Genomic DNA, 71,426 nt, shown 5'->3' with positions numbered 1-71,426 from the left:
TGATAGGCACCCGCCGACTCCGCCAGCTCCCCCTGGCGGGGACGGACGTCAGCTCAGGGCGCCATGTGGTTCCTGGCCCCAGCGGGGGCGCTCTTCAGCTCAGGGAATATGCAAGTACATAGGCGGTAACAGGTAGTGCGGCGCCCGGAGCGCCGGCCGCCGCGCGTCGTCTCCCCGGTGAGATGCGGGCCTGTGTGTCTCCTCCGTCAGGCGGTTGTGGTTAGAATTCCGCAGCGGCGATGAACTTGTGGCGGGGCGTTCGCGGGCGCTGATCGAATATTGCCCGTCGCCTTTCGAGCCGAACATCATGTGTGACCAAATTATTCGGAAAAAGTGCCTGCGGTGGCTTCCAGTCCACTGCCCCGTTGCCGTTCTTTGGAGCACGTGCGTTCAAAAGTCACCCCATATCTTGCTGGCGGCACCGGGGCCGCCGTGACGCCCTGCTTGTCTCGTGGCTAGTGGGTTGGCGTCTGGTCCAGACCGCGAAGCGACTTGCCGGCTCTGGGGCAGGTGTGTTCAGACTCACTCGCCACTTTTTTGCGGCGACGTGGTTTTAGTGCAAAGCCCCAGCTTTGCTCGTGGTGCCAGTGCCCCCGACGACGACCCGGTTTTGGGGTCAACGCGCGGCCAAGATCATCTCAGGGACGGTCTGCCTGGACGCGTGGTGACACAAGCGACATGCATGAACCATCAGGAATTTTAATTGCATTTATTTTACTCTCGGTAGGATTCGGTAGCGATGTTCTTGTGCGGGGATCGCAGTGAACAAGACAGTTGTGTTCGCGAGAACGATGCTAGGGTAAGCCTCGCACGCCGGCTGGCGCCTCGGCGTCATTTGTGCGTTACGCGCGCGCGTGTGTGTGTGTATGTGTGTGTGCGGTGTGTGAGGCCGGCGGCGTCGGCGGGGGCTCCTGGACGGACGCGGCCTGCCGTCGTCGGCGGGCGCGTCGGGTCGCCACCGACTCGGGCGCGCCTCGTCTCAGGAGTGCCGTCGGCCGCCGCCGACTGCCGGCGGCCGCCAACCGTCTCAGGGAACGGCACGTGTCCGATCGGGTCTAACGCCTCAGGGAAGTCGGCCACTGCCGACTCGTTATCTCTCAGGGATGTAGGCGATTGCGTCGCGCCGTGCTCGACTTGAAGAGGTCTCGGATGTAATTACTGTCGCGGAATCGGCCCGTCGCTGCCGTCCGCCCCCCAGAAGGGCGCTGTTGTTGCCAGGGGCTAGTTTCAAGAAGCGAAAACGACTTAACGAAAACAAATGTGATCTGCCAACTTCAAAATTCTGCCGTGGAACCGTGCAGGCTGGATGGAGGTCACCTTTACTTAGGTTGGCTCGTTCTTCGTGAATTGGAGGTGCCACTGAAACTGGGTGGGGTGGTTCATGTGCGCCCGTATGAAGTGGCCTGAAATTCGTTGTTTGGTGCTTTTTGGTGGTTTCGTTCTTTGAGACTAGTCCCGGGCCTCGATGAACCCGCTCTCTGACACCGGAGGTCCCTTGACCTGGGCAGCAGCGCACTCCCAGTACAAAGACCTACTTGCCTGGCTGGCAGGTACAATGAGCGGCCTTCGGATGGCGTAGCGTAGCAACACAACTCAGGAAACGCTTGGTGCGGACGCGGCGCGCGGGCAAACGAAGGCCGCTTACGTTGAGTGGTGGCCGACTCCACGCCTCCATCGCGTGCTGTTGTTTTATTAGTACTGGTACTTGGGTGCAAACACGATTGACGCGTTGGTAATTTTACGTCGGTTACTGTTGGACGAGTAATAGTATACCTGTGCCGTTGAAGCGTGCGCGAGTGGCCTAGTTAGTGGGGCAACTGGCGCCAGTGCCTGCGGGTCGGGTCCGGTCGGGCGTGACCAGGCCGGCGGCCGCCTGGCGCCCTCAGCGCGCCGCGCTGTTTTGTAGCAGATAGCTCGGCAGCCGACCGGCCGCCGTGTCTAGTGTGTATACTCGCCGACTGTCCAAATCAAAAGGTGCCTGCCTGCCATGATCGCGTTGTGAGGGGGAGGGGGGCGGGCCGCCCGCCTCGGCCGCCTTGCAAGCTTCAACGACGCGCCGCGCGCAGTCTCGCGCGTTTGTATTTTGTGTACGTGCCGTCGCCGGGAGGGCGCGGGCTGGGCGTGTCCCGGTCCCGCGTCGACGCCGCCGCACCCGCGCCCTCCCCGCCCGTCTGTATATGAGCCCTAGGTTGTGCTGTTCGTTTCCGGCGTGTCACTCGGACACGGCCGCTGTGGCGTGGCTCGGGGACTGTTGCTGGGGCTCCGGTCGTCGCGGCGGGCCGCGGTCTTGCTTGTTCTCCGATGCGTTCGGTCCCGCGCAAAAAGTGTGGTAAAAAATGGCGCCAGCGCGCCGCCGTGGAAGGCGCCGCCTCTTTCAGCACCATCTGGAATCGCCTAACAGAAACGACTTGTTGAAACTGTCTTAGTCTTCCATTAGAAAGGTGATGGGATGAGGTGTTGAGCGAGGAATCATGTAACATAGAGATACAGAATAAAAGTCCAATCCCTGCCGGGAGTGTTTTCTTCCGGCAGACGCGATGGCTCCTGTGACTCGGTGTGGCTGGAGCCTGGCCCTGTGCCCAGCAGCTGTGCGGTGTTGCCTAGCACGACAGGCGTGGGTGGCATTGTCTGCGGGTGTTGCGGAGCGTGGGTGGTGTTTGCAGGTGTCGCAGGCGGTTAGTAGCTACGGCAGGAAACTGGGAACGCACCACCTCGAATGTCGTCGTTCTGTGGTATTTGGATTGCATTAGATCCGATTTGGGGAGGTAAGCGTTTATCAAGCCTTGAAATGCTGACCCTGACAAGAGCCACAAGATCTGCCAGCCAACTCCTCCCCCACTGACCCTCAGAGACTAACCCAACAATGGAAGGCATCGCGAGCGGGGTGCGCTGCGGCCGTGTCGGCGACGGCCCGCCTGCTCGTGTGTAACTACTCCGCGCGCCCCCGACAGGACCCCGCCGAGTCAACGCTGGGCGCACGCCTCTTCACCGCTGCCGTTGCCGGTGTATTGCAGACAAGTTCCTGTCCACGCTGCGACATTTCCTGTCGGGGGAGGGCGCGACGACGGGCGGCGGCAGTGGCGGCGGCGGCGGCGGCAACGGCGGAGGCGGCGGCAGCGGTACCTCCCCGCCGCAGTGCCAGCGCTGCGGCCGGCTCTACAGCACTCGCGGCAACCTGCGGCGCCATCGCGAGTACGAGTGCGGCGTAGAGCCGCGCTTCGCGTGCGCCGGCTGCGGCCGTAAGTTCACTCACAAGCACCACATGTCCAGCCACGTGCACTCGGGACGTTGCAGCGGTGCCGCCTGGAGCCAGGGCCATAAGCCCGGCTGGGGCAGCGCCGCCGAGACCAGTGGCGCCACCTAGGTCAACGGCCGCACCGACCGTGCTGTCATCTGAAGCGAGCGTCGTGGCGGCGGGCTGTAGTGAGTTCGCTGGCGACGTGTAGAGCGAGCATTCCAAGGCGACGCCGGAGGCGGTCCAGGGCCGGCGGACCGCGCTCGCCTGGCGCAGAATTGTGTTCGATGAAATCGTACGAGAACTAGCTGCTTCCAGGATTAGTGCTGCTCGAGCATCGCTGGTAGTTTTCTGCAGCGTGCGTAGCCGGCGTTTCCGTTTCTTCCAGTGGCCGTGTGTACAAATGAAGCGGTGGCAATAGTTTTCTAGAGCCGAGTCGTGGTAGCTGTGTTGTGCTAGTCTGTGTGCTAGCAGCCTCGCCCGTCTAACGGAACCCAGTAGAATCAAAACACAGAAGTCTGTGCATGTGGTGTCTGTGATAAAACTGTGCAAAGCCGCTTGTTGTGACGAATAAAGTGGGCGGCTGAACAACAGCTTTTTCAACTTTTTCAACAGCTTTTCAGCTTTTTTCAACCGCTTTTCAACAACAGTAACAGCAGCAGCAGACCTTCAGACGCCGCCACTTACGGTTCCCCCTTGTATTGGTAAACCGGGTCACCTGGCAGGCATTTAAGCATCGTCGCAATAACACCGTGTCCAGAATGCTGAATGCGTGCTCAGGGGAAGGGGGGGGGGGGAGCGCACCAACAGTCAACATGGTGACTTGCGCTCCTGTGGTCACATGACAACGATATGGAACGTCAGTGTGTGCACACGACCTATTTAGAAACGATGCCGTGGCGACAAACAAACAGCAAAACGGACACTGAATGTTGCAAACAAAGTTATGTTACACGCCTACCTATTTCACATGTCGCATAGGCATACCATGAGTGCGCGACACTCACCACTTGTTATTTCATTCACTCACATCTCTCATTCATTTCACATGTCGCCTACAATGAGTGCGCGACACGAATGACACCCGGTGAGCGAGGAAACACTGGCAAATCACAACTCACATCCCCCGATATGGGCTTTTTACCGGTGCAGACTGTTGAGCCAATAAAAGAACATATCCGAATCAGCCGCTATTAACAGACCTGTACACAACCACTTGTCACAGCTCCAACCACACCCATCAGCACTGGACACAGCCCTCTCCCCCCCCCCAACTGCAGACACATAACACAGCGATACAGGAGCGCTGGCCCGCTGTCGATCAGATGTAACTGCTCCCGACATCCATGCTGTACGATGGCGGCGTGTCACGACTACAGATCGGTGGACGGCATTCGGTTTCGGACGACAGCGGCGTACTTTCTCTGTATATATCGACGAACTCTGAAATGTCGAATGCGGCTGTTGGGACAAGGGTAATGAGCTTTCATGCCCATCCCCCTGCAAACGCTAGACGGTAACCGGTAGTGAGAAAGAAACAAGGGAAACAAGATCGTCTTAAACCTCCTTTGACTTTCACAGTGTGTTTTCGGATAACGAACGTCTTTAGTTAATCTAAATATGCGAACAGTTATTGCGGTTTTTGAGTGTATCTGCTTTACGCTCACACCGATCCCAAACGCATGGTTGTGGGCGTCAAGAGACGGAGACCTGTTGTGGTTAATTTATGCACGATTTACAGTACTGCGTAGGGTATGCACCATATACAATATACAGATTTACAGAATTGTGCAAAGTTGAACGGAAGGTTCCACGTTTGAAGATATTGAAACAAGCATCATATATGAACAAAGCTCTCTTAAAAGTCTTGGTATACTTTTAAGTGGAAAAGACTGCTCTAAACGACGCAATTATTTCATCTGGAAATATGCTTATCGATGTGGTATAGTTTGATCGCGTCGAAGACCCCCTGCATCACGTTGAGATGACGGCAAACTAGACGTTCGAAATTGTCACCCTAGCACTCACACGGAGTACTTCAACCCGCCGAGGAATAGCAGTGGCGGTGGTGGAAGAATTCGCTGAGCTAAACCTCGTTATGCGCTGTTGTTTAGTGCTCGTGGTGTTCTTGCATGTTATCCGTGGGTTCAACATGTTTACTTGTACTCACATGTTCGGTTATGGCGCTGTTCTTAAGTTATTCGATTACAAGTCAGATTTCTGTAATAACAAGCAGCCATGCCCACCTTCTTACATCATGTAGCACAACACGTGATCCATGATTAAGGATCACACCCCCTCATCCTCTTTCGTGATTCATCCCTCATCTCCACGACGCTCCGCTTGTCCGGGGTAGACTACATACGCCAGCCACGAGTGGGCTGAGAGATCTCTGGAGAGAGAGCCCGGCGCACACCCCTCAGAGGGGTCCCTGCGCGGACTTAGGCTCGGCGGTTGCCCCCCCCCCCTTGGTGCATGTAGTGCTACCTCACCGTTGCTCATTGTCCTTCATTCCATAGTCCTGAAATGATTATTGCTGATTGATAGGGTTGTAATTCAAATACCTAAACCGTATTTGAAACATGCACAACTTGCTCAACACTAAGACCTAATGGACGCCCACTATAATTGGAAATCGTGCTCAGGGACGCCAAAGCTGAACGGCTGGAAAATAATGTTCTGCTTTACCTTGAAAGCAGCGTAAACTAAGGGGTGGCAAGAATTGAATGGCATTAATGTGACTTCATGCGCGCCTGAATGGCCTTAAAACAGCCTGTACAAAATAATTTGCACACCTTTGCGGGCGTGAAGCTCAGAAGCTATAGGGTTTTAGGGTTTAGGAAGTTCAAGGCTGTAAACTGCATCGAATGGTCTTCAAAAGGAGTATTTCGGCCCAAAACCTCGTACAAATGTGAAACGCTCCCTTTACCCAAGATTTAACTCCCGTTAATGTTGATCCGCCGACTGAATTGGTTAAGTAAACTAAAGCTGATCTGTTCAACGTCTAAAGAAGCTTAGCTAAAGGTAGCTAAACCTAATCCATTAATCCGTTAATTTGTTCATTTTTCAGTATCTGACTTATGTTCTCAAAAAATGGAAATAGTTTAATTGTATCACTCGGCATCCAATCATTGCACGGTAATTTGTATGCGAAGCTAGGAGCGTGCGTACATTTCAAAATGGTAATATTGTCCTCAAAGTTTGTAGGCTAGAGCTAAAGATTCGCTGCAAATTGGTATTCGAATTTTATGGTGAGCAGATTGGGATTGGATTGACCTTCAACATTTGTTCGTCCCGGTGGCTCAGTTGGTTGAGCGCCTGTATTCCGACCCATCCACCCGTGGCGGGATGGGTTCGAGTCGGTTTGGGACGCTCACTATTTGCCTTTGGCAGGTATCGCCTGCGACCGGTGGCAGCGGTCGCGCTAAAGGTCAGTTGACGTCAGGGAGCAGGACGGACCGTGCCGAGCATTGCGGCATGTAAAGCTTTCGCCACTGAATTCTGCCGTTGCCTAGAATTGCGCGATCGAATTGCGCGATTGGAATTGCGGTGGGGGTCAGGGCTCACACAATAAGCACTGCTTAGTTTGAGCGCTGTTCCCAGAAATCCATCCGTTCAAAGGGTTCGGACCAAATTTAAAAAAAAAAACATGCGAATGGACTGAAACATATTCGGTCATGTCCAAAGCTCCGTAATAAAATTTCGAAACCCCAATGCCGTAGAATTACCACTTCTACACCGATTTCACCGTTTTTTGGCCGTGTTCAACGCTTCTGCCAATGGCAGGGGAGAGTGGGGCGAGTTGTGACATGTCCACGTAGCATCAGGGTGATTTATTCCAATATGTGCAATGGATGGCAGTCTTGAGTCACTTAGCCGACGTACAGCAGCTCCCTTTACCCTTCAGTGTACTCCTGGCCACATACGTGGACGCGCCTTGGGATGAGCGTAGCAAATATGTTTGTTGTACATCGTTGAAAATTACAGCGATCGGTGTGAATGTGTTGAAAGGCTTACAGCATAAATAGACCAAGCTGCCAGATAGAATTGTATTTCAAACTAACTTGGCATATTTGAGATACTTTGCAAGCAGACAATGACGTAAGCCAGACATGAATAGCTCGACACTCATGGTTATCTTGGCCTTGAGTAACACGTGACCAATGGGGTGGCAGTATTTGCGTTACGTTTCCATGACGTCATATTTTTCTGTGCGAGCCTGAAATAGACTAAACGAAATGGTGTGCGCATGTTTGAGGGCGCCTAGCCAGAAAGCCGGAATTTTTTTAGTAAGTCCTCAAAAGGCAGTGCTGTGAACCGCACTGAATGATCTTCAAAATGGTTATCTAAATAAAATTCCCTCGAAAATACCAATGTTAAACACTATCCTTCTATTAAACTCGCGCTGTCCACTACGCTCTTTCTCTGATACCAACGCTTGGTGCTTCCATCACTACGAACATGCGGCATTTCCGATAAGCTGTCGGCGCACCGGCTCTATTTCACGAGAGGAGCACCGGTGCGTGCAGGGTGGCCTGCGTGAGACGTACAAACAGCCTGCAGATGATGGGCCCCAGTGTTTCTTTGGGCTGCCGAGTTTTGGTTTCAGATCCCCAGCCATGGGAGCTGATTGGACTCCAAGATAGCCTCATCGGCGCGGTTGCGTGCATGAACACGCGCGTGGATCAATGTCCATCAAGCACATCTTTTCTGCGAACAACCACGGTCCCCGCGACCGTTCAAGCCCCAGCAGGCCACCGTTAGCACCGGCTGTAATGTCATGCGACCTCAGAAAGACGTTCGGTCACATGTCCATTAAACACGCATAACACTCAAGTCCGGCTGACGTACGGCAGCGGCCCGGACGCGGCGGCGCCCCTCGACTTGAAGTAGAAGCGCGGGTAGTCGGCCAGCAACCGCCGCACGTCCGGCTGATCCCTCGACTTACTTTAGGCAGAAGTGCGGGTAGTCGGCCAACAACCGCCGCACGTCCGGCTGGTTCCTCGACTTACTTGAAGTAGAAGTGCGGGTAGTCGGCCAGCAGCCGCCGCACGTCCGTCTGGTTGATGACCAGCACGTCGGTGGGATCGTCGGCCACCAGGTTGTGCGCGTACGGCATGGTGGGGAAGATGATCTGCAGGTCGCCGTAGATGGATCCCGAGTAGAGGAAGTACTCGGGGTCCGACGGCGAGGTGTCGTACACGAGCACGGAGCCGCGCCGGACGACGAACACCTTGTCGCCGATGTCCCCTCGCTTCGTGATGAAGTCTCCTGCCGGGGGAGAGCGTCGGTAACGGTCGTCTGTCGGCGCGCTGCGGTTCTGCAGCACTGGTTTTCCCGCAGAGCAGGAAAACTAAAGCAAATCACCTGCACCGAATGCTTCCAAACGTGATGTTAAGCGTCCAGTTCTCAGTGCGGAAATTGGCTGCATCGGACCGCGTGGCTGTGTGTCACCTTTGCTGCGAGGCTAGCCCCTCTCGGGGCCTGATGCGACCTGCGGCGTGTGGATGTTCTAGCGGGTCAGCCAGCGGGGTGAGCGCTCAGTACGGCCCATACGACTGGCAGGCGGATGATCGACACTGTCAGCCAATGTGCTGCATGATGGCGTCCAAACGGATCGAACCTTTCGTCTCGTCGAAACCATGGACAGCCAATGCGGTCATAAGTGTGTTGACGGTGACAATGTACCGGATTCGCAATCCGACCAGAGCATGTGAGTGAAAGGTAGATATCTGAATTATTCCGAGTCCGCATAATTATTTGTATTGTTCAGCCAAATTTACCGGGGAGTTGAGACTCGGATTTTGCGGACGTGGCCGTAATGAATGGTAAGACGCCTTTTGTTGAATGAGACAAACTGCGTGATCACAGACGTGGGTGTTATCGCCACACGGAAGGCAAGAAAGATTAGGCGAAAACACTCATGTACAGCCGGGAATCCATATAAATGGATCTTATCGGTGCGTTTGAAACGTGTCCGTCCTTCCCGAAAGTTCAGCAGGTGTAGAAAGTCCATATAATAAGACAGTCAGGCTTATGTCGCACCAGGCATGCACCCAAAACTTTTTTAATGTGGGCGCAAATGTTAATTTTCTCTGAACTAATACGAATTAGGACCGAATGCATGCAACCGTCTAGGATCAAACGTAAATAACTTGACCCAAGAAGGGGCATGTCCCCGGTCCAATTTTATTTCAGATCGCTGGGAAGTCCATGTCACCCAAAAGTTACTGGCTGATGTCTGATTTTTTGCCATCATTATGACATTCAGCGCATAAACTAGCGTCAGAAAAAGCCACGGACACTCATGGTAACCCTTGAAGGTCAAATATCGGGGACTTCAATACACTCCAAATGCACCGGCCCATTTCAGTTTTTTAGGCACCAGAACCGTTTTTAACGCATAAGCTGTCGTCCGGAAAAAGTGCTGACCTCCCTAGGCTCCCTAGGCTAGGGAGGTCCTCCCTCCCTAGGCTACATTTCAAGGTCAGACTCAATCCCAAATGACGGGGGCAGGGATGCCAATCTGTGCAAATTATTGGGAGGGCAAAGCACAGGTCCGATAACCTACCGCCTCCTCATTTTATTATCATCGGATTTAGCCCACCTCGTTTTGATGAAACGCAAGATATGTTTTTGAACTTGGTATAGGTTATAAAAAGTCTTGAATCTAAGCAGCGTGATGGTCACACAGAGCTGGATCCACGGAGCAGACACTGGAGGCGCGCGCCTCTTCTGATCGGCAGGCGAAGACGCCCCTCGCCACCTTAGGGCGCCGATGGCGCTCTTCTATGACGGTCATGGGAGGCGACACGCATTTGGTTGTGGGGGGAGGGGATAGGATAGGCCGCGAAGGAGTTAGGTCATCCCCGCATTCCAGAGCTGTTCACTTTGACCTCAGCAAACCATTGCGTGTCCTATGGCCCTAGGCGTGTTAAGATTATTGCATCGTTTGTCCGCCTTAGCTGTTACGATTTGTATTTGGTGATGGCAGCAACCACCACTTTTTGTTACGAGGGGAGGGAGGGTTTTAGTGTTGGCATGGTGCCTCGCTGTATACGAGAAACATGCATCTGCAAGGGGAGGCAAATACCCCGCTACATTAAGGGATCTATCTACTGGATTTTGGAGGCCGGACCATCGGGCCCAATCGCACATCCTACAACATTTACTTTTTTCCTTGACTTAAGTCAAAGCGCCCACGTTCATCCCCTGTAAAATAGTGCTGCTCTTTAAAGCCAAGATTTTCGGTGACATGCGAGTGGTGCGCAAAAAAGTTGGTCCCAATTTGACGCCGCAACACATTCATCAACTCTAGTTTTTGCCATGATATCAAGAGTGACATTTACCAATACTTGCAGCCAATTAAGAGTTATGTAAATTGTTCATTAGGTGCCTTTAAATGCACCGTGAAAACATTGATGAGGACTACTTTACTGCAATTATGGTTCAGAAAATGCTCGCGCTTTTAATGGGGCTTCCAAATGTCTAGCTATTATTAACACGCTCTCGGGTCGGGGATCAACTTGACCCCTTCCCGTTCTGAACATTTTCAAAAGCAATTTATGGCTGATACGGCGTAGCCGTTCTAGCGTTGGTGGTTGCACCACTATATACCGACATTAATACGTTGATTGTGGTCCCCAGAAGTACGAAATCAACCGAAATATTTTGCGTGATGTGGCGTTCGCGTCATTTGACCTCGAATGTGAACTTGAAAGTCACGTAGTATTGAACAATTTACGTCAGATTTAGTGTTTTCGTGTTATTCTCGTGGCGGCGTTCACCTAATAACGAGCAACCACGCATGCATGTGCGAGATAGCCAACGAAGTGCGGAGATGAGGTTAGCGCAAGGCTCCGATGAGATCGCGCTGTCGGCATGAGGGTCGCTGGCTGACCTGGCAGGAAGAACTGCTGGTGACACAGGTAGCTGAGACGGCGGATCAGCCGCTGCGGCGCCCGCTGGAATATGGTGAGCGAGCGCAGCTGGGCGCCGAAGGTGGTCATAAACACCTCCAACTGTGAAAAGGGTCGGCCGTCAACAACCAATGCTTTTGTTTAAGACACAGCGTGTGTCGCGAATATGGATGATAAATTATGATGCGCCTATGGCAAAGGACTACACAATATGCCGGAGATGTATCTTCAAAAAACCTCGTGGGGGGGGGGGGAATCGCATCGACCCCCTCCCGTATCAGGGCAAGGGTTAAAAGCCGGAAGCTGTCAGAAGTTGAAGTTGGGGCCGGAAGTCAAAGCCTAGGAGGTTGGGACTCCTAACCTCTGAAAGGTGAGAAATCCCGATATTGCCAAAAACTCTACGATGCTCACCATATTTGCGGCGGTGACGGGACCCCAAGACATTCCAAGTCCACGACCTGGTGCCAAAATGTGCGGTCAAGGGGATCTGAAATGGTTGTAAACCTCCGGAGCAGTCGGGATGATGGATCTTATCTCGAACTGGCTCATTCATTGGTGAATTTATGATAAGTCTTTTCGAAACCTGCCAGTTTGGTCGGTACGATGCTGACCGTTAGAGTTTCTTCCACTGACAATATCTAGGGGTACTTGACCATATCGGACTCTAGGTCGTAAAATGTCCTACACGAACGTCAAACCACCGGAAAGTCATTCTTTCCGCAAAAAGCAACACTGAAGTGATGCATGAATGTGGGGTGGCTCAAAACTCTCTGTTTAAGAGATGACCAGCAAAGAGTTGTTCCCATTCCTTGTTTTTTATCAACAATGTCAACGATTTTAGATCGCCGAGTAGGGATATACTCAAGTGGTTAATGCGTGAGCCCGCATTGTATATAAGTCACCACTGACAACGACGCAACGGTTTGCTGCGAGCTGCATAACTGCATAGACACCAGTGTCAGGATTCTTGCAAGGTAACATTGTGTTGGTCAGGATTATTCGCATGATGTGTTCCCTAGCAGTGGAAAGCGGAACATAATTTGCAGGCAGAGGCACGCCCAGGTAACACGAAGGCGGCTGCCACCGCTGCCCGTAATGGCTGCGGGGCTGCTCGGCGTGGCCGTAATACTGACACCCCTCCGCTAGTTGCTTCGATCGCTGGGGGTGACCCTGACCCGATCAGAGCACCGCCGCTGGGCCGAACAGACGCGGTCAGCGACCTTGGCCTCCAGCGCCCGCACCCATCGATCAGCTGATTACCTGCGCCGGGCCCCGCGGCCCCGGCGGCGGCCCGCCCCGTCTGCGAACGGGGGCAGCCCGGGCCGCCACCGGGTTCCGCGGCCCCGGCGGCGGCCCGCCCCGGCTGCGAACGGGGGCAGCCCGGGCCGCCACCGGGTTCCGCGGCCCCGGCGGCGGCCCGCCCCGCCTGCGAACGGGGGCAGCCCGGGCCGCCACCGGGCTCCGCGGTCCCGGCGGCGGCCCGCCCCGCCTGCGAACGGGGGCAGCCCGGGCCGCCACGATCAGAGAGACCATTGTCTTCGCGCCGGCCCAGAAATGGCGCCGGGAGGAGGACAGAGGATAACCCGACTGCGCCGCGGGACGTGAGGGGCGTCCTGGCAAGGGTTCAGAGACACATCGGAATGACATCCGAATCAGAGACACATCAGAATGACATCCGGCAGGATGGAGACCCCGTAGGCCACAGTCACGTTGTGAATTGTGGCGTTTGGGTTGCGACGCGCTCGCAGCGCGCGGCAATCTCACCTGCAGGCAGTAGGGGAGGTCTTTGAGCAGCTCCTGAAGCCTCTGTCCCCTGGTCCGGATCCACTCATAGCCGACGTACTGAATAACACGCTCCTGCAGACGATGCGGCACGTTTTGCTCCTTCATCTGGCTTACGATGACCCCTAGTCTAGTCTCCGTCTCGACACGAGTCACCTCCAGGTTACTCAAGGTCGAAGCGAGGTCACCGAGTACGAGGCCTGCGAGGAGCACGAAGAAGCACATCAACGCGTGTCGGCGTCCCATTCAGATGATGCAATTGATCATCAGTGCTTATTCGCTAGGGTTTTCGCTGCAGCACGAGTGCATGGATTTGCCATCAGACTTCACGCGGTTACATAAACGGGAAGGCGTGATTTGGCAATCGCATTGTGCGCGACTTCATATTCGAACCACTAGCCGAAATTTGAAAAGCCCTTAAATGTCACCAACAGATTCAGATGTTACGGCAATATGGCACAAAAGAAATAATGCGATCTAATGTGGTAACAAAAATATCAAACACAGACGCAACTAAGCCTTAATATTGCGCACTACGAGGAAGCATAAACGGTCAGCAGGCAAAAACATTATAATTTTGTGTGCACAACTTACCTAGCGACAGCTTTCCGATCAGGATGATGGGGATATTTAGTACTGCTTCGTCTATGTTGCGCGCGTTGATGTCTCCGTACCCGGTACTTGTCGCCGTCGCCACCACGAAGTAGAAGGCGTTGGCGTAGATCTCGCCGTGCGTCGTGTTCAAGGAGGTTTTGAAATGCTACCCACGAGTCATCTCTGCACCGCACGCCCGGACAGGCCACCATGTACCAGAAGCAGGCGCAGATGTGGAGCAGCATGAACAGCAGACCGAGGTCTCGTATGCCGCGCAAGAGGAGGATTGGCGCAATGAGGCGGCGCTCCAAAGTGCGGAAGAAGCTGAATGCCGAGTAGACGCGGGTGAGATGCACCATTCGGACGAGAGTGACTGTATGCCGGAGAGCTTTGTGCTCCGGGCGGATGAAAATCAGCAGGCCAACGGGCAGAGCTGAGAGAGCATCCACTAGGAATCCGGTGGGACGATGCATGTAGACGCGTCTGATAATCTTGTGGTCACGTACCAGGTCGCCGTAATTATCATAGTAAGCTGTATGCAAGCGTATGCAAATGTTGGAGATGTATACGCAGGTGCACAACCCGAAAGCAATGTCCACTCGGTGATTGACACTTTGGAACGTCACATGGTAGAAGAAAAGGGCAATGGATGCTGCTCCGCTCACCGTAAGCAACAGGTTGAACGCGAACAGCAGCCTCGAATCCGGGTTGATTACAACGTTAGCTTGCAAATGTGCGCGAACCCTCTTCCCGAGGCTGTGACACCACTTGAATGCCGCAGGCGGTTGAAAAGCACTGCGCTCGCTTCTGTAGCTCATGCCCGACAGGTTTGATAAAGGCGAATATCGTGAGTCTTTGTCTCCCAATTTGGTCTCTGAGGACTTGTCGATGCCTTCGGGGTCGAACGACATGTAAGACTCGGCCTGTATGGTCTGGTTGCTGACGTACACCTCAGTGATTTCATGAGAGGCGGTGCTGCCAATGAAGGGGCTTTGTGACAAGGAGGACGCCTGCGCCTGCAACGCGGGTCACATCGTCCTCCCCGTCAGCCACTACGTTCTGCGACTCGCTCACCTGGATCGAAGGAACACGGGTGAGCGATTTTGCTGTCAGTTCTTTGCTCTGTTTCTTGGTTGTTCTTCCTTTCTCGTGTATAATACGGCTACCTGTCGCGGACGGATTACTCCCGACCGAGTCGGAGGCACGAAGCCCACTCGGCTCCGTCTCCGACTTCTTGTCTGTCGGTTGTGAACCTGATTCATCCTGCCCTGAACTAGGAGCCTCCGGATCTTGTGTTGCACGGTCCGGGTGAGAACCCCGCCCCCTGCCGAAAGGCATCGCATGAGACGAAAACAAGTCTCCAGTGAAGGTTGACACCGCGTTCATCAAATACATGGTCAAAGAGCTTCCACGTTTTTTCGGCTCAGACTTTTGCGGTAGCGTGGCGCTTTCCTGATTCAGCAGATCTTGATACTCTTTCTCCAGCAACGATCGTTCGCGACGCGCACGGCGCTCCTTGAGGCTGAAGGAACTTGACAACGCCGCGGTGAGCTGATCTCGGAAACTGCGATGGCGTCGGCTTTTGTGCTTTCGCCCGTGTCGCGTTCCCACGAAGCGATTTCCTACGTCGGGACCAAACTTTTTCGAGGTGCTCGAGAGCCGTCCTTTAGCCAGATCTTCAGCTGATCTTGACATTTGACGGCTGCCAGCATCATGGAGCCTCTCTATGGCGATGCGCTCAATCTCGCGCTTGATTTCCGGACAGTTCTCTAAAACATCCTGGAGATCATTTTTAGTCAGGACGAACAGGTCAGCGTTGGTCTGAGCACGAATGGTCACCGTGCGCGGAACCGAGAACAAGACGCTGACCTCTCCGAAAAAACCGCCAGGCCCAAGAGTCTTGGTGGCATTGCCATCGTCATCAGTGATGTCGCAGAACCCACGATGTATGAAGTACATCTCCTCACCCACGTCTCCCTCGAAAATAACTGTTTCACCCCCGAGAAAAAATACCTCTTTCAGACACATTGCAAGCATACGATGGAAACTTCGATCAATCGTTTTGAAAATTGGCACTGAGCTGATAAGATCCGCAAACAAAACAAAGGCTACATCTCCCCGGATGCTCGGTGGCAAGTTAGTGAAGTGGATGTGGGCGTGCATTCTGGTTGACCGCGAAAATTTGTACTCAATATGCCGCAGTACCTTTTGTTGCACTGCCATAGGCACATCTTCATATTTCATTCGTTGACACAGAGTCCTCATGCGCTCGTTAAATCTAGCACGAGTAGTATCTGCGTTAACGAGACTAGCTGTCATGCTAGCGATAATGTAGCCGAAGAAAACGACACCATGTATCATCAAAACAATAGATAAGATATACTCTGAGCGAGTCTGGGGTGTGAGGTCGCCAGATCCAACAGCCGCAAGCATTTCCAAGGTGAACAATACACTGAGTATGTATAAGTCCTGAGCGTTGTCGGATTGCGTGAAGTTGGACATGGTGTACCAAGAAATTGCGCGACAGTTATGATGCGCTTTCAGGAACTGAGAATGGTTCCTGACTTGAATGTTCAGCGCACGACCCGCAGGTGCTGGTGATGTGATAGCATATGGTGCCGATGTTGGGCACGCCAAATATGCCCAAAAGCAGGCTAGAATATGTACGTACATTCCAAGAAACCAAAGGTGTTTTATGACTTTGAACAGCTCTGCACGGAAGAGCACTCCCTGCTCCCAGTACGAGAACGCCCAGAGGACCTCGTACACTTGCGCAAAGCGGTTCATCCGGAAAAGCACGATCGTGTGTAGGTTTTCGTACACGCTTCCGGGATAGAACAGCATTGCGAATAAGTCGAACGGGAAGCAGGCGGCCAGATCAAGCAAGAACGCCGAGGCCAAGTAGTTCTCAGCGGTGGAGATGGGGTGAGAGACCAGCGTCGATGATGCGTCATAGTATGCGAAGTGCAGCCGCAGGTACATGATGAGGACGGCCGCCACGTCCAGCAGCAGACAGATGGCGTACACGCTGATGTTGTGCGGCAGAAACGTCACGTGCACTGGCGTCAGGACGAGCAGCAGCACTATAGCGGCTACACGGACCTGCTCCAGCCTCGCTGCGAATCTGCCGTCTGGTCGGATGGTGCGCGGCATCAGCAGGCGGCCCAGGAATGACAAGTGGCCAAGCCTGTGAAATGGCTTTTGGTACTCGGCCGTTTTCCGCTCCTCTTTCGAGAAGGTGGTGAAAGACGGTGTCTCGTCCACGGTGAGGAGCGAACCCTCCTCGCGTAGCAGACTCCTGGCCAGCCGCCACACGCGCGCGTGGTTCATCTTGACGGCGTGCTGAACGTCGGCATCCTCCTGTATTTCGCTGATCTCCTTGTTGACGGTGGGAAAGTGTTTCATGACCCTGTGAAGCTCACCATGTGGGATAATGAGTAAATCACAAGTTGTCCGCGTGATGACGTTGGCCGGCTTCGGGAGCCCGTACAACATTCCAGCCTCGCCAAAACACTCCCCGGGTCCCATCAAGCCGAGTGACGTCTGCTTCTTACCGAGGTACGCTTCACAGTAGCCACGCACGATGACATACATGTCGCGGGACATGTCCCCAGTGCGCAGGACATACTCGTTGGCCGGGAAGAGGTAACGTGGGCATCTGCGGGCTAGTGCCTGTCGAAAATCGATGTCCGTGTTTCGAAACAGAGAGATATTGCCGAGCAATTTGGCGATACCATCCAAGGCAAGGTCTTCCTGCAGTGCCTCGGGCAGATCGTGCAGCAAAAATTGCTTGCCGGGCATAACCATGCCGTGGTAGGTACGCCATTGCAGATCAATAAAGTGGAGCACGCGTTTCCTTAGATCTTTGTCCAGCCGGTTTTCGATCATGAACTGCTGCATGGCAAAGACAATGGATTGAAATTGTACCTTGGGCCTGTCTCGGTTGGTTAAAAGGGATGCATACGAGGCCAGTGAGTAAGCAAATAGCACCAGTCCAAACACCATGACTATGATGCTGATATAGTACTCAGTGGTAGTCATCGCAACAATGTCACCAAATCCAGTGGTGGACATTGTGGCTGTAGCCCAGTACAATGATAAAATGTACGGGTCATATTTCGGGCTGCTCCCAGCACGCCACCCACTCTCTATTGCTTTTACCTTTTCGAACTGATGAAGCCACATTTCAGAGTTTGGTATCGCAAAAAAGACATACTTGATATTTGAGTCCATGAACCACATGCAAGCTGAAAAATGGACTCCCATTATAAGGTAGGTGATGAGCTCAATTGGCCGAATGACGGTCAGTGACTCTTGAAGCTGGTCTTGCAAGAACCTAAAACGCCGCGGGATTATCCACGCCTTAGCCAACTTGTTCAGCTTGCAGACGGCTATAAGCCGACCCATTCTCACAGACGACAAAAACATCCCGAATGGTATGCTGATCAAGTCCAGTGGCAGGGCGGCAAGAAGATCCAAGTAAAACGTTGCTCTTCTCGCGTGATAGTGGAATATTTCCCCAAATGTTTGGTAAGAATCTTGAGGGCTAATGACGATGGTCATCATGCTGAACAAAATATCTAGCACGTGGACAGAGTCCATCAGGTAGGTCAGTCCAAGCATTTCCGGGGAATACCCGTCCTTAAAGCACGCGTAGTACAGGTAGATGTGCCACTGCACGAATACCACGAGGCACACGAAGGTTTTCCAAATTCTGTCAAGCTGGCCGTCACCACGTATGCTCGGACTGCGAAAGACTTTCCACAACCAACCAAGCGGCCGGCCGTGAGGAAGGTTGTCTTGCTGGAGCCAGGCCACGCCGTTGCCGAGCTCCAGCTGAGAGGCACCGGAGGGCAGAGCGCGGATGGTGGGACGTCGTACCTGTTCATATATGCTCTCTCCTTCCGCCCAGCTGAAGCGCCGCCACCTGAAGTGACTGTCGTCGCTTCCGGCAAACACGTCATCCGGCTGTTCGAAAGCTGGCATTGCGGCGATCTGTTGGGCGCTTTCTTGCGGCGTGAGGTGTGTGCTTGACACTTTGCGGATGGACGGTAAGAATTGGGCACTTAATTTTCTTATCTGAACCATTCTGGATGATGGCTTAGCTGCACGTCCTGTAGCTTGGGGTGCGACGACGCGACTGGAAGTGACAGAGACGACCCAGCGCCCTCCCCAACTGTTGGTTTGCTCGACGTGTTTTCGTGGGAAGCGTTAGGAAGTGTTTCCACCCGCTCCAGCTGAATTTGAAATTAAAGGAAATCTTGAAGTATAGGTGCTAGTTTGTTCTGTCAATCCGCCTCTCTCTTGATTTTCTTCTGGTTTCGGAACCGCTAGAAACGGTGCTCCATCCTTTTGCTCCAACGAGCTCGTATCTCCCTCTTCCATCGTACTCAGGGTGGGCCTAAAACCGATGGCAAAGGACTGGCTCTTTTCAGCATTCATCCTTGACGTATCTGGACCTGTCATGCCTGTCGTGCTACTCCAGGCATTAGGTTCATCAGTGCCAGTCTCGAACAGCCCTTTCACGTGCATGCACATGGCCGTTCGTACTTCGGGATAATGCTGCAGTAGTGGGGTCACGTCGTGCTGGTTGAGCACCAGCAGGTCACAGTGTGTGGCTGCGCGGATCGTCGCCGTCCGAGCGAAGCTCAGCACCAGGTTCACCTCCCCGAAGAGCTTGCCTGCTCGGAGCACGGCCACGGCCGTGGCGTTGTCTCGTCCGCCAAGAACCTCCAGTTCTCCCTGCACGATGTAGAACATGGAGCGGCAGACTGTGCCCCTCTTGATGACGATTTGTCCGGGCAGGAAGAACTGACGCTGGATTCTCAGGGCGATGGCTCGCAGGAAGCCCTCGTCCAGATTTTGAAACATCGGTGACGTGCTCAGGGCACACCGATTCACACTCAGACAGATCTCGGACTGCAGCGACAGTGGCAGGGCCCCGTAAATGTTGGCATCTGTTCGACCTTTTCTCTTGAACCATGTATATTCGTAGAAACCCTGAATAAACTCTGATAACTCGGTAGAGTGATTGTTGTCCCGAAGATAGCGTTTGATCATCTGAAGCCGGTGCGCGAAGGAGGCTCGCTGGCTCTCTACATTTGTGAGCAACGAAGCCAGGCTTCCTACCACTAGGCCATTGGTGATGGCCGACCCTAAAAGCATCACCATGATGCTGAATAAGGTCTCCGCGTACCGCAAAGCGTGGTAATCGCCATAACCAACACCGAGTACTGACGATGCTGACCAATACACACATATCGTGTAGAGACTAAGAAAGAAGTCGAGGTCCACAGAGCCACTCACCTGGAAAAGATCCAACGTCCAGCTGTGCATATCAGAACTTGCTAGTGGGGTGTATCCGAATTTAGACTCCGAAAGACTTTTGGAAACATTCCTATTGATAAAACCTTTTGCGACTGTGGCCCAGCACAGAGGAGTCGATTCGTAGTTTGTCAACAGCGGTTTACAGTTCAAGGAATACCAATAACACGCCGAAACGTGAATCAGCAATGTCAAAGCACACCCTGCCGACAAGACGTCAGAAAAACGTATGCCGAGAATGACGTCTTTCTTTTTGTCGGCAAAGTACCTCGCGAGATGGCGCACTCTCAGCACCCTGTTAAACCGGCACGCGGCGACCGTGCCGTCAAGGAGGCTGGGGGATGTGTGCTTGGAATATGGAGGCAGAATGAACTCCAGGGGAAGAATCGTAAAGATGTCATAGAGAATGAAATGGCGGGCCTCTTGACGGAGCTGTAGCTGAAGCGGAGTAGACCACGCCGATGCTGGGCTGAGCGCTACAAATCCGGTGAACAGCACGACGCCAACGTAGACTGCGTCACACATGTAGAATACCACTATTACGGGTAAACTATTTCTATGGAAGGAGTATAAGAATGTTGCTGATGCGATGCTCAGGTACGCAGCCAGAGCTGTTATCATCTTCGCCTTTCTGGCGTACCATGAACCGACGCCCATGCCTTTTTTGAGTCTCTTGAAGATGGTGTGGCACATGTCGAATGCGAAGTCAGCGGCCGAGTCAACAGTTCCAATTTCAGAAACGCTTATCTCGTCCTCACTGCCCTGCCGGTTGGTGTAGTCTGAGGGCGAATTGTCGCCCATACCGACAGAAACCGAAGAGACGGCGTCTTGGTCCGCTTTGGAAGCACCCAGTTGTTCTGTGCTTGGACGCATTTTGCCAAAGCCAATCTGGAAGAGGAAAAAACGCTTGCATTTATCCACAATGCCATTAACATTAAGCCATTCATCCACAATGCATTGAAACACTTTTTGTGTTAATGCTAACTTCCACATACCGAGCCGCTGAGCTGTGATTTGTGACTTTGGTCGTGTTAACGTAAAATTAATCATTTGTCGTGTACCTTCCAACGTCTCAAAGCGTTCTGCATGGCTTAAAGCGCGCTTAGGTGGGGAATCAATTTGACCTGAGGTTTTTCCAAAATAACTTCCGAACGATGGGGGGCGGCAACGGCAGACCTACAAAACTGTAGACATTTGAATCGCAAGTCCTTCGGTGAAACCAAATTGTCCATGTCTCTCAAGGTCGCTGACCTGCAACAGGTCAAAGTCAGGTCATGGTTGTCAGCCAAGGCACTTCTTACAGAATTTTCAAGTTCATGCAATGACAGAGACGATGTTGGACGATGTCATATATAACTTTGAAATGGTTTCTCAGACAATTAGACAATTCAAATCAGATAACGATCTGAACAAAGGTCAAAATCAAACAGCCCTTGCTCCGAAAAACTTTGTTTTAAGGTAATTTTTGACGCTCATTTGAATTTCTTGAGCATAGAGGCGTCAACGGACTTCCTATGCCGACTTCATGTATAGGGATCCTCCCTGGGCAACAGGGGTCGGCATGAGTAGCTAAAAGGGCGCATGGGCAAAGTTAGGCACACAGGGGCCCCCAGTGGCATAGGCAGAGTTTTGGTAAGGGGATGCACGGGGTTAACAAAGGACCCGCCTTATGGCGAGAGGCCCGCTAGACAAAAGTTACTGGATATGAGCTACTTGGACTCAAGGGGCACGATTTTCTCTGTTACATTTTTTTGTTGCTTTTTAACGTAAGCAAGCCAGTAGTCACCGGAACATGCAATCCCCTTTTGTTATTCGAAGTCAGTAAACTGGAGCAACCGCATTCAGGGGCTTCGGCGAAATTTTTGCCTTAGTTTTATACAGAGACATTGAGAACCCGTGATCGCACCCTCGCAGATCAAAATTTGGCCAAAATAGTGTATCAGCATGACCAAGTCAGGTTCCTTTCGAACATGTTTAGCCTGTTTTTAGTATTATGACTGAAAAAGTTATATAAGATAGCTACGAACATACGCGCTCGCAAGCCGAGAAATAAAAACCCGACACACACCCCACGTTGCAGCCTCCGTAAGCTGTGCAGTATAGGCCGATGGCTAATAATAGGCGGTGGCCATCGCGTTGACGAACACGACGGTATATCTGAAATAGGTGCCTTCGAAGGTCTTACGACACCAGTTAGAAGGTCAAGACGTTTAGAGCGAGCGTTTATTTGGCGTGCGTAAACCTTAGGTTGATGGTAGGACAGGCTAGCGTTTAACGCGCCGCAAACTGGTGCTGAAACTGGGAAAAGTAACTGGAAAAGTAAAGGTACTTTTTACTTTTGGCCTCGCATGCACGGAGAAAGACATGGTCAGTGGTCGAGTAACCACCACAAATTGCACGTAACAAACCCATGCACTACTTCACTTCATGCGTGCGCAGTACTAGTGTTGGATAAAGGCCTCGTGCAAGGTTTAAAGAGAATGTTTCACATTTGAAGATACTGAAGTAAGTGCCAGATATGATGAAACAAGCTCACATGTAAGTATTGGTATGCTTTTTAGGCGAAAAAGACTGCTCTAGGCAGCATAATTCTCTGTTTAGTAAATATGTTTCTCAGAGGGTCATGGTTTGATTACGTCATCGTACCTTGCACAACATATATTGAGGGCCAATTGACGGCCGTTATGTCTGGTAATCGGACACAAGGACGCTGAATATGAGCCCCTCGACAACGAAATTTTTCTCGACCTTGGCCGCCACATGGTTTGGGAAATGGCAGGATTTGAATGACGTTATTGTGACGTCGTGAATGACAAGGTGACTTTGAAATATTCTTCCCGATATACCTGCCCGCCATTTTCGCGGGCGTGTAGCTCAGAAACTAAAGGAGCTTAGGTCTTCAGAAGGGCAGGATCGTGAGCAGCACTGAAAGGTGTTCAAGATGTCTGTATAAGTTCAAAACCGCATATAAATGTGGAACACTCTTTTTAGTGCTTCCATGCAAAATCACGTCATAATTCACACCTGGATAATATTTTTCTCCACGTAGGGCTACCAACCAAAAGTCCAATTCTGGATTGCCTCCTAAATGACCTGAAGTACGTTGGTGGACGGTTCAACGTCCTCTCAACGAGTCGTACTTAGCGAGGTTGGTTGGTCCTTACAGATTTCAGGCGCTGCGGCTATTTCGTCATGTGACTCTCTGCATAGAGTTAAACAATTCTGGTTCTAGAGACGCTCAGGGACCAAAATCACGACTTTTAAAGTAGCATTTGGTTAGCTGGCACATCATAACCAGCCATGCATTATTGAGTGGCAACCATTTGCCCCGACTATGGATGGGTAATGCCCTAGCAGCAAAGTGAAAAGTCTTTAAGGCAGATTTTCTCAACCCTTGATACATGTGCCAGTTACCAACGATGCTATCCCGGAATCACATCAGCAAAGGATCATAGGCATGTCGCCTATTAAGACTTTGTTAAAATATGATGCAGCATAGTATAAAACTGAGTGAAAATCACTCCATAATGCAATCTGAACCCTCGCTTTCGTGGAAGGGTTAGCAATTGCTAAGGATTTCTGATGGATTTCTTCCCCTAAGGATTTCTAAGGGTACATCTTCGGCATGTCGTGCAATCGCGCCAAAATTTCGATATCCCCTGGGACATGCATGGCAGGTGCTTTGACACCAAAAAAGTGCATGTACCTAGGACTTTCGGTTTCTGAGAAGCAATGCTTTTTGCGGTTTTCTGAGGGGCACTGGACGTTGATCCACGACCGGCGCGGACGACGGACGGCAACCGACAGACCCGCGGGCCGTGCACGGTGTGCCGACACAGCTACATTAACGGAGCCCTACATTCTAGATAAACGCTAAAAACACGTAAAAGTAACCCCATTCTACTAGGGATCAACTAACGAACACGCCTATTTGTGTTTCGTTTCCTTGCGGGACATGGTCTCGTACGTACGCACATGTATAACTAAAAAAGCTGAAAAGTCCAGTTTCAGAAAAAAGTGGCCTTTGACCTTCGAACGGGCTCTGATCCAAACAACCAATCATGTTAGACATCTGACTCTCTAATAATTTTTCTTGCTTCATCCTCGACCCTCGTGACGTCCCGCTGGTCCAGGGCAGGCTGCATGTGCCAGTCACGAGTGGGCCGGAATGCCCCCTGGAGGGGAACCCGACCGGGCGTCCCGTGCATACCCCACAGACGGGTCCCTGAGCGGGCTAAGGCTTAACGATTGGCCTCCCCCCAGGCGCATGTAGTCCTGCCCCACCGTTGTCTATTCTCCTTTATCCTATAGCCCTGTAATGATCATCACTGGTCGAAAGGGCTCTAATCCAACTAACCGAGCAGGTTAGAATGGTGCACAACCTGCACAACACTGCTTGAGAGGCAATTGATGGTTGTCATTTCTAGAAATTGTGCTCAGGAACGCAGGATATGCACGACTGGACAATTATAATTTCAATGACCTTGATCGACATATGATTAAGAGAATAGCAGTATTTGAATGACATTATCACGTCATGAATGCCTGGAATCCTTGGAATAGCTCGCACGAAACAGGCTGCACATCTTCGCGGGCGCGTAGCTCAGAAACTAGAGGGTTCAAGTCTCTAGAAGGGCAGGGCTGGGAATTGCACCAGATGATCTTCAAGATGGCCTTCTCAGCTCAAAACCCCACAAAATATAGAACGATCCCTTCAAGAAAACCAAAAGGGTCGAAGTTTTTCACCATGTTAAAGTCAACGGGGAGTAATCCATTGCACCAGAAAGGGATTATTTTCAGACGTTTGACTTCGTTTCAACTAAACTTCTTCCTATCACAAATCTAACACCATTCGACTCTGTGTCCTGGACTGTGCATTACACCATATTTCAGAAATTTGTCACTCGTACTTTCTTGCGTAAGGTCGTCATATGACCTGACATGACCTGAGCTCCAGTTCAGTTGCTTCGTGCCACTTCATGTTAGCAGCAAACAATAAAAGTTTCCGATCTTTGCTAACCCCTTGGACATAAAACTTAAACCCCACACCTTCCATGCTTGTTTACTCGTTCGCCTCGGACACAGTGGGTCGATTATTGCGTTTCCTTTTGTAATCCCAGCAAGCCTGTCAGCAGCCAAACGTAGACATTGTCGAGCTTTGTTGACAAATGGGTTCAGACGCCGCTCAATCACCAGCACGCTTAATGCTGATTTGTCTCCTAAAACTCGCCTGCACTGCGTTGAATGATGAGTTTTTTGTCGCAACCGGACTGGACCCTTTTTGTTGCGCTTCAGCAGCCAAAAATGAATGCACTGCTTGCGCCAAATTTAATATTTGCATACATATTTTTTAGTTATAACGCACATACAGAGCACAACTAAACACGCTATTTTTTATGTTAGACCTTAGCAGTGTTGAGCAGAGATGTCACAAATGTAGTTTGATCCAATGTGATGGCAACAGTGTGAGAACTGTTTTTCTAGATCTGATTTCTGGCGATAGCGCCAAATCTATTTGACACGTCTCAAGATGCAATGATATAAATTAAAGATGAAACGAAATATTCAGCCATAGCTATCATGATAAAACATTGATAAATCCTGTGATGTATGCCTCACCAAATATTTTTCGAAGAGATGTTGCTGTCACCAAACTATTCTGAACAACAGAACATGTTGGCTTCAGCATGTTCGGCCAATGGTAAGAACATATTTGTGACATCGTCGCTATAGCAATGATGAGGGAAGAGGAATAGCCTGGACAAGGAAAGGGAATGCACAGGGATGCGTCCCCAACCAGCTGTTTCATCTTGATCACCTTGCGCCTTAGCATTCCTTTCCCGTTTTAATAGCAAAAAACGCGCCTAAAATAGCCTCTCCAATACGATTTCTTCCAATTTTTAGTCATTGGCGTCGCTTTTAATGTCAGTGTGTCATTTCTGCCTTATGCACTAATAATTAAGTTCTCATGTGACCCTTTCATTAGGATCGCTACACAGCACGTTGGGTTTAGGATACGCGGCACACACACGTTTTGCAGGTCTCATCCAGCTTTGCTTTGTCCACCCAATCGAATAACGCTGCGTTCTTACCTGCAAGGGTTGTCTTAGACGAAAACAGTTTTCATAGGCTGGTCAATATTTCGTGCCTTCCAGTGATTTCACGAGGGCTGATTCGATGTTTATTTGTCACATCAGTGCCTGATGCAGTCTATTCCCATTGCAACCACACTATGAATATTTGCAAATGATCTTCATGCCAATGCATACAAGCTGCACAGTATGTATAGCTAAATGTACTGTCGTTCATTTGAACACAGCAAGGAACGTTCCGCTATCTGGCGATAAATGTTCTGGCATGTCCTGTTCTAAATTCTAAATAAAACAGATGCGTCACGTGCAAGCTACTTATTTTATCACGGCACCTCCTTGTGTTGACTGCTGACTGGATAATCACAAACAATTAGCAAGCAGAAAAGAGCTGATGCCGATGATAAACAGTTTTTAACATGCAGCTAAGAGACCATGTTCCATAGGGTTCCACAATTCACCTTCAGCTCCCCCACACACAAATGTCATGTTTCATGGAGGTGAGCATGGCCAAGTAAATGTCCCCAAAGGTCATTAAACCATCACGGGCTCATTCGCCATGGGAATTAACTACTTACTTCTTTTACAATCAAAATTAACATTTGATGCGATGCATGGATTATGGAGTCGTTTTTAATCGTTTTCGCCGTGTCCCTTTTCAGCAGCAAAGCGTAACCCCAATCTAGTCACAACGAATTAACCCACTTTATTTTGACGAAAGACAATTCATCTTTTTAATGCTTGTGTCGTTTATCAAATGACGCTTAACTGAAGCCACATAGTAGTCATGAGAGGACAGATCTAAAATAAGAGGGCAATGGAAGCATGTGCTACTTCTGATCGAAAAGAAAAGACGCCCCTTTGTCTGCCGCCCCAGGGCGCTAAAAGCGTTCTTTTATGGCGTCCATGGACGCGATGGGGCTGTGGGGGACAGAGACGGGCTTAGCCATGAAGGCCTTCGGTCGTCCCCACAATCAAGACATTTCAGTTGAACCTCTCAGACCATTACATGCCTCATGGTCCTTCGTGTGTTAAGTTTGTTGCTTCGTGTGTCCGCTCAACTGCTGCGATTTTTTGGCTGTCGGTTTTTTCGCAGGCAAACGCAACTTTTTGTTCGGTTGGAAAGAGGTTTTCTAAAAAGTACCAACACTTAAGTCCTGGTATGTGCTCTGCTATATACGACGGACATGCTTTTTATGGATCGGTAAACGTCCCGTTACATGAACAGATTCAGCTATCGATTCTGATGACCAAACCACTAGGATGAATATTGCACAACCTACCGCAATTTCCTATTCTTCCTTGGATTTAGGCCAAAGCAACCCCGTGGTTTAGTTAATACAAAAAACATCAGCGGTGGTTTATGCACTGTTTTACAATACTAAGTAAATATTACATTAAAACTGCTTTATATAGGATGATGTAATGTTGACTTGATGTTCGAGTAGCGCGCGAAACTTTTGGGATGAATCTCGCGTTGCATGACATTTTTTCAACACAACTTAATGTCATGGTATCGACAGCTCAGCCTCACTAATACTGCATGGTATTGAGGATAAAAGCTATCTGCTTCAACGCAATACCCGCAAAATACTTGAAGATGATTTTGTTGTAACTGGTGTAGGAAATGCATTGCTCTTAATCGGGACCACCTCACACATGCTTACCATGACCTGGTTCCTACGCACCCGTAGTGCGAGAATATTTTCATTGAGTGAATGCATGCCAGGTTAAGTAAGCAATGTCAATTTATTTGGGCTCCTTGTTCTTCAGCATAACCAAACATTAGCAAACCAACCTTCGAAATAAGTTTGCCCTATGTGCGCAGGATTGAACATTGTCCAATGGTATGATTTTTCGCTGCACCCGTCGATCTACTTATTCCTTGCAGTCTAAGTGCCTGAAAATTGTATTTAAAACCCAACCAGTGATTTCCATGGCGATGGTGGAAAATTGCGGTTAAATGTTGTAAAACACATGGGCTACAGGACACCAAAGGCAGCTGAAACTTTACCGAATATTGCTCCTATAAATGCAAGGGGTGTCAAAAATAATGTCACCGTTCGTTTTCATGGTGTGCATATATGATTCGTCAAAGCAGGCCATTTGGCCCCTGGCTTGATAGCGTCAGCCCGGTTACAGAGCGGCCGAGAGTTATGGAGTTGCATGTCTCGGTAAAGACTCTTTCGTGCTATTTGGATAGGGGTCCAAGACAAAATCTACGTTGCGGGGAAGTAGCGTGTGGACATACATTTGATGGATGCAACAAAAAAGGCCGCCAAATACAAAATGGTTACCCCCGAGCGTGTAACATTTCTGCTCATTTGTGGAATTAATTTTTAGATTGCAGGAGTCAAGTTACGACAAAGTGCCCCCATGGAGACACCGCTGCGCGGAAGGTTCATCATGCTGACCGTAAATTTTTATCACAAATCAAGTTAGGGAATGAATGTAGATAAAAAAACACCAGCGATTAATTTATTATTTGCCCCTCCGTTAGCCGGACATTCGTCTAAAAGGGAGGGTGTCTAGTCAAGTTCATATTTTTGACTGTGCGCGTAGCATGGTAGGGAATTTTGATTTACAAATTTTGGTGTCATTGGTTTCTACAACTAAGCCTCCACTTACGAGATGTTGCCACAGCCATTACATTTTCTTCGATTTGTATGGAAGCACGAAGTTATCGGGCAGCCCCCCGAGCATAATTCGCTACTAAATACATCGACATCATTGAGAAGGTGTCGTTAGCTCTAGCCAATGGCTTTTCGAGGATATCGCTTGTCAGCGCTGGCCGCAGCTCGCGAACGCAGGGATGGCGGCGGCCATTATGTTGATGTTTCTCGTTTACATTCAGCTGAGGGCTGCAGATGTACGGGCTTAGACATATGGTAAGGCTGGTCAATTGATACACACCGCGATTTACTAATGTCAGCCTACAGTATACTGAGATGAGGAACAAGTATTGCGTCGTGTGAAACGACTGCACAAGGCTCTAGGAAAATGTGATTGTTTTACTCTATTTTGGAAGCGGCTTAAATCGTTCGGTGGCAAACCTGTGCGCATGCCATCAGCCTTGAAAAATGAAAAGTAGCTTCCTGCGGTTTAACCTAAGTTTGACCTATTCTATCTGTGTGTTATCCTTGTGGCATAACGTAGTGCTATCATGTTTTTCACCGTTTGTGTACTGTGTATATTACCATTTAGCACAGAATATACTGACTTTTAAGACAGTGTGGTTCAAAACAACACAACGATTTCGAAACAAATGTGAGGAACCTGATTTTCAGGAAATCTTTTTTTGTTGGTCGCTCCAACATTTAATTGCTTTTGGTGCGGAAGCCCAAATTCACGGGTTTTGCTGCCTTTTGGGAGGCGTCAGCGACCATTGCCGGAATAGCGCTGTCCTCATCTTCCGGTATCTGGCTACGACAGAACTTAGGGAGGAAAAAAAGCACTCCACGATTCCAAAATTTTAACTGGCACACCATGCTCTCACCGCATCATCATCACACCTCCAAGTCATTGCCACTGGACTCCAAGTGGTAGAGCCAAATAAAGCACGCAAATTTTCAACATTGGGCCACACTAATGAAATGGCTTCAGGTTCACTGTTTTTGACCAGTGCTTTGGTAATGTCAGTGGGCCAGGTGCATGTCTGGATTGGCATTTGCAGCCGCATGGCATATACACTTTCAAACCAGAAAGATCTTAATTTCTCAACTAATTTATTTTGGAGAATTTCGTCAAAAATTGTATATTTGACCATGTTTTGCCTGTCAGGAAAGCGCTGAAGAAAACCGTCAAGCGTTTTTGTTTTTTGTTTTTGTTTGGTTCTTGCCCTGTACACATTCATAGTCTCGACCAATGTGCTATGGAGCCCGAGGCAACGCGTGACCATTGCTGCACGCATGGCCAAATAACGAACATCACCTAGGCGACGATGCCTCTGGATTCATATCTAGCTGAAGTGGTGAAGCGGGATGTTTGTGCCTCATCTCATCATAAAAGTGCAAGAACCTGTTAGAACAAAATTTGAGCAAACCTTTGTGTTTCTCTAGACACGTAAAAGCCAGAACCGTTTTTAGTTCTGATGCTTTCGCAAAACTTTCAGTTTCCTATCGGGGCGTAAAATTGCTATCATTTTCAAAGAGGAGATAGATGATTTTAATCACTTTTAACGCAGCAGGATCGACCCCAAGATTAAGGGCGGGGGGGGGGGTTGCACCTCGACATTGGAGTGGCCATGACCCTAAAAAAAACAATATGTTTCGTCGCTGTGGAAAAACTGCCGAGAACCGAGGGAGTGGCGGTGAGAAGCCGGAGTGGCGAGCGAGGGCGCTGGGGTGCACAGTTTGAGGAACTTCCTTTTGAAATGATTGACGCATAGCGTGCTCGCTATTTCTCGCTATCGCTCGCCATTTTGAAGACGCTATAGTAAACGCGTGAAATATGTCTAGCGGTCTGTGTGACGTTTTATGCATTTAATCTCCTCACTAGACCGTATGTGCATGCGTTTGACGATTTGGAGTCTCTTTGGAGTTGCAGACCACGATTCCCACACTCTGACTTTGTGAAAAACGTGCACCCCATGTTCCCACGATGCCGACTGTCCCGTGGGATGTTCCCGCGCCAGGCGCGCCCTAATGGTGCGCCCGGCGCGGCAGGCTGGCTGAATGGTTATGGAGACTCAAAGGGGTCCCAGACCTTGGCAGGAAGGGAGGAGGTGCCCCCAAGGACTCGTTCGCCTCCCGCCGTCCGCTGACTCCAGTTTAACCCCAAGGCAGGGACAGCAGATTGGCGGGGGGGGGGGGGGGGGGGCGGAGCCTCTGTATCAGCTGTCCCTCAACTCAACTCCTGGCGGCATGCGTGCATGGACAGATTCCAGATCAGAATCGTGTCAGCTCCCCGCCTCCCCAGTAATTACACAGTGACGGCTGCGGCCGCTGGTGTGCTAAAATCATTTTCCCCACTGAAGTCAGCTCTCCAGTTTTCACCGGCGGGTATTGAGGCTTTCCAGTTTTCACGGTGGATATTGACGCTTTCCAGCTTTCACCGGTGGATATTGAGGCTTTCCAGCTTTCACCGGTGGATATTGAGGCTTTCCAGCTTTCACCAGTGGACATTGAGACCAACTAGTGAGTGGTGGGGTCGGCTGTTGCATTGGCTCTTTTAAGACCGGATGCTGCGCTGCGTCTCATAGCATCGGTTACCGCGCTGGCTCCAGTGAGGTCAGGGAATGGCCTGGCTGCGGTGGTACCGGCCGATGCTTTGGTATCGGTAAGGCCAGGTGTTGCCCAGGATCACCTAGCTTTATTCGAGGCTTGTCTTGATATTCCGATGTGGTCCTGATTTATATTGCCAGAACACATGCGGAATAAATGAGGCGAGAGCCGCGCACTGCGGCATGTGACATGCTATTCATACTGCGGCAGCATGTTAGAATACAAAAGCATATTATAGAGGCTATACTAATCAAAATGTATTCGCTGTTTTGTTCCGACTAATTTTGATTCGTGTCTAAGCCACGGAATCGTCAAATCTTTGCGTCCAAGTCTGCATGACATCTGTAGGCTGAATGCGGTCTGAGTTATCATTTTTCTAAACAAGTTGGTTACATCTTTCGCTAAGAATCATTCTTTACGAGTTTGACCCAATCACATCATCTGACGGCGCGAAATCGGACACAAGCAAGCTTGGATCGAATCCGTGCATCGTCCGGAATGGCCTCATCGAGCGGCGACATAAGCGGAACGCATAACACGGTCAAATGAGTTCTGAACACTCTGCGTCAGCGTCTCCACACTGTTTTTCCAGTGTCCGCCCCCACCGATTTTGTAACGTGTGCAGTTACAGCGGTTACTTTGCTTTGTGACTGTTGCCGCATGTGAAAAGCGCAAGTCCATCAGCGAAAATCAACGCCTCATTTGCTTGCGTCGTAGACATCGCTAAACCACCCCGGCCGCTTATACATGTGAGTTTAGTTTAATGCAATGCACATTGTCCCGCTTTGCCGAGCATATTCTGGGCAGAGCCGTTCTCGATCTAGTGGTATGACATGTAAGGAAGACCGATCCAGAGACCAGATTAAGGCTGGTGTACCTTTTATGTGTGGATTGGTGCGGTGACCTCGTATACCGATTGCATGCAAGTTGCATGTGCACGGTTGGATGTTCTTTCATTGTATATGGTCTGACAGGACGTCAAATGGTGATGACCATGTTGATAATGATGATGAAAACGTAGCAACTTTTAAAAATCGTACGTTATTTAGCATACCCGTCCTTTAATGCGATGAAAAAAGATGACGGGTTCTCCCATTTCATCCGCAGACAAATAATGCAAACCCTTGACATAAACTATTTCAAGCCTGTTAAGACTTATTGTCGCTACAATGCATAGTCTCGTAAGCATGATGCTCCTAGCTAAATGAGCGCAATTCTCTAGAAACCTTGACCTTGAAGCTGGCATAATAGGGGCAATTATAGATGTAACAACATAAAACTAATACTGATCGCGACATATCGTTGAGATCAATGCGCTAGTGTTTTGCGCTGAACCGGACATTCATTACTATGGAAATGAAATGGAAGGAGAGTCACGTCGGCCCCCGCTATCGGTACGCGTTATGAGAAACGGCAAATCACGGCGAGGGCTAAGGTGTACAGCATGTTCACTGGACTGGAAATTCGCAGATGACGAACTATTTCTTGTAGTGCCAAACTGATAAACCAAATTGACATTGAATTTAATGCTCCTCGTAAACTTCGTCCATGCATTAAGCCTTACGAAAGTGATACATATGGGTCAAGTTTCATCCACGCCTGCACTGGCTGGCTCTAAAATAGCAGATCAGTCTGTGGGTGGAGGCAGCATAGGGTCATTAACCTATGATCGCCAATGAGTCCATGATAAAATAGACAACATAATAAAATACACAATAAACCAAAATGTTTGCTCGTCTCGTTAATCATTTGAACCAGTCGTGTTTTCCGAAACAGCCGTGTTCTGCGATGATCTGGGATGGCCTAAGTCATGGATCAATTGAAACATATTTGTGTTTACCCTCGCTGCAGCAGCCTGGCTGAGAAGCGTGTACACACATGAACGAGCGTGCAGTACATGCGTACATGCAATGAATGAGCGCGACACCTGGCCTCTGAAGAGTAAGGTCCATTCACAAGTGTTCCTTTTAATATTTCGCTAATTTCAAATTGTGTTTCTGCTGGAGAATGGCTTCCCATTTTCAGTTAATCTAAGCCTCCTATTTGCAAAAGGCTTAGAATGAGGCGTACTTCACAGAAAACAACATCTTAGTAAACCTTAGTAACGGCTCACTGCAGACTACCGCTGTTCGCTAATCGCGTTGCATAACCACCACAGCCACGCTGCCGTCAACCGCATTGTTTAACCATCACAGCCACGATCATGCGACAAATACACTTACTACTGCTATGGAAAACATGCGTTTAAACACAGGGCGCCTGCACCGCCCTGTACTTAAACGCTGCCGCATGTTGCACTCAACTGTTGTTTATCCCAGTCCCGACGTTAACATTTGAAAATAAATTTATCATGTAGTTGCAGATGGCTTAGCTTAGAGGCTGATGGCTTAGAGGAAGATGGCTTAGAATAGCTTAGTATGTGAAGGAGATACCATGACAAAAACAAAAGGGTCTGCAGGGTGCTATTTGGTACAAAACTAGCGTGATACTAACAGTGGTGCGCTTAGTTACTTATTACCTGCATACTAATAGTTTAAAAAATTGTCCTGTATCTATTCAGCCCAGCATTCCAGCTGCAATAGATGTTGCAAATCAGAATGGGGAAGGGGGAGGGCTCAGGCTCTCCGAAAGCATATTGAGCGACGCCCCAGGTACGAGACCACCCTTAGCATACATGCGAATCCACCGAAGCGTGGTGCGAGCCAGACTTCACACGCGGATCGCTGCCGCACGCTCGTGACCCTCCAGCTCCGTCCAGCCGTTTCGGCGGCGACTCGCACTCCACGCCCGCCGTCGCCCGTAGTGGGCCCGGGCCAGCGGCGGACGTCGCCGTCAACGGGCCCGTCGTCGCCGTCGCCGCGTGACGTCACCGATCGACTCCGTTGCCATGTCGATATACTAAACACTGAGCCCAAACAAGGTGCGTCCGGCCGGCTGCCGGTCAGGTGGTCGCAGCCCCGGGCGGTGGGACGGACGCCGCCCACATCGGTGCGCCGCTCCGCGGCATGGACCCTGTCAGCCAGAGGTGAGCTCGGCCGCAGCGAGGGCGTGCTCGTAATGAGGGATGGGGGGTAGGAAGGCGCTAGATTTTTCAAGCGAAAGAGCCGCTGCAGACCCGAGGCATGCAGCTCAGCACGGCACTTGACAATCGATTGCGAGTGTGTGTAATCTAGCCGCGGCTACAGCTAGTGACCTAGTGAGAATAGTGACCATTTATTCTGTTTCGGTAAAGCTAACCTGCATCGACGCATCAAATGATGTGCCTCAGAAAAACGCGAATAGTTCTGGAATGCAGGTGCATTTCCCGGATTTATCGGTATGTACATACTGAGGGTATGAGTCACCAAGCCCCAGTGGCGGCGCCAGCCCGCTGGGAGAGCATAGTCACTGAGACGGTACCCGGTCATCCGCGCAGATGCATGGCTATGGCCAGCTGTGTAGCTCAGCAAATTAAGCTGGGGAGGGGAAAGGGATCACTGAAAAGTGACAAAATCTTCTGAAATACACCAGCAAACGGTCTTCACATCGGATTTTGCCCAATTTTACTCAAAGCTGGGGGCTGGACACCAAGTTTGGGGGAGTAGGGGGGGGGGGGGAGGGGACTGTAAACCCACCCGCAGGCTGAAGAGAAAAGTACACCCCTGGCCAAGGCCGTGCATACCTTTCTTTCCACTCATATTTTTTTAAGAACGACCCTGCTCACTCGCATTGACCGCACACACACAACACATCTCAATTTTTAGAGTGGATATTAACATCATATCATTAGGCGTAAAACGTCTTTTTTCTCCCTGCTAATATCTTTTTTAATTACCGGGATCAGGGTTCACGCTAAGTTGTGCCCATTGTGTGGGTCCTGGTCGGACGGACTATACGACCGGGGAATCCCATGTCAACGGCAGAATTTGGTGGCAAAAGTGAAACGTGCCGTGATGCTTGGCACGATCTGTTCTGCCTTCCGACTTCACCTGACCTCGCGCTCACTCACCGCCCAGGTTTTCCTAGGTTGGGTCAGACATGCCTTAGTGTCCAATTTTTTGGTGCCTGGCCAGGCCATATTTCTACCTGGGTAGGGCAAAGTAGAATGCTGCTAAAGCATCGTCGCATAATATGCATGTTATAATGAAGAACAAAGTTCGGCGGCTGCACAGCTGATTATAAATCTAGGTCTATTAAGGCTATCAAATACATTGAAATGTGTCATAACGCGTCAGGTTTTATCACAATCAAAGGTTATGGATACTTTTGAAAAGACGCTGAAGCAGACTGAAACTATGGTTTCACACCACTTCGCAATTGACACTGCCAGCATCTATGGTAGTTATCGGCAAGCTTGCCAATCCCCAGCTTTGACTTGTCTGTGCGTCGCACCTCCTTACCATGACCGCTTGTCATGTTCGAACGAAGATTGAGCGGGCAGCTTAATGACAATTACAGTGATGAGGGGCTTATCTCCTACCTGATAAGCTGTTTGACAAACACTGCATGGCGCAGTCGGCTCCGATAGTAAAAAAAAACAAAAAACAAAAAAGACAATTCCAGGCGCTGTTGCGAGGATTTACGCGATCTCCACCACCATGAAAAAATAGAACGACTTTAAGGAAAGCTGAGCCCACAGTTCGGACGGAGCCTTACGGTTTCTTGAGAGGCGCACATGATAAAGTCGGAGGTCCTTTCGCAGCTGATATATCTCATGAGCAGCATTAGAAAAGCCTTACCGGTTGATTTTAAAGAACATGGGAATTAAAATTGATCAGTTCGCGGCGACAAAATTGATCAGATGGCGGGGACAAAATAAAACAAGGTGTACTCAAAAACCGTCTTTACTTGGGAAGTTTGAAGGTCCCAGATCCATGAGTTCAAGCTGATAGCCTCAAAATTACCCGGATTAAGCAGGCTTTTGACATAAAGCCAAATGAAAGGAGATTATACGAAATCGACTTAAAATAAAAAACGAAACATCACTGCTGCACTGTAACATCGACCCTAAGAGTCACTGAACTTGTTAGATGCTTTTTTGGTCAGAGGTAGTAAACACTTGGACGCGAACCGTACAGTCGTTACAGCCTAAGCCAACGGGAGAAATATTGTATCCAAAGTTCTATGGATAACTCCGACGTATGTTTAGAGGAGAATAAGTCTATGCACAAGCATCAGCTGATACACCATTCAGTTGTTCAAATAAGTGATCTCTATGACCACCAGAACCGAAAGCTTCTGAATGCACAACTGCACTACACTGCACAACCCACTGTACACGCAACTCGGGGGCAGACATTTTGACCAATTAAGGACATGCATGGGCACTGCAAGGCGGGGTTATAATGCGTTTGTATCACCAGTACACGTTGCCCCGCCCACGCACTCGCAAGTGAAATGGGAGCAAAGATTAAGGGCTATAAGTCAAGGATAATATATATATATATATATATATATATATATATATATATATATATATATATAATTATATATACCACAACCGATGGCTTTAAATTGAAGCGGCTGCAACTCAGAATTTGGCACAGGATTTTACCGACTAACCGCATGCTGCACCCTAAAGGGAGCGTGTCTGGTCAAGTTAGAATTTTCGACTGTTCACGTAGGATGGTAGGGATTTTCTATTTCAAATTTTGGTGTCCTCAGTTTCTATGAATTCGCCTCCACCAACGAGATATTGTCACAGGCCCCAAAATATTATTTGGTTTGTATGGACGAACAAAGTTATCGGGTAGCCAACCAGCAGTATTCACTACTAAACACATCGACATCATTGAGAAGGTGTCGTTAGCTCTAGCCAATGGCTTTTCGCGGATGTCGCTTGTCAGCGCTGACAACAGCTCGCAAACGCAGCGACGGCGGCGGCCATTATGTTGATGTTTTGTTTTTGTTTACATTCAGCTGCACCAGGCCCTAGGAAAATGCTGTTGTTTTATGTTACCTAGCAACCAAAATAATGGCCATGTCTGTAGCGCGCAGTTATTCGCCACATATAAGCCAGTGCATTCGTCCTTTCTTGCCCGCTGATTGATATATCTGTTAGGATGGTATTTGTTCACGCACAGCCATCGCTAGGATAGATAACAATAAATACATAAAACTGTTGCAAGACCCAAATGCACCCTTAGCAACCAAAACTAACCACAGATTATTGCCAAACTGCCCTTAGGCGCTTATGAAGAAAATCGAAAACATGAGACACACTCCCTTTAACGAGGTTAAAAATTCAGATCATTGTCAGCGCTGTCAGGGTCCCACAGAGACTACCCTACATGTTTTCTTGTTCTGTTCTGAATCCGTGGCATTCTGGGCCGACCTAAGTGTACGTGTGAGGCTTAGCAATTCACGATCCAGCAATGCATCACCAACATATACCCTTTTGTTGTGTCTGACGAAACACTGTCTGCGCCCGCGATCCGCCTATGTGTGCTTTTGGGTGATCAGTATGCGTGACAATGTCGTAATGGACCGCGCGACCCATCCATTACCGGTTTCATCCGATTAATCAAAAGCGTTCCGATGTGGAGAGATGTGTGGCAGTGAGCACAAACACAGCTGGTGCGTTGAACAAGATGTGGTCCGTCACTCTAGACAGATTGCCTCTGAATCTACTGGACTGAAAGCCATGTCAGCGGAATGTACCGCTATCGTTTGGTAGCCACGGAAACGTGGGGTACTGCCAACGAATGTGACACGTGTGCACATAAATAAACCACCGGTGGAATCCGGACAAGTGAAGCAATCTAAGCGCTGTAACCAATTTTGTGCACCACGTGGAGCAATCATTGGCGGCGACAACCACGCTTCGCATTAGTGGATCTCGGTATATCCCCTAGTTCTCTGCAGCCCACCGCCGGCATTGTCCATGCAGAGTGCTCTCGGGTGTGACTCACTTGGACGGAGGCAACCTACTTTGCACAAGTGTTTCGCCACAACCTGATTGCAGGCGAGGGTTTGCAACGCCATGGACTGGTAATGTCACGGGATTTCCAACACATTTGTGAATCCCAGACGCTCCACCCATGAGCCTTTCTCATCACGTCCCGAATTCTTGAAACCAGACTTCTGAGAAAAGATGATCACGACACAGCTTATCAGTTCACGGTATTTACTGCCGTCGTCGGTTCGCACTGGCTTGCACGCATCAGGCGGGGATAGATAGCCCCAGACTATCAACCCGGCACGTGCCTGCGTCATATTTTAGCTGAATGCATCGCATTTTTCGACAGTTATCTTTACTGCACACCGAATATGCTCACTTCTGGCATCTCCCGTCTGATAACGCTAGGTTTTAAGGGATAAGCGCAGGAATTCTGGTTCAACTTTCCCTCATAACGTCACCTGCGTTTAGCTCGCTCCGACGAGCATAGAGGCTCCGTTGTGAACAAACCATTGAAGATATTTTGGATGGTCCATTTCATGAAGGCTAGATTGCTTCGTTTCTCGCGCCATACGCGCTGGGAGAAGAGGCTTCATGGGTGTTGGACTTAACTTCAAAGTTCATTTGGTCTTGTCATCAATGTTTAATAGATACGTTTTTCCCAAATGAATAAACGCGACATGCATCAGCATACCACATCATAGGGATTGAAGTGTCCTCCGGTATGAGTGAGGAGCAGACATATGCAACGTACACGGAAGTCATGAAGAGGGCTGCACGCAACGAGGGAACTAAATGTAGATATAAATGGCAAGCAGCCCAAGCTTAAGTGAGGTGCCAAAATCATGCTCTGTGGGTCTCATTTCTTCATCAACCTGTCACTAACCGGGATGTGGTAAGGATACGTCTTCCTGTGAAATAGGTAGGATATATATATATATATATATATGTATATATATATATATATATATATATATATATATATATATATATATGGGTAGAAGTGAAAGCTGCATGTGCAGCATTTCTGTTTTGGTAACGTTGATTCAACAATGACAACAAAACGGTGTTATTGCTAAATCAAAGCGTGCTGCGCTACTCACTTCCTTCATGCTATAGGCATCCCCGCTCCATACATGATGAACATCGCTGAATTGTGAGCAGCAGCACACGTCTTTGAGCCGTACTTTGCGACTTGCAACCAGTGAAATCGATCTATTTACGATCGCACGGACCAAAGCAAGCTGCATCCACCGCCACATCCCCAAAAATTCAGCGTTTTTTAACTCTCTAGACTTGTTTGAGTACGCCAGCTGTGTTACATCAACATAGTTACGAAACGAGCCGCGCCTTTGCTCCTGCTGACCGCATGTAGAGCTCAAACGGCCACGGACGACAAACTGCTGTTACCAGGAGCCGTTGTCGCGTCCGGCTCCCATCACAGCTCCTCTGTCTGTCCCCAGTGCCCGAGCTGTCAGCTCGTAACGTCTCAGAAAACCGCTCATCGTCTACAAGAGGTCGTCTCAAGGTCAGATCATGGGCTGCGGGGAGAGCAAGCCAGCACGGACACAGATCAAGGTCACGACCGCTCGCCCGGTGGGCAGTGACCCCACCGAGCAGGCCGTTGACCTCACCAAGCCAAGGTCAGGAAGGTCAGCCGGAGCCTCGGGTCAGTCCATCAGCAGCGTCACGCCCACTCTACTGGTTGAAGATGATCTGGATATCCCAAACTGCGACCTTGGGGTAAGTCTTTTTCAGGCACATGATTATGCCTGCCACGCTGCTGACACGGCCGATCTTGTTGAGTATATATATATATATATATATATATATATATATATACATATATATATATATAAATATATATCGCTCTCTCTGTCTCTGTCTCTCTCTTCCTCTCTCTCTCTCTCGCTCACACTCTCTCGCTCTCTCTCCCTCTCTCTCTCCCTCCCACATAAAAATGCAAAAATCAATGACTCGCTTGTGATCCAATACTAGTGTGCATACCTACGAACTGATGTTTTTAAGTTGTCCAGACTACATTTACCGTTGACGTGTGTGGATATAAGACTCCCACTAGATTTGGCCCGCCGTGCACGGTGCATCCGATCACGTTACTTTTCAGGGCGTTTGTGGCGAACGTTGATGTAGAGTATAACACATATCTGCATCGTAAAAGCAGAATGATCGCAGCTTTGTATGACATCTGGCTGCATGTAAAATGAGGATGGTTTCCGGCATTTCCAAGTACCTACATCGTTGACCGCAATTTGCGTCGCGTCACATGTTACCATTTCGTTCCCAAATGCACTGGCTGTTAAGATTAACTACACCACAGAGCTATTTTCCCTCCAAGGCGTTCTCTTCCGTCCAGACGCCCCGTGCGTGAACGTTGGCGACTGAGCCCCACCGTTACGAAACCCTGACCGCCCGGTCCCTGACCGGGCGTGCAGGTCCGTTGTCGAGGTCACGCCGACGTGCGTGACCTCCAGTCATTGTGGCGCACGGCATCCACTTCCAACGAGCGTCAGTAGCGTCAGCGTCCCATGTGTTTACCCGGCGCAGGCACGCACCGCACCACACTGGCGCGGCTGCAAGGGCCGAAGTATGGAGCAATCCAGCAAGCTGTTGGCTAACTGGGGCTCGCGTGTACATGCTGGATGCGTAGTTCCCTGATTTTTTCCGGAGTGTTGTGTTGGTAAGGTTTCCGTTGGCATGGTCAAATTGGAAAGACGATGTACGTGTCCACAGTTCTAATCAGGTTGTTGCTGGACCTCATTGTTAACTGTAAAGACTATTACAACCTCTCCGGTGGTGTTTTTTTTATCACTGTCTGATTTGATGTATGGTTTTATGCTCTGACATAGGCCAGTGATTATGTCTAGCGGGGGTACATCACCATTCTTACTCGGAGCTGAGATGTATTTATTATCACTCATATTCAATGATTCATTTTGCCCCAGTTCGTGACTGTAGACGACATGGACGTAAATGCGATGTAAATTATAGGCTTGGTCGAAGTTCTTCTATCTAGTTGGTAGCTGGTGCTGCAAACTTGGTTTGCCGCTACGCTGGACCTTCATAACGCACAGTGGTGCTGCTTATCGATATCCATTCATGCTGCTATCTGAGGCCATGCACATACACACAGCCATGGGGCAGCAGCCACACTGTGCATGACACTAGGCTGCTTGCGTCCAGTCAATTTTTTTTTGCCGGCAGTTGATGGATGTGGTGCTGACGGGTAGCTACCGGGCAGATATAGTGTGCAGCGGATGGCTAATTACTTTTGCTGTGTCCTAGAAATTGTTTTTGTTTTGTGTTTGGTGTGGTAAATGCATTTTCATAGTCGGAAAGGTAAGGAAGCCAATTTTAAGCTATCATAAGATCTCAAAAACAAAACTGACTTCCCAAGACCTTTAAGATGTAATTACTAGGGCATGCCGAAACTTTTGAAGTTTTCCAGATGTCTTGTCAGAAAGCTCTGTAGCCAGAGCGGTGTCCGAGAAGTATTTTGTTACCGTTTGAAGAAAATACATGTTAGAGAAATGATCATCAGCAATCACAACGCTTATAGTTTTTCATTAAGCTGGGGGACAGACTAAGGTCAGAATAACATAAGAAATTCATGTAAATCCGGGAAATACATTTCTGCGTATTTTAGGGTATGGCTTGTCATTTTTCCCTGCTCAACCCCCCCCCCCGCGCGACTTATTATGGAACGTGGCGCCCCTGTCTTATGTTTATGGACATTGCACCAATAGTAGCAGTCCTTTCAGGCATTACTAGCGGGAGGCGGCGTGTGGCGCAGCTGCTGCGCCACTCGCCATCACCATAGCTGCTGTGGTGTTTTATCACCAAATGGCATTGCACAAAAGAAATCCGGGCTAAATTGAACATTGACACAATCTGGTGACATTCCGAAGACGTTGGCCTCACGCATGAAAAAAAACAACGTGGTGATATGAAGATTCGACACAGATTTCCATCCCCGAAAATACTGGTTGCATCACATAACAACATTTTTGAATAAGACGACCGCAGTGACCGATCGTGCAAGGCGTCACAGCCCGCGCCGTTCACTGCAGTGACGGGCTCGCGGCTGAGACACGCCGATCACTGCAGTGACGGGCCCACGGCTGAGACACGCCGATCACTGCAGTGATGGGCCCGCGGCTGAGACACGCCGATCACTGCAGTGACGGGCCCGCGGCCGACACACGCTGATCACTGCAGTGACGGGCCCGCGGCCGACACACGCTGATCACTGCAGTGACGGGCCCGCGGCCGACACACGCTGATCACTGCAGTGACTTGCCCGCGGCCGACACACGCCGTTCACTGCAGTGTCGACCCGTGGCCGACGCGATATTTGGTTTGCCCTACCACAACCGTTTTACGGATGCATTTATTCACCGACCTGGGGCTTCGTTAAAACCGGCTGCATGCTTTCCCTGAGTAAGTGACTGCAATCCCACGAAATAACGCACCCACGACGCCTCGTACGGACTAGGCGTGCTCAAGATTTCCAAGGGCGTTTTAAATGCTTTAAGATTTTTTAAAATTTATCCCGAATGGTTTGTATGGGTGACTTCGGATTCAGAGTACCTGCTAAGCATAGCTTGTTGCCTGTACCCCGAACCCACCACCCAAGCGTGCCGTCCTGTTCAACAGCTAATTTTGCCTCCGCCCTTTCGCCGAACAGGAATGCGGAGGGTTTTACGTGCCGCACAATGCTGCGACACGGCCGCCTCGGGTCTGGGTTGAGCCTCGTTGGCCAGTTGCCAGCTGGCCTTTCCGTTTCATTCGGGTCAAACAATGCGCCCACTCTGGGACTCGTACCCAGTGCCGCTGGATTACGAGTCCAGCATCTTTCCCCAAGACCACGGAGATTTCTTGACATGTTTCTTCAAAATTTGAATGCTCTACTCGCGTGCCTCTAGCAATGCTCTCGTGGACGGCCCTCGGGATTTCCCAGCGCTACGCGTAGCCGAGCTCACGGAATTTGTCGCAACATAAATGGAAAGTCATGCCTCTTGCATGGCACCTTAACGGGGTTGCGGTAGATCACGCGCAGAATTTCGTAAAAAACTTGCCCCTAAAACATAATACAATGCGATGGAAAATCAGCAGATGTAAATGCTTTCCGAAGGCGGCTTTTCGACCCTCATATATCCTCAGCAGCTGTATCCTTACCAGCTTTGGGCCTTGTGCCCATTCGCACAAGACACAACTGGGCATAGCATTATGCACCAAGGTGTTTTCCATATTTGCGCCGTTCCTTCCTTTGCTGTAAAATCAAAGGCGTACGACAGAAGTTGCATGTCATGTCTGCATATTGTAACCAATCAAGCATTGGAAGTCTGGAAAGAAAAAAGAACACCGATGTGATGATTTACCAAAGTCCTCAGACCTGCAGCCCTTTATAGCATCATTCCAGGTCTGGCGCGTGGCTTGAGCTTCTCAAGCGGCCTGCAGCATCAACTCGCCCTTCTGCTCTCCAAAAGGAGCCCGACGCTCTTCTGCTGCTGCTGCTTTGACGCGTCTTCTCTTGCTGCAGGATTCACTTCTGCCGTTGCTGCTCTGATGCGAGTTCTTACGCTGCAGGAGTCGCTACCGCCGTCGCTGCTCTGACATGTCTTCTCTTGTTGCAGGGTTTTCTTCTGTTGTTACTGCTTTGACGCGTTTTCCTTGGCTGGAGGAGTTGCTGACGCCGCTGCCGCTCTGCCGTCTTCTCTTGCCGCAAGATACGTTTCTGCCGTTTTTGCTTTGACGCGTGTTCCTTGGCTGCAGCAGTCGCTGCCGCCGCTGCTGCTCTGACGCGTCTTCCCTTGCTGCAGGAATCGCTGGATGCCACTGCTGCTCTGACACCTCCTCTCTTGCTACAGGAGTCGCTCGATGCTCGGAACGGCACGCTGCTTTTTGAGGACCTCAAGTCGCACTCGGCCATGTCCAAGGAAAGTGCTGACAGCGGCATCTATGATCTGGACGAGAACTACAGTCACGTGATCACCGAACACTCGGCGGCAGAAATGGTCAAGTTGGTTGAGCGCGACTTCAAGCCGCCATACGAGCTCGGTGAGTTCTCGCGCCATGCTCTCGAGCCGAGCCGGAAGGCAGTTTGGTCCCGCTAAGATCGACGGGTCGGAGGGTTGAAATCTGAGATCTGAGCTGGTAAGCGGGTTTCCGGCTATGGCTCAAGGCGACGGCGAATGCCACGTCACATTCCTGGAATAGGTGCGTCCTCAGCTCTTCATCAAAAGCCTTCGCTGATCGGATAGGATCAAGTTATCGTTGTTAGAACGTTATAAATACCCGCAAACAGCCTCGTTGCTCGAACAAGATGTTACCGGCACTGACACGTGCATGAGTCTTCAGGGGCGTCAGCTTTTATAACTAACGGTGGGAGGAGAGGGAGGGGGCGACCCGAGGACCTGACAGCCTAACCTGCCCGTCCAAATGACTAATTCGCCTGATGACCTTTTCACCCTGTGCCCCGACGACCTCTGACCGGTCCCGGGGCGTTGAACGCCGCCGCTGTTCTGCAGAGCTCGAGGTGGTGGGGAAGGCTGTGCCGCGCCTCCTCTCCGGCTACCAGAAGAACCGCATGGAGGAGAAGCAGATCCTGCAGTCGCTGCGGGAGGAGGGGCTCATCGCCATGCCTAAGGCCAAGGCGACCAACGGCCTCAGGTCGGTCGATAGTCGCGGTCAGCGTCGCGGCGGGCTCGGTTTCCAGGCCGTTTCCAGGCGTAACACGGCCGTAATGGTGCGCGCTGGCACGGACGAGCTTCGCCTCGAAACCGCAGTAAACGGCCGGGATTCCCGCATACGGGGCTTTGACACGAGGCCCGTGTTTGTTTGCGACCACAGTTCCATTACTAAAGTTGTATTTCACTCCCGATTTTTAGTTGTCCATAATATTGTATTTCGGTTGTTTTATATTCGTTTTCCAGCTTTATGCTCGTTTTTTGTGCTGTATTTCATGTTCGTGTTGCAGCTTTATTTTCTGCGGTGGATAAGGGTCATCGCTGCCCTGCTGTCGTATTGGTATCACACTTCCAATTCCTATTGTAAAGGTTCATATCCTAATTCAAGATGTTCAATTTCAGTTCCCACTGTGATACAATGACGTTGCTTTGATGGTCCCAATGCAATCATGGGCTAGGTGGTTTTGGCCGGAATTAAAAAAAAAACAACAACAGAAGGACAGAAACACACCATGACACTTAGCTCTCATCGATCTTATGCTTTTGTTCGCAACTTTTCTTGAACCGGTTACCCCGGGTTGAATGTTTCCTAATAATTCCATGTGGACAACTTTCTATCCACACTATGCTTTCCACATTATAGATGGTATCAATGGTTTCACTCGCGGCTAATAAAGCCTTCGTATCAGAGGCTGTGCCACGGATTTTAAGCTGGGGGAGGGGTGACAGAATGTTCCAGGGCTCCTGGACAAAGTGGGATTTCCTTACAGGGAGGCCACACGTTGTCACTGACACTGACTCCTAGACGGTGTCATGCTTAAGGGGCGGGGCGCCGGGATCACATAAACATTATCAGATTGCTACACGTATCAATGTCCACGTATCTAAACGTCGACCATTAAACAATCTAGAATATGGACCTTTTGATTAACGTAGAAACCTTTTGAACAATGCAGGGACCTTTTCGATCCGGCGAATCATCTCCCTATCCAATAATGGAAACTCCTGTTCCTAAAAAGGGCCTTCTGCTTCAAAAAGGGCCTTCTTATCCACTACACGATCCCACCGATTCGTGAAGAGTGCCTATAAATCCAGCAAATGCCCTTATTTTCCCAAAACAGGGCATCCTGATCCAAAACTGAGGTCATCTGATTCATGAAAGGGGCCTGCTATTCCAAAACAGGGGTCTCTTATTTCACAACTTGGTCTCTCAAGTCAACAAATCGGCCTCCTTAACACAAAATAGGGCATCTCGGTCCAGAGCACGGGCTACCAAGTTCCTCAAGCCTAGTTCATGATCCAATATACCAGCTTATTGATGTAAAAAGGCCCCTGCGAGTCCGTTTGAGCAACGTCCAGCTCAGTTATGGGGCATTCTTGACCGGAGTGTTGGTAACTTATGTGGAGCTACAGAGCCTTTAGCTTTGGCAAAAGGAGCCTCCCAAACTTTTGAGGAGCCGCCACATTTTTGCCTCCTTCCCTGTCAACAGGGGTAACTGTCCCCTTTCTCTCCCTCCTGCTGCTGCGCTGCCCCTGCTTTGTGTACTTTCGTGCATGCGTCGTATATTTCGCATATGATGAAGCGGAACGTCTTTTCGGTGTGGGACAAGCAAGGCTACAACATGCGTGATTGTCGTCACATGACGATGATACGTAAACAGTAGCAAATGAAGCCCATCGATTGTCGGGACCCTTTCGGATATGATTCACAAATGCATTGGACTATCTCACTTTCATGAGCTAAGCAGGCGGAGGCGCATTGATGTTCAGCGTCTATGCACAAATTTACTAATGGCTTCTGCAATATGGGCAAGTGATCAATTTTGATCGACGAGATGAACGAGCAAATTACACATATCGTTACTTCGACAGGTGTATTGGAAAAAATTGAGCTTTTGTATGAAGAAATAGGTCACAGCGAACTAGAACATGCGACTATGTACTTTTAGAACCTCTGTCTCGGCAGTCATGGTTCAACCATGGTTGTCATGGCTGTCATATGCAGACAATAAGGCAGCCGGTACTCAGTGCCTAAGTATATCCACAGGTCCTACTTGAACAGCCGAAACCGTGGTGGTGGTAGTTGTAAGTTAAACGCTGACTGATAACAAAGTGAAAAGATTTGTCGTGTTGCAATCACGAAGAAATTACGAAACAGCAGAGACCAGCATCGCTCGTTTACATATCGCAGCACATTTAGCTTCATTGCGGTTCCCGGTAGCTAAGTTCTGGGCCTATATCTAACCCGCGTTGTGCAGACTTTTCACGACTGGAAATTGGTACATTTCCTAGACTTATAGAATCGGGAGATGAAATAGAACAATACCACAACGTTACAGAAATATGCCGGCTCCGGCAAAAAATCAGCCAGCATGCATTATAGTGCATCCGACATATTACAGCTAAATTTTTAAAGAATTGTACTACTAATTGCTGACAACCATGTGGTGGTACGATCATCGGTTGAAAATGTATACACCCGTGAAAAGCATAACCGCCCATACCACTCCTGGCCACCGACGGTGCGCCACAATATTTCCACTTACTTAACGTTAAATTTGTTTTCGATCCGTTGAAGGTTCGTTCGCCTTGCATTCTAACGCGTGGCAATACGAAGGAGGCTCAATGCATTACTACACGCCTCCCTCCGGTTTTTACTCCGGCTCTTCCTCTTTCTGCCTCCGGGTTCCCCTCCGGCTGATTCATCCGGTTTAGATTCATCGGCTATGTCCACTGCCTTTGTCCACTGCCTGCTCTTACACAGCTCTCCTGTCGCAGCCCTCACGGCCTGCTATTCGTGGTATCCATGCTATATGCCCGTCCTTGGCATCTCGTTCAAATGTGTTGTCAGATACTTTTCCTCCGTTTGGTGTGATTCATTGATCAAGTCCACTGTCTAAAAAGCTCTCATAGCCTGCTATTCGTGGTGCTCATTTTGCATGCACGTTTAGAGTCCATACGCTTAAGCTCGGTCTCGGTCACACGCTCGTTGCATGTATCTAAGTATGCAGGGCTTCATTCATGATTCCGTCGTGATTTCATGATTTGGCTTCTGCCTAGCTCCCGCCCCATCCGTTCGTCTCTGTCTTTCTCCCTTTTTGTACCGTCCTGCTGCATACCGCGTTTCTGCTTTTACAGCCTTCTGCATCGGACTGACAACGGCATTTCCGTGGCTTCCACCTCGTCGTTACAACCGCGGCGCTTGTTAGCGTCCTTTCTCTCTCATGCCCTCTCTGCTCCCAGCTTCGACATCGTGGACATCAAGGAGACGGACGGCGTGCAGCGGCGGGGCGCCTCGGCCGTCCAGGAGCGCCTGCCCTCGCTCCACCTGCAGAGCCTGGAGGCACGGCGGCGTGCGCACGTGCGCCGCGTCGACCCCGAAGCCGACCAACGCGAGAAGGAGGAGCGCAGAAAGGTCAGATAACAGGCGGCGACGGAGCCGGTCGCCATCTTGATGGCTTGTGTGGAGAAACGCTGATGACAGTGTGCGAACGCAGTGAGCCGAAGAGCCGCTGTTTGTGGCCCACTTGGACGAAGGCCTGAAACTATCAATGATTGGTTATTGCAAAGGCGATGCTGGATTCTTGTGCGGGTGTGTATGTTCCCTGTGGACGGTGTAAATCATGCGTTTACCAAACATCACAGAATGTTTCCCACGACCAAACCACGCGAGGCGAGCTGGACTATGTTGACAACAGCAGGGCAAGGTTAGAGACGCCCGATCTCTAAAACAAGTTAGCCCAATAGGTTCACATGTTTTACGTGGATATATGAGCTTACATTTTGCATGGAAAGAAACCAGGCAACAAGCTCTGATATGCACACACCCCCAGAGCATGGGCTCGAGAACGTTTCAAATGCAGGATGCCGGGTTCAGGCATAATGACATTCGAGCCCTTCCCTGTACATTCTTAATGTTTGGGGAGGGCTATCAGCACCTCTGTAGACGTAAGCTCCAGTCAAGGCCTACATGCCGACGTACCACAGAGTCGCCTGCCTAATGTAACACTTGCAACACGGTACCGACGAAGCGCGACCAGAGTTTGGACGCCTATGGGTTCAGCTCCCATAATTGGACTCAGGCAGCGATCTCTTGACTTCACAAATGATATGGTTTGACACGATTTTCGTAGGAGATAATCGCGTCGAATGACCTTCAAGACGGCTACTGCAGTATAAAACACCATACAAATGTGGGACACTCCCTTTGAAAGGACATTTACATCGTGATATTCAAGATGGCTTTCTCAGTCCAAAACCCCATGCCAATGTAGAACACTTCCCTTGATGTAGGTAAACAATTACATGCACAAACTGTGGGGATAAAAACATAACTTTAGCTACATGTTTTCCTTCTGAAAAGATCATTCCGACATTTGCTCACCACCCCTCGGATCCTTCCGCATTCAAATAAATAGGATACGATGGGATGAATGGGACAAGTGGGATACACGTGGGATACGATTTCGATATGCTGGCTGCGGGTTTCAGGTAGAAAGATAAAGGGATGTTTTGGTTTTGTCTAGTCATATGACCAAAGCAGGAAAAATTTAGTTGAATTTCTACACAGTTGTACACATAACATATGTTGAAAGTCCCTCATATCCTGATCCATCGTACTCTTGGTCCTGGTCTACTGTCACCTACAGTGCTGTTGGATTCAGGTCCTGTTGCGGAAAGAATCACAGCCACTAAACAAATGCAAACTGATCTTATCGCCTGTTACGATAAAGTTAAACTGCCTTGTAAAAAGCATCTGTTTTATCTTGGCATCCGCAGCAAAATGAAGTTGGTAACGTCATGCCATTTATATGGAGTGCATCAAGTATTTTCCTCTCTGCTACGGTGAATGCCTGCTGCATCATAGGAGCGAGTATTTAGTTTCCCATTTTGGGTCACGTTAACTAGTGTAGGATTCCTTGAAAAAAGGCACCTGCAAATATAGCTTATAGCCCGAAAAGTCAGGGTGGCACTACCCTTGCTGGCACCCGCACTCTCAAAAGTGGGAGTGCCACGGCACCTACGGACCCCCCCCCCCCCCCCCCCCCGTTCCTGTGCCCGTGTTCAATAGGACCCGCAGACACTCTTATGGTTGAATTCAATGCCTGTTTGTAATACCGATTATTCCGTGGATGTGATAGTTTTAAAAGTGGCACTTGTACGTCAGCCATATGGCTTTCTTGCGACAATGAGTGCACAAACATCTGGATCACAACGTACATCCAATCATCTATCATTCCTGGCTTGCTAAGATCCAAACGCCCGCACCTGAATCAAACTCAATTCCTGAAAAAAAAACATTGGAGCTACCAGAGGTTTCGTACTCTTAGCCGGTGCTGTGCTGCAGCCTGTGGCTAACAAAACATCGCTCCGATTAGGACAAAAACAGAACAATGGAAAGCTTGCCACCTTTGCAATTTCTCGGTTTGAGGCGCCGCAAACATATGGCTTAAGGTATTACCGCAATGCTGGTGCTTTTGTGGCGTACTGATGTCCCACATATAACGCATTACACTTAACCTTGTAGTATTAAATATTACGAACAATAAGCATCAAATTTTACGAAATTTCGTAAGTTAAAAAGCCAACAATTGTTAGAGCGAATGCACCAATAAACCAGAAAAACTGGTATGACGCAGCAGCTACGCGTTCCGAAACGGACCACCGCAAGTCAAAACACCCCCGCAGCTTGCTATCGTCTGTATCTCAAAACTGATCTTTTTGAGTACACAATCCCTGAGAACGATCGCTGCAGAAAAAAAACGGGGAGCTTTAAAATCATGAAGTCTTCGCACTGACTGCATCTTTCATGGCGAACACGATGACTCACCACTCAGACCATTCAGGGTGGGTGCGCATGCGCAGTTCCAGCCCGCCCGTTGTCCTTCCGACCGCGCATACCACAAAGCTTTAGCGTCGGAAAACACAGGTCCATGCAGTATTTACGAGGATGGGATCGACGGCGACATGACCTTGGCATGGCGGCTTGCCCGCTCCGAGTCAGCCGACGCGGTGACGCGGCGGTGGCGTCGGGGCATACGGTCCGACGGCCAGGTAGGCCGACCGTATTGATCTCGCACCCCTCCCCGCCGTCGTACGGTCCACTTCGCGTGACTGGCCGTGCATCGGTGGAACCAGACCGGTGTGCGGAGGGCGGCGGGGCGTCCATCGCCCGACAGGCGCGCCGGCCGGGATTTGGCGCGTGGGTGAGCTGAGGTTGGCCTGACGTCTGTCCCAGGGCTGGAAGGGGTGAAGCGGATTCCGGCCCCCCGGCCAGCAGTGGAAGACCTTTGCGTCTCTTTGAGATTCATGGTCTCGAAAGAGAATACTGGGAAGAAACAAAGCTACCAAAAATGCGTGATGAGCTTTTTTTAGTGCATTTTCGAGATCTGGCCATCGCATGCTAGTAAAATGTTTCAAGATTCGTCCCCGTATCTGACAGCCAACGTCATGGTCTGTTTGGAACATTCGCCAGCTGATAAAATGTTCTCAGATTTGTCCCCGTATTTGCCAGCCAGCGTCGTGGTCTATTTGAAACGTTCCTACCAAACACACGAATGATCATTGACATCACACATAGCACGTCATGCTTCCACTGAATGGAAACATTGGTCGGGAGAGCCTTCCAGAACTTTCCCTTGAGTGATTCAGAAAGTTGCACGCGATCGGCTGTTGCGTGATACGTCCGACCTATCAGTGGCGCGCGTCTGAGGCTACAGCTGAGAGTTTGGAAGCAATGGCCACATTCGTTCCACTGTGATAGCAGGTTCCGCCGGCCTGAGGTGGAACTTCACAACAGCCCTTTACAAGCTAGCATTTTTAGAAAAAGAGCAGGTGCATGACTTTCTACCATTGTCGAAGTGGACGGGAAATGGATAAATAAATGATTGTGGGCTTGCTGCGCCCAGCGACGGAGCTGACCCTCTGAGAAGGCATGCGAAGACCAGCGCGATCGATGGACGAATTATGTTTGCATTACTTCGGGAATCGTTGTGTTCTACATGATGCGCTCTACATGATTCATGTAATTTCCTGGCCGATCCGTCCTGTGGCTGCCAGGATGCCTTACAGGAACCGGGTGTGATGTGTTGGCTGTCAGGCTCAGACGCACGGTCATGTCTTTGATCGCGCATCCAACGTCGTGGCGGTCGTCGTCGTCACGGCCGCCGCAATCGTTAATATCGCCGTCGCCGCTGTCTCGACCGCTGCCGCCACTCTGCGGCACCGCCACAGGTAGTCGTAGGGGCCGGAAATGCCGGCGGTTCCCGAACACATTCGCCCCGTGGGCAGGTAAGCCGGGCAGTCTCACCGCCTGTCGACGGCTGTGACGCCCCCCCCCCCCCCTGCCCTCCCCCGACCGGTCCCACAGACCTGTCTCGGGGCCCCGCGCGAGAATGTGCTGTCCGACACAGAGGCGCCGGAGCGAGCCAGCGCTTGCGTCATAGCACTGGACCGAGACTCTCGACACCGTCTGACCTCATGCACCTGCCGCCCGCTGCCACGCGTCACTGAACGCCTGGCGGTGCACCGGCACTGTGGCCGGTGGCCTGGAGCGGGCGAGCGGCCGTCTGCCGTGAAGTGTTGCGCAGCTGCTGGAGACCGTGTGTACGCAGCAGGCGGGAGGGTTCAACCGCCGGCCCTGTTTGGATGTGGCCACTCGGTCGGTCGCACAGGCCGCGGGCCTCCGGTAACCACCCAGGGTGCGATCGTGGCCGCACAACAGCCGAGCTCCTCCCTGAGCAGCTCGGCGCTTTAGGCCTTCCCTGCGCAGTGTGACGGGTGTAGTGATCGAGCAGCACCTGGCGATCCTCGGAGCCACCTGGGTACCGTGTTCTCCTTCCACGCCAGCGGCAGACCCGTGGCGCACAACAGCAGGCCCCGGTAGTGTATAGCGGAGGGCCCGAGTGCCGCGCTCTCCTTCTTCATGGCCGGCATCGGAAGACCCGAATGCTGCACTCTCCTCTAGCAACAGCAGACCCAGGCGCCGCATTCTCCTTTCCGGCAGTGGTGCAGCCAAGGCACACGATCCTCCCTTCCTGCAGGCACAGACCCAGGCGCCGCACTCTCTCTTCCAGCCGCGACACGGCCGAGAACCGCGCTCCTTCCTTCTACAGCTACAGACCCAGGCGCCGCACTCTCGCTCCAGCAGCGGCACAGCCGAGACACACGCTCCTTCCTTCCTGCGTCTACAGACCTAGGCGCCACACTCCACTCGCCCCCCCCCCCCCCCACCCCAGCCGCGACACAGCCGAAACCCGCGTTCTTTCCTTCTTCCAGCCACAGACCTGGGCGCCGTACTCTTCCCTCCAGCAGCTTCAGACACACTGTTGAACTAGCCTAGCCCAAACAAGTTGCGTCATTGGTGAGACTAAATTTTTAAATCTGGAGTTGAATAGCATTTCAAGAACGTGGTTATCGCGTCCGTTCCCGCCCTAACCGGTCATCTCATCACTTCAACGTCGTTAGAAATCAAAGTAGTTGCTGAGCTGTCAACGTTTGGCTTCCACCGGCTGACTCCCAGTGACGTCACTTTTTCGGTTTTAATGCCACCGCCAAGTGTTCACGTAACGTCAGATGTTAGGACCGAGTTATCGTTATAGGACGACATGGGCTGACGCGGGAAATATTTATGGACGGGAAATATTTATGGAATATTTATGGACTTATGACTAGCCCCGGGCTGAGGTTCGTGATGAGCATAATTTTGTGCACGATTTTTTATGCTGAAGCAGTTAGATTGACTAACCAATGTGCAGCATACGTAGTAAAGATGCAGTTTTGTCTCAGTCTCTCGTATCTTGCAGTAGAGTTAATATTATCGCGTGAAAGAATTAGGTACCCACAGCATGCTTACGCATGCGTCTAAATGGAACGATTTCGTGAGGGTTTCATGGTGCCACGTATAAAACACAACATAATAGCTTCAAGCCCTAAGCCACTTGCTGACGGCTGTCGATTTTCATCTGAGTTTTGTTGCTTTGAAAGAATCGGGCTCACCTAGAATTAATTGGCAATTATATCGACGTAGAAAGCCTCGGCATCTTTTTCGCAGTGTCTTTTTGCGCCCAACCTATGTCGTAATTTCCTTGTAATTTGTCCCCATTTTTTTGTTTTGTTTTGACACATGCCCTGTACTTAAGTACGCCACAGCGGCACTCAGCTGCTATGGGCCAACGTCGATGAAGGCAAAACTTTGCACACGGATTGGAAATAGAGTGCACGACTGACAGGACAAGCATCAATGGGAATCGAGAGACACCGCAACGTTTGCTGCGCGACTCAAACCATCCTCGACTGTCCCCTTTCCTACCAAACAGCTATCATCTGACTCTCACTCGCTTTGTTACAGGCGGCAGAAGAAGAAAGAGTGCAAAAAATCACTATGAAACAACAGTATATCGAGGAGGCGAAGCAGAAACGCATTGAAGAAAAGGAGGACCAGCTGGGAAAGAAGATTGACACCGCTCTAGACAAAAGGTATTTGGGACGAGGTCGCCAAATCAGGTCAAGGGAGGTGCTCAGTGGCGTTTTGACGTATGATACATTTGTGCATAATACCGCCGATTCATCTACACAAGAGGCAAATCTAATACAGCCAGTCCATGAGGGAGCAGTGCAGTCACCATGCAACGATCTTCTTTGGGCTTCCTCTACGAGAAGAGTTGGGCGTACCAAGGTTTTAAGGCGACTTGTTCCACGTCCTAACCATACCGAAGTTTGCTTTGCGGTGCTGAATTTTGAATTTTAAGATCTCAGAATGCTTTCCCCGCCCCCTCAAGGTAGTCCGAGACTCATGAACAATGCTCCTCACCCAGCGCAAACGCTCCCACGTCATCAGCCGCCTCCCGTCGTCCGCAGGCAGAAGCACCTGAACGAGCTGCGCGACAAGCTCAAGGGGCGTCAGGAGCACGCCAAGCAGGTGCAGCTGAAGAAGGCGCTGCGCAACTTCGGCCAGCCGGTCACCCACCACGGAGGCCGACCCGTCATCACCGAGGAGGACGACAAGTTCTTCAACTAGCGCGCCGCCTTGCTCACGCTGGCGCAGGTCATGGTGTGACGCCGGGCATGACTCCGATCCCAGTCGGGGTCGCCGAGTTACGTCACGGCGCAGTGTGGTAGAGTGACGTCACGCCGTGCTGCCCGTTGTGACGTCACGGTGCGGTGTGACGGAGTGACGTCACAGCGTAGGGCCGCGACGCTGTTAGTTGAAAGTCGTGCAGTGACGCGACGCGATGCCGCGGTTTCGGCGGGGTTGTGTGCTGCCCGCCTCGAATTACGTCACTTAATGCTGTGGCCGCCATGCAGCTGCCTCTGCGGACGTGATGGATGACGTCACCAGCTGGCGTCGCGTTCCGTCACCCCTGTGGAGTGACGTCACCATGCGCTGCGGCAGCGCCTCTCAGCTTCGTCAGTTGTTATCGCTGTGGGTTGTCGGAGGGGCACTGGCCGAAAAATGAACAGACCAAAAGGCAGGTAGAATGGGATCACAACCACAAGGCTCATCAAATATTTCCAAAGTCTAGTGGTCAGCCAACTCCCCCTTTTCTCCCCGAATATTAAGTGTACAGCGGCCAGCTGGATGGCATAGTAGTCTCCTTGGTAACTTTCTCATGCAAATTTCGCAATTGCTTGAAAGTGTTATTTGATTCTGAGTTGGTGAGTCGTTGTGCACAACTGCCGTGCCTTTATTCTCAGATGTTGTGGAAGCGCGAACGATAGTACTGCTGCACTCCGTGAGATTTTTGAACAGTTTACGGTGTCTTTGTTGTGAAATGACGTTATCAGTTGTATTTTTATAACTTTGGCTCCATCGAGTATATCGTTATGGCAGTGTTGCATTATTTCGGTTTCCATGCACTGAAGTGACCCCACACCCCACGACTGATGATTCTCCCTCGAACAGTCCGTGCGGACCCATCGTAAGAGCTGTGGACCTTGTCACTCGACCTTGTGGTTCAGTTCGGCTCAGTAAACAGGTATGTTGGGAAAGGGTTACAGTTCCCAGTCATGTGAAACCGTCGGAAGCCATGTATTAACGCTTGGATATCTGCTGGAAGGCGAGAAACACTGAAATTAGATTAGAAATCCAGAGGCATGAATCCATTGTTTGATAAAAGATGTTTGTCTTAGAGTCATCGTTATAGGAGTTCACTCAGCTTATGACAATCTAAGAAATATCAGCCATAGATTCGACCTGTGATAAAACATTCCGTCCAATGACTGTGTCTAGAGCGTCGCAGACGTTTTGCATATAATCCTCATTCGGTTGCTCAAGCAAGCACGACTTGCTGGAAATAGAATGAGGCCTGCGATGAATGCAATTAACTGAATAAAACAGTCTGTTAGGGTGTTTCTGTCGTGTAAATCTGTAAGCTGGAACACAACTGTGTCACGGAATGCCTATTCGAAATGACGGCCCGTCACAGAATACACAGGATCCGTTCCCGCCTTGATGGACGATGAGTTTTACTTACGCACTCCTCAAATATAAACCATTCAGGAATGTTCATGCTTTCAGACATTGGACTAGCAATTTAAGGTTACAAAGCTGTCAAGCAGCTCTAGCCCATTGCACTGTGATGTCGCCCCAGGCATCTGTGTTCAAGCCGTTTCGTGTCGCCCAAAACATGGGTAACTCGTCATTTGTGGAGCACCTGCTCTCCAGTCAGTCGCCCGTAAGTGACGTGTGCGCCGCCGGTGTGCAGGCCGCTTGTAAGACCAGACCTCGGCACGGTCATGGCCGTTGCGGTCGCCACTGCTGAGTCAAGGAACCACACCGCGGAGACGGGCACATGTGAACGGGAGTCTCTACACTCCTCGACGCTTCGGACAAGGCTGCCAGACGCGTGAAGACGCCTTCGGGCGTCTCAGCGCTTCGGGTCGCACCGTCAATCTTTCCTCGGCGGCCTCATATCAGCCCGGCGTCAGATTACCCTAGCTCCTGGCGCCACCGTCCGAGATAGGCCATACGTCACAAACCACCTCCCCAAGTTTTCGCCGAACAAACTTTTGTCGTGTGCGGCTGCCTCACACTCGCTATGCGCAGCCAAACTTTCCACTGGCCCACTTCCCTCGAGCCGAGGACATGACAACAGCAGCCGGGGCATCGGCTCAAATGGACGTCACGGGCGTCGCGCGAGGAGGCATAGGCGGCGAACAGGGCGAAAGCACACTGCGTGTAAGACGGGAGACTGGGGTCGAGCTGGAGACGGGCGGGTCGGTGCGGGTGTCTTCAGCTGCCGCGGAGGGCCAGGGGACGTGACGATGGAGGAGGAGATGGGGTCAGCCAGCCCATCCGCGAACGTGACCCTGCGTGGCGGGCAGGGAGGAGTGATTGGAGGGGTCGACGCGGGAGGTCACGGCGGCTGGGAAGCCGGCTTGGGACACGCAGGCACCAGCGGCCGGAACGGGCGCGGGAAGCGGCGGTGGCGCCAATAGGGGCTGCCACTGGGGAGCTTCACCAGGAAGGCACGCGGATGGCCTACGCCCCCGATCGTGCCTCGTCTGTCCCACAACCAAGTCGACGGATCCTGAATGGACACATGAACCTCAGCACGCAGGCGGGTGGCTGCATGGACGCTTGACCACAGCGGTCTCGACCGCAGCGGTCAGCACGCGCGGCCGGCCCGCGAGGTGGCAGTGGCAGTGAGGCCAGTCGCGACGCTCGAGCTCTGAGCAGGGAAGTCCGGTGACAGAATGCCGAGGGCGATGAAGTCATGCAATGAGATCAGAGCGCTGTCAAGACCCTGCACGACAGGTACAGTCACGCCAGCTGTGATCAAGCCCAAGGTCAGGCCGCATGTGATCGTTCCGCAGCACTGGAGCTCGTGTCCACCGGCTGCGTACAGTTTGTTCACGGGCGGACACAGATGGTCGACGTCGATGTGCAGGACTTCAGCCTGAACAACGCCCAGGTACGACGCCTCCGTGCCGGTATCAGGCGTCCAGAGGGCTGAGCCGGCCCCATCTCGATGCATCACTGAAATGCGGACCTGAGGAGCGTGTCGAGACGACGGGCCACAAAGGCGGACGTCGGCCAGGTCCGCGCGGGGCTGGTTCAAGCTTCGGTCGCAGGGTCGTGAACGGTGGCGTCCGCACGCCACGGCGCCACGCTGGCGACACATGCCCTGGAAGTTGCCGCGACGACCGCACCGGTGGCCGACCGTGCGGGACGTGCCTGTCCGTCGCCGTGAGGGCGTCGACCGCAGGCGGCGCACCTGTCCGGCGTCTGGGACGGGCTCGACGATGGGGGCCTGAGCGGCCCGGGCCGGATCGACGGCCGCTAGCGGTCCTGTTCCGACGGTAGGCGGACGCGGGGGGACGCGCTCGCTGAACATGGCGGCAGAGTTCTGTCGGACGTTTTCCTGTGCACGACAGATGTTGACGGTCGACACGTCCGGCTGCAGGGTGAGGTCGCTTTCGCTCAGGTGCGCCCGCAGCGTGCTCTTGTCCTGGATCCCGGTGACAATGCGGCCAAGGAACTGCGAGTCGGTGCAATGCTGACAGAAGTCACAACGCTGGGCGGTTTCGTATAAAGCCACGAGATAGTCCTCAAACGTCTCACCGTCTTGCAGCTACCGGCGGAAGAACTTGCGATGGTCCAGGATGGTATTTCGCTGCCGACGCAGATAGCGCACGCTGCATGCCACATATGATCGACTGGACGTCAGACGTGTTTACGTCGACATCCAGGCCATGACGGAATGTTCGCGTACCTCGGTCGTCTCACAGAGGGACGAGCGCGACGGGTTGACCCGCCGCCGGCCGGTCGTACGGACCGGTGAGGATGGCGCATCTCCCAAACTTTTCCCGCCTTGACTACTTTTGCCCGTGCGTACCCTTTAGTACAAGATAGCGGGCACCATCGACAGGCACATTATACCTTCCTTAACAAAACTCGATACGAGCGCTGTAATATTCGGTGCATTCGTAATGAATGCATGATAACGATCATCATGGTGGTAGCAGCCACAGCCTGTGGTGCGCTGTGGATCAAACGGTGTCATTTTGAAAGCACGTACGCAGATGACAGTCGAATCGGCCAAAATTCCGTGGTGATTTCGAATAGCATAAATATAATTACACTTAGATTCCCAAGTTGTTGATGGACCACCCCACTTTCGCTCTCTCCGAAGCCCTTCTCCCATATGAGGCACTAAATGACTGACAACAGGGGCCTAGTTACCTGCCTGTAGATAACATGTGAGATAGTTTTTGAGCCTGCAAATATCTGCGCTGCGAATTGATGATTACTTAGTTCAAAGTGTTTTGTTGATATACTATCATCTACACGTTTTTTCATCTGCGTACGTGCATTTAAAATTACACCGTTTGATCACAGCGCACCACGGGCTGTGGCTGTTACCAACCAGTGTCCTAGAATTACCGACTTTGGGTGTAAAGCAACACCCTATGAGGAGAAATTTTCACTCCTTTTCCCCATATTTCATGTTAATTTTTCACTCCTCTCCCCCATATTTCATGTTAATTTTTCACTCCCGCCTGACCTTGTCTGATAGCACATGCCAAACCCCTATTTCCTTTTCTGAGGTTTTCTGACGTCATCCAAAACCGAGCTCACTTCAAACCACCAACATAAACGAGGCTCTCACAGAACCTGGACACCTATGGCTATGTCCTGCCCCACCCACATCTGAATTATGTCTATGTATGCACAGAGCAAGGGCGACAGGTACCTCCAAGCCCAAGAACCCCAGCGACTCCAGTCGCTTGCACGCATTAAGTTTGGTTTGTTAACACAGAGCATCGCAATCGGCAGCTGTGTGCTAAATGCAAGGTTTTCACGCATCCCCTATTTATTTTTTTGTCTCGCCACCACACCACGAAAGCAGAGCCTGGTGCAAACACCAGCAAGGCCTGGTAGAGAATTTTACTCCACGTATTTCTTTTTTCCCGAGGAAACTTGTCCACTAAATTGGATCACTCCCGAAATGCAGGAGCAAAAAAATCAAGAAATGTCTTCTTAATTAAATTTTCAAGATGAATATCACCATTTCAACACCTAGTCTTAACATATTTTAAGTCGACTCAGCCTATTACAAAATTGTGTCGGAAAAGTAGCAGTTTTTATATTTAACTACCTACTTTTGTTTTTCAATGTATCATATGAGTGTGATGCCACTTTATTCTTCCTTCCTTTTTGATTACCTTTAGAGGTACCATCTGTTGCTTAAAACGTTGAACACATACATAAATTGAATTAATTCGCCATCCGCCCAAACATGTTTGATATGCACCCTAGAGTGAACAATTCACAGGGAATAAAGGAGCCAATTTGGAGCACGGAACTTATCTTTACCGCCATTTTTGCCCTGTTAAACCTTCGGTTAACCGTTTTCTTGGTTTATGGCAGGTGCTCACTAATGATAAATCTAAGCCTTTCGGGTGTCTAACTCACCAGGCTGCCTGACAAGGCTATCCCAATGCTGTCATATAGAGCCTTGAGACAGACCTGACGCAGCTAATACAGAAGTGTTCGATGGCGAAATTGTGCCCTCTGGAGTTGTTTATCATGCGCACCTCTTACTTGTTTCGCATTTTAATCTCGTAGGTTGGTGGGTAGAATTGATATTTATATTGGGGGAGGGGGGGTGAGTGGGATGGCTCTGTCTGCCAGCAGACCATGCAAATGGTACTGACTTTTTGTTTTGGGGGAGCAGGAAGAAGCTGGTAAGTCTCCTGTGGACCAAGTAATTGCCTATCCTACTTGCTTTCCACACATGATTGATAATCAGAGTTAGCCATTTTCTGTCTTAGTCCATCGAGTTTTGTCATGAGGCAAATTATGATGTCACAGGGCACCCAATGGGTTTATTTTGTTCCATATTCTAGATGATTTACCCCAAATTTCTTGAAGTGCTCCCTCATGGCTGTTTTAACCAGATGTTTCTATAATTGTCATGGTTTGCTGACTGGCCAATGACTGTACTGTATAAATGCACTATATTTTTAACACAGGGATGCAACATCTCAAACTTTGTCATGAAATATGAATAAACAAGCCTAAATAGACAGACGCCTTTGCTGCACCTGAAAAGGCAAGCAGCAATACTGGCATGGTCATCTAAAAGTTATGTTACTTTTTGAGAAGGGAGATTATTTTATGGAACGTATCCATTATTACCCTTGACATATGTTAACCATGGCAATCAAAATAAGTTGTTCAAAGTGATTTAAAGTGTGTTGATTTGTGCGTTGTCACCTTTTTCTGATGTCAACAAGCATACACAAATGAAATGAATAAAAATACAAGTTGAAACCAGCCAAAAATAAGCCTTATCATATTTTTATTACAAGTGCTGCTGTCAACAGATAGGTGAGTTGAGATGATGTTCAACATATGGGCTACGCTAAGTTAGGTTAAGTTTGTTAAGTGCATGACAAGTGGCAATAGGAATTGTGCAAGAATCGGTAACTCACAACTGCTGCTGTGATGCAGTTTAGACGGGGTGAGATGAATTAAGGCCTCTTTAGGTTAGGCACAGTTAGGCTACTTTCACGGAAATAAGCATTGGTATTTTGTAAGAAACAGTGACAAAATGTTTGTTTTCCCTGACCCCATCTTAACAGAAGCCAGAGGTATGTCTATTGTGTTTGACTTGGTGATGGGCTGATGTGTGGGAATCCAGGTTTTTTTGTATGAGTGTTTTATGCCCGCTGAATTTTCTGTTGCTATTTTGTCATTGAATTCCTTTGCTTTGTTCTGTGTTAAAAGTACTGTTAAAAGTACAAAGTTAAAAGTTCCATGTTTTGTGAATTTATTTTTTCACTCCCGCACGGTCTTTTTGCGACGGAATTTTTTACTCCCACCCTAGTTCAAAAGCGATTCTAGCTCCCTGGTTACCATCATGATGATCGTTATGATGCATTCATTACGAATGTACCGAATATTACAGCGCTCGCATCGATTTTTATTAAGGAAGGTATAATGTGTCTGTCGATGGTGCCTGCTATCTTGCACTAAAGGGTACGCACGGGCAAAAGTAGTCAAGGCGGGAAAAGTTTGGGAGATGCGCCATCCTCACCGGTCCGTACGACCGGCCGGCGGCGGGTCAACCCGCTGCACTCGTCCCTCTGCGAGACGACCAATGTACGCGAACAATCCGTCATGGCCTGGATGTCGACGGTCTGTGTTAGGACTACACTCGGTCTGCGTTGGGACCACGCTAGGTCTGTGTTGGGACTGCATTCACTCCGTATTGGGACTGCACTCGGTCTGTGTTAGGACTACACTCAGTCTGTGTTGGGACTGCACTCGGTCTGTGTCGGGACTGCATTCAGTCCGTGTTGGGACTGCACTCGGTCTGTGTCGTGGTCTGTGTTGTGGTCGGTCTGTGTTGTGTGTCTGTGGAGAGCGCCAGGAGGTCCACCTCTGACCTCACATCAGCGGTTCCTGTGTCACGGAGCACGCCAGGAGGTCCACCTTTGACCTCACATCAGTGGCTTCTGTGCCGCGGAGAGCGCCAGGAGGTCCATCTCTGACCTCACATCAGTGGCTTCTGTGCCGCGGAGAGCGCCAGGAGGTCCACCTCTGACCTCACATCAGCGGCTTCTGTGCCGCGGAGGTCTTCTGTGTAGCGGAGGTCTGTGCCGCGGAGCCAAGAGGTCCACCTCTGACGCCAACCAGCGGCTCCTGTGCCGCGGAGCGCACCGTAAGCCGTTCCGCAGCGACGCCGGCTCGTCGACCTGCGGCGGCCGCGCCGCGGCGAGCACTGCAGCATACAGCCGCGGAGCCAGGCAAAGCGACGACTGTGAGCGCTGCAGCATGTAGCCGCTGAGCCAGGCTGAGTGACACTTCGGCGCGCCTCGACCCGTGCCACCGATCCGTGGGTCTGGCCGGAAGGCAGCGGCACACCAGAGGCCACTCTCTGGAGCGGACGGCAGCTTTCAAGGCCTGCTTCTCAGTTCCACGGAGCGTCACCGTTCCGAGAAACGGCCGCATAGTAATTGAGATCAGCCTGGGTGCACAGCCGTTCGCTCTCACCTCCGCCACAAGCATGCCACAAAGGCATGCAAAAACCAGCGCGTGCTTTGCCACCATCAGCCCATGGGGTCTGCGGTGGGACCGCAGAGCCATGCACCGGAGAAGCCCGACGCCGGCCGCCAGCCGCTGATAATGCAGTAAATGGGCTAGCTGGTTGCCAGCCGCCGGCCGAGGTCTTGAAAGAGTCCTGCGGCACCGCAGCCGGCGGCAAAGACGGAGCCCCTGGGTCGAGACCCAACCACTTGTTTGACGCGCCTTCATCTAGAAGTTGCCTGAGGCGCGCATTCGGTCCGTGTTGGGACTGCATTCGGTCTGTGTTGGGACTACACTCGGTCTGTGTTGGGACTACACCCGGTCTGTGTTGGGACTGCACTCGGTCTGTGTTGGGACTACACTCGGTCTGTGTTTAGACTGCACTCGGTTCGTGTTGAGGCTGCACTTGGTCTGTATTGGGACTACGCTCGGTCTGTGTTGATGCTGCACTCGGTCTGTGTTGGGACTGCACTCAGTCTGTATTGCGACTACGCTCGGTCTGTGTTGATGCTGCGCTCGGCCTGTGTTGGGACTGCACTCGGCCTGCGTTGATACTGCACTCGGTTCGTGTTAAGGCTGCACTCGGCCCGTCTTGGGACTGCACTCGGTCCGTGTTGGGACTGCATTCGGTCCGTGTTGAGACTGCACTCTGCATCACTCGAGAGCCATGTGCAGCGCGCTCCCATCACTTCTCCCATCACTGCTCCCATCACTGGTGGGTGCCCAAAGGCGCGCGCCACCGGCATCAACCCTCAAGCCCTCGCTGGTCAGACTTCGCCCAGAGCTTGCATGCAGCATTCTTATTAAATGCACTGACAAACACTTCAAATTGCGCCAATTTAGGCGAACATATTGGAAGTGACACCATGTATCCCTGCGCTAACATACGGGTGTTGCCAGAGGTGTATTTTCCTATTCAGTTGGGGGGGGGGGGGGGGGGGTCAAGCCCCCACCCCAGCTTAAACTCCAGCCCCCCAACTTTGAGAAGAAAGTGGGCTGAATCCAGGGTGAAGCTTGTTTGCTGTCGTGTTGTGGCGGTAGGCTGTGTCATTTTCACGGCTCGGCACCCCAAACCCATGTTACGAAGGTAAGTACCTAGAGGCTGCAAGCATAAATGTGAGGGTAATTCATTATGTCACAGGGTCATTACACTATGGGAATACGCGGGTACCCGAAGGCCAGCGGGTGAAAAGGCCTGGAGCAGCATCCCATCTCTCTCAAACACAAGTTTATTTCACAAGATGAACGGTGCAGCGCAGCAAAAGCTAGTGCTTTAAACACTGGGATAGCACGCCTCAACGTATTCTGTCAGCTGGAGGTACCAGCAGCCGCCTGACACCTCGAACTGGTCGCGACACAGACCAAAGATCTCCATTGATCACCATCATGATTCGCTGGCGTGAGGCCTTACACTGGGCTTGGGCGATGCTTCGAGCCGGAGCGAGGTGGGATGGTGGTGAAGCGCTTGGTGACGACTGGTGCGGTGACGGTGGCGGCGGGGACATACACACATGGCGCTGGTGACGGGCTGAGCCCCATTACCACGTGACCACAGGCCGCGCCATGAGCCTTATCTCCTCTGATGCTCCGCGCGCCTACGCGTCCAGCAAACGGAGCTAGGCAAACAAAGAGACGCAGCCGACACCAGAAACGTAGGCCTCGCCCAACCGACAGCGTCTCCCTGCACGTCGCCTTGTCGGGCAGCAGCGATGGTTCCCGCAGCTGCGGCTGCCTTCCGGACAGCTCATCACGATCGATCGTGCTTGGAAGTCATCTCTGTGGGGGGGCAGGCCTCAGCTCCAGAGGGAGCGACTGGCACGTCGGCATGGTGTACAGCAACAGCAGCAGCAGGAGAGCCTGGAACGGCGGCATGTTCAGTCGTCGTTGAACTACATCAGCCTCCCACTGGTCACGATCGAAACAAGTGCCCACCGATTGATTCGCGTTATGCTGATGTTTCCTAGGAACCTGATCGACATGCATCTCACAAACCGTAAGCAGGTGGGTTAGAATGACCCAAGATGTACTAGATCAACCACCTTCAGTCAGTTATATTGGTATCTGGGTTTTTACGGAGCTTGCTGTATATTAGTATTCTTAACAACTTCTCGCTGTTTTAAAGACGTCAGCCAATAGCCTTATTTACCACACAACCAGACCAATCCCTGTATGCATAATCACCTGACTGCTTGCCATGTTCATCATTCATTGAGATGAAGCACTGCTTACCAAATGCAGTGAGCATGGCGGGCGTAAGCCATAGTTTTGAATGAAAAGTCGCCACACGAGCAAGCTCATTAGGAAACGCGAGTTCCGCGAGTGAAATAAAGTGCATGAGTTCAGTGAGCTTCGTGGACGAGTGCCTGTCCAACATCGCTGACCCGTCCTCATTTTTCGTCGCGGTCACTTGACTCCAGCTGGAGGAGTGTCTGTCTGACATCGATGATCCGCCGTCAGTCTCCACCGCGATGACTCAACACAGGCTGAAGGAGTTCCTGTCTGACATCGATGATCCGTTGTCACTCACCGCCGCGGTGACTCGACACCGGCTGGAGAAATACCTGTCTGACATCGCTGATCCGTTGTTCACTCACCGCCGCGGTGACCCGACACAGGGTGGAGGGAGTGCCTGTCTGACATCGCTGATCCGTCGTCACTCACCGCCGCGGTGACTCGACTCCGGCTGGAGGAGTGCCTGTCTGCCATCGCTGATCCGCCGAGTACTCCGTCTTCCAATCGACAGCCGTGACTGCACAAGTGCGACTGAACCGCAGACCAGATGTTTGTTGCTAGAACTCAACACCCGCCTCGCGGCGGTATTTGCGCCATCATAAACGATGTTTGCGTCGTCATAGGTGCACTGCATAGGCGAACCGCGTCATCATAGACGATGCTTGTGTGGTCATAGCCGCTGCCCGCGCCATCATAGACGATGCTTGTGGGGTCATAGCCGCTGTCCGCGCCATCATAGATGATGTTTGCGTCGTCATAGGTGCACCGCGTCATCCTGAGCGATGCTTTCGCCGTCATGGCTACAGCCCGCGTCGTCATAGACGATGCTTGTGTGGTCATAGCTGCAGCCCGCGCCATCATAGATGATGCTTGTGTCGTCAGAGGTGCAGCCTGCGCCATCATAGGATGACGCGAACTAGTTTATCGTAAAATAGACTACCACAAGCGTTTGCACGCTTGCTTTACTGCATTTTTTTGAAAGCGTAAAAATTTCCATTAGCTCTCTTTTGCAGGTGGGTTTACGTCTCATGCTGCGCTAAGCGCCGCGACCTGGCGCAAACGTCAAAAACGGTTTCCGGTTAAATGATCTCCCTGGCTCGCGCACATGAGACAGCATGGCCCTTTAGCTCTTGACCGGAACCGGTAATGTGCCCTTGGTGTTCTACTCAAGAGGCCCCTTGCCTGGAAGGGGCTAAGAGGTCTCATCACTGTTGAGTAGAGAGGAGGCCTCATTATTGTTGAATAGAGTAAATCGAAATGAATTTAAAGAAAACGAGTAAGGCTTCCCCATGTTTGCTTAAGAACGTTCATTTTTCAGGATGGATTAGTGAAAAGTGCATCAAAAGGTTTGAACATGCCCGCCCGCAACCTCGAGACCAAGGACAGCGGCGGTCTGGGTTGCAGCTTCCGTAAAACCGAACGGCGTCGGCCACTGCAAGTGCCACCAGACGGTGGGCGCCGTGTTAATCTGTCTTCTGGACAGATAAATAGTAAGAAAAACACGAAAAGAGAGAATCTACCTTTTCTCTTCAAGTTCCACCACCTGCTTCCAGCATCACTTCGCGGTGTTTTAAGGGCCAATCCGTTTTTATCATCAGCCTAAAAATCGCACACGTGAAATATGCTCCCAGACCGCCTTGCAGATGTAAGATTTGATTCTCTGAAGCGTTCAGAGATACTTCTTTCAGAAGCGTCATCACTTTCGTCCACCCGTTGGCCGCGGCTCAATATTACATTTTGAACCGACGCCGCGCGGCCTACAGGGACTGCAACGCCTCGCGTCGAGTTTTTTGTAAACTTAGATTTGCGAATACTCATGCTCAAAAGTGTGTCGCGTAACTTTTAGGGCCAACCGATTCAAGTGTTTAAAGATGATTATTTCAGAGCCGTTATCATTTTCGTCCGCCGGTGGACCATGACGAAAATTAACCACCTAGGTGAGATTTGCGAGCGCGCAGGTTGAAAAGCACGTTGCATAAATTGCTTCAGTAATTGATTTTGGCTAAATGTTTAACATATCCAGCCAAACAGGGTTTGGCCATGTTAATACACATTGTTGACCACTGAATCTGCAATTCAAAACTTTCACCCTCAAATTCTGATCAAACATATCGATCTACAATCTACCTTCGAGATGTCCTCAATGTCTGTAGAACGCATATAAGACATTTTGAAAATGCTTCTGAATTCTATCGGCTATGAAAGAGTCCACCAGGCCATTGCAAATTAAGGACATCAGTGATTTATTTCATGCGGTCTTCAAACGCCTGATTTTTGCAGTTTGTTGGTCTTCACACGCGCCCGGGTGGGGGTCAAATTGACTCGCCCATGAAGTTTTTCCAGAATGGTTTCCGAACAGTGCGGCGCAGCCGCGCCATTTTGTGCATAGCTGTAGAAAACTGAATAGCAGATCGTTTGGTTTCAAAAATTTAGATGTATTTTATAAGGCCACTGACCTATGGCAGGTGAAATTCAGGCCATCGTTTCAGTGAAATCAACTTCTAGGGAATTGTTCAATCTGATCCGACATTGGAATGTTAGACGAAGCCATACATCTCTGAGATGCTTTCTTAGGCAACACAAATATTGGATGAGCAAATTACGTTGACCTTTGGTCAGGTAAAAAGGTCAGATCAAGGTCAAAACCAATTTGGATGTTGCTCTAGGGCTGGGTGAATGGGATAGCTTCTGGTGCTCATCGCGAATTCATTGATGGCAGGAACCGCATTATACATATTTCATGGACTTCTTAGAAGTCAGAATAGGTCATTTACTTAAAATGACCTAGGTCAAAATTTTGTTTTTAGAAACATACCGTCTAGCGTAATCTTTCCTGTTTATTCAAATGCAAAACTTAGAGCAGTCTCGTATGATTGGTCACCATGACCTTCAAAAATTCAAACAAGGTCACTGGCCTTAACTGATCATGCGACCATTTGCTTAAAAATAGTCGTCTAGGTTCTGGGGGTACTTAAGTGCCCAACCAGGAATTTGACATTGTTCGACCTTATTTGACCCAAAAGTCATAACCTAGGAGACTCAAACTTTGACCTAAGTGAGTTCACGTGCAGGTTAACACACTCTGTGAATTTGGTGTATCTAGCCCTCTTAGTTCCTGAGATCTCAGCGGGGTCAAATTGACCCCCGCCTGAGCGAAGGTTATCTAGCCGGCCACCCGGGCGCGTGTTACAAATGTACACAGAATTGATTTTACGGTAGATTTAGAAGAGATTTCTCGGCTTCATTTCAGAATTGATTTCTGGTTTCTGTTCTGTATAAAACGTAAAAATAGCGATGCAGCGAAGACAACTGTATGCCTTGTCAACAAGTAAACTATATCCGGGACATTTTTTTTGGGGGGGGGGGATCACCATAAAGAGGGCTTTTGTTAACCATGTGTTACTTTTGCAAGGCTCTGTCTACCCGCTGCCTACACACAAAATCATTTGAAGTCATCTACGGTTAATGACGGGAAATTAAAGGTCCGTTGGGCAAACTCGTACTTAAGTAGGTCAGTCATTTGGAGGCGGCCGGACCAGGACAGTGGTCACCGACGGCGGACGGGAGTAGGGCTCAGGCAAAGAAGATATAGCAGAAAGGCCTTCATTCTGTGGCTTGGTTCTCAAGGGACAATCTCCAGTTTTATGGCTTTTGTCATATGTTTTGTTGGCAGTTGTAAACTTCCAAATTTGTTTCAGCCTAAAAGGTCGCGACAAGTCTTATCTCTTGAAAAGCAGCCAGCCAAATGCGGGTGCATGCAAAATCTGTAATACTGTGGGCCATCGACTCACTTTCAAAATTCTCACCAACCTATGCCCAGGCCATATTGTGGCACCTACCCGGCGGAGACAGATGCCTCCTCAATGACCCAAGATGCCTACCAGCTCGTGGAATTTCGGCTCCCCAGGACAGACAACGTTGAAATGTACGAATAATCTTGGAAAGCTGGATAACATTATTTCCCGGATGGCATAGATGAGCCAGATAGGGTGTGCACCTGTGAGAAACAACTCTAGAGACATATCTAGAATAGTAGTCATTACATTTGAATAAAGAGCGGTGACCTCCATCTCTTCTTCCCCCACCCCTACCCCACCCCACCCCTCTCCTCTCCGGCCATCGGGATTGATTTTCAGAAAAGTTCCTGAAGTACGCCCTGGGCTTGGTCTCCCACTTTTTGAAACGCTCCTACGCCTATGTACACCACGTGATTGTTCGGTTCCCTATCAATGCACGCCACTCCTGAGTACGTCCGTGCCCTGGGTGCCGACATGTGACACAAAAAGTGTAAACCCGTCGAGAAGAGCAAAGGCCATCTTGCCAGCTCGCGTGAGCGCGACGCATGACGCCCGTGACCGAAAACGTGCTTCCACCCAACAGCCAGCTCCATTCGCTTTTGACGCATTAGACTTCCGAATCGCTTCGTGCCTTTCGTGGCGAAATGGGGTGCGAAACGGACATATGGTCGTAAACAGCAAACTCCGTCTTGCCAGCTCGTGTTAGCGCGACACGTGAAACGTGCAAAATCAAAGGTTATACCGCGTGGTTGCCCGCTAGACTGTCTATCGTAACACTCCGCTCTTGAGACGTTCGGTCCCCCGGGCGCGAAGATATTGTGTAAACGTGTAATCCCTCGAAGATCACAGAATCCATTTTCCAGCACGCATGCGCCATGATACATGGCACGTATGAGCTGATAATTTGCCCAGGCTACTGACAGTTACACTCCTCATCAAGGCATACCACTTCCGAGTCGCTCCACGTCCTGGGTGCTGAGCACCTAGAGTTGTTTCTCACAGGTGCTCACTCCTGCCTATCCGAGTCATCTATGTCATCCGGGAAATAATGCTGATCCATCTTCCCAAGATTACTCGTTCATTTCAACGTCGTCTGTCCTGGGGAGCCGAAATTCCACGAGCGGTAGGCATTTTGGGTCATTTAGGAGGCATCTGTCTCCGCAGGGTAGATGCCAAAATAATGCCTGGGCATATGCTGGTGATAATTTTGAAAGTGAGCCGATCGCCCACAGTACTACAGATTTTGTATGCGCCCTCATTTCGCTGGCTGCTTTTCAAGAGATAAAACTTGCCGCGGCATTTTAGGCGGAAACAAATTCGGAAGCTTGCAACTGCCAAAAAAAACATATGACAAAAGCCATAGAACTGAAGGTTCTCCTTTGAAAACCAAGCCACAGAATGAAGGCCTTTCTGTTATATCTTCTTTGCCTGAGCCCTACTCCCGTCCGCCGTCGGTGACCGCTGTCCTGGTCCGGCTGCCTCCAAATGACTGACCTACTTAAGTACGAGTTTGCCCAACGGATCTTTAATTTCCCGTCACTCAACGTAGATGACTTGAAATTATTTTGTGTGTAGGCAGCGGGTAGGCAGAGCCTTGCTAAAAGGAACATAGAGCTGACAAAAGCCCTCTTTATGGTGATCCCCTCACAAAAAGATATCCTCGGATACAGTTTACTTGTTGACAAAGCATACGGTTTTCTTCGTTGCCTTGTTATTTTTACGTTTTATCCAGAACAGAAAACAGAAATCAATTTTGAAATGAAACCACGAAATCCATTCTAAGTCTACCGTGAAATCAGTTCTGTGTACATTTGTAACACGCGCCCGAATGGCCAGATAGATACCCTTCGCCCGGATGGGGGTCAATTCGACCCCCCTGAGATCCCGGGAACTAAGAAGGCTAGAGACACCAAATTCACAGGGTGTTAACCTGAACGTGAACCCCCTACGTCAAAATTTGAGCCTCCTAGGTTATGACATTTGGGTCAAATTAGGTCGAACAATGTCAAATTCCAGGCTGATTTCTTCGGTACCCCAGAACCAGGACGACCATTTTCAAGCAAAAGTAACATGTTCAGTTAAGGTCAGTGACCTTGTTTGACCTTTTGATGGTCATGATGACCAATCATACGAGACTGTTCTGAGTTTTGCATTTGAGTAAGCGAGAAAGATTACGCTAGACAGTGTGTCTCTAAAAAAAAGGTTGACCTAGGTCATTTTAAGTAAATGACCTATTCTGACATCTAAGAAGGCCATGAAAGACATATATTGCGGTACCTGCTATCAATGAATTCGCGATGAGCACCAGAAACTATCCCATACAGCCGGCCCTAGAACAACATACAAACTGGTTTTGACCTTGTTTTGACCTTTGTATCTGGACTTAGGTCAACGTAATTGTTCATCCAATACTTGTGTTGCATAAAAAAACATTCCAGAGATGTATGGCTTCGTCTAACACTCCGATGTCGGATCAGATTGTTGTTCCATGTCGTCCTAAAATGTTCGTCCTAATTCATGTTCGTCCTAAAATGTTCAAGATTCAGTCAGAATTGATTACGGATAAAAAAAACTGTGTAGTATGGATTTGAATATACGCGCTCGCAAGTCA

General features: G+C 50.4%; 3 protein-coding genes across 3 annotated transcripts in view; 2 read left to right on the top strand and 1 right to left on the bottom strand.

Annotated features, from left to right (window-relative positions):
- Nucleotides 1–2,510, top strand: part of LOC119105880 (zinc finger and BTB domain-containing protein 49) — a 16,292-nt gene extending 13,782 nt beyond the window's left edge. Inside the window, exon 3 of the mRNA XM_037229436.1 lies at nt 1–2,510. This exon is cut by the window's left edge and continues 453 nt beyond it. The gene's annotated coding sequence lies outside the window, so the exon portion shown is untranslated.
- A 5,557-nt stretch (nt 2,511–8,067) lies between these two features.
- On the bottom strand, nt 8,068–19,401 carry LOC119106145 (uncharacterized). The gene is made up of 7 exons (XM_037229743.1): nt 19,111–19,401; nt 14,563–18,366; nt 13,531–13,696; nt 12,919–13,136; nt 11,136–11,256; nt 8,248–8,506; nt 8,068–8,182 (listed from the first exon to the last, which is right to left on the bottom strand). The coding sequence occupies exons 1-7, from the start codon at nt 19,399–19,401 to the stop codon at nt 8,068–8,070; spliced, it is 4,974 nt and encodes a 1,657-aa protein (XP_037085638.1).
- Nucleotides 19,402–34,113: 14,712 nt separating this feature from the next.
- LOC119106084 (uncharacterized) lies at nt 34,114–55,316 on the top strand. The gene is made up of 7 exons (XM_037229681.1): nt 34,114–34,190; nt 39,506–39,785; nt 43,931–44,120; nt 44,591–44,732; nt 47,993–48,164; nt 54,099–54,226; nt 54,608–55,316. The coding sequence occupies exons 2-7, from the start codon at nt 39,579–39,581 to the stop codon at nt 54,765–54,767; spliced, it is 999 nt and encodes a 332-aa protein (XP_037085576.1). The 5' UTR covers nt 34,114–34,190; nt 39,506–39,578; the 3' UTR covers nt 54,768–55,316.
- Nucleotides 55,317–71,426: the final 16,110 nt, after the last annotated feature.

The sequence above is a fragment of the Pollicipes pollicipes genome, unplaced genomic scaffold (assembly GCF_011947565.3).
Source record: "Pollicipes pollicipes isolate AB1234 unplaced genomic scaffold, Ppol_2.1 Scaffold_6138;HRSCAF=7277_pilon_pilon_pilon, whole genome shotgun sequence".
Taxonomy (NCBI): Eukaryota; Metazoa; Arthropoda; class Thecostraca; order Pollicipedomorpha; family Pollicipedidae; genus Pollicipes; species Pollicipes pollicipes.
Note: the sequence above shows the minus strand (reverse complement) of the source record. Positions and strands in the feature narration are given on the sequence as shown.

Excerpts from the sequence above, each read along its gene's own strand:
- LOC119106145 (XM_037229743.1), bottom strand. The coding sequence starts at position 19,401 with ATGTTTCAAAATCTGGACGAGGGCTTCCTGCGAGCCATCGCCCTGAGA. Across the intron at positions 13,137-13,530 it reads GATCGGAAAGCTGTCGCTAG|GCCTCGTACTCGGTGACCTC; the intron begins GTAAGTTGTGCA and ends TGCTCCTCGCAG. Across the intron at positions 11,257-12,918 it reads ACCTCCCCTACTGCCTGCAG|TTGGAGGTGTTTATGACCAC; the intron begins GTGAGATTGCCG and ends CCCTTTTCACAG.
- LOC119106084 (XM_037229681.1), top strand. The coding sequence starts at position 39,579 with ATGGGCTGCGGGGAGAGCAAGCCAGCACGGACACAGATCAAGGTCACG. Across the intron at positions 39,786-43,930 it reads TCCCAAACTGCGACCTTGGG|GAGTCGCTCGATGCTCGGAA; the intron begins GTAAGTCTTTTT and ends CTCTTGCTACAG. Across the intron at positions 54,227-54,607 it reads GACACCGCTCTAGACAAAAG|GCAGAAGCACCTGAACGAGC; the intron begins GTATTTGGGACG and ends CGTCGTCCGCAG.